General features: G+C 35.7%; 1 protein-coding gene and 1 long non-coding RNA gene across 4 annotated transcripts; both read left to right on the forward strand.

The window, feature by feature from the left end:
* Positions 1–22,552: 22,552 nt before the first annotated feature.
* Positions 22,553–24,907, forward strand: LOC144959135 (uncharacterized). Its single transcript, XR_013642567.1, has 2 exons — positions 22,553–22,935; positions 24,848–24,907. It is a non-coding gene; the product is annotated as an uncharacterized LOC144959135 (long non-coding RNA).
* A 1,567-nt stretch (positions 24,908–26,474) lies between these two features.
* On the forward strand, positions 26,475–51,264 carry LOC144959134 (uncharacterized). Of its 3 annotated transcripts, XM_078891617.1 has the most exons (6): positions 26,475–26,726; positions 32,004–32,087; positions 34,084–34,154; positions 38,267–38,339; positions 47,547–47,677; positions 48,650–51,264. In XM_078891617.1, the coding sequence occupies exon 6, from the start codon at positions 49,107–49,109 to the stop codon at positions 50,061–50,063; it is 957 nt and encodes a 318-aa protein (XP_078747743.1). In that variant the 5' UTR covers positions 26,475–26,726; positions 32,004–32,087; positions 34,084–34,154; positions 38,267–38,339; positions 47,547–47,677; positions 48,650–49,106; the 3' UTR covers positions 50,064–51,264. The 3 variants fall into 3 exon arrangements, with proteins under 3 accessions (XP_078747743.1, XP_078747740.1, XP_078747741.1); XM_078891614.1 differs by lacking the exons at positions 26,475–26,726; positions 32,004–32,087 and adding an exon at positions 33,307–33,444; XM_078891615.1 differs by lacking the exons at positions 26,475–26,726; positions 32,004–32,087; positions 34,084–34,154; positions 38,267–38,339 and adding an exon at positions 44,089–44,173.
* Positions 51,265–72,089: the final 20,825 nt, after the last annotated feature.

Here is a 72,089-nt window from a genome sequence, read left to right on the forward strand (position 1 = left end):
GCAAGTAGAAATATAACAAACAAGTCAATACACTGTTTAAAAAAAAACAAACCTGAACAAGCAAAAGGTAAAGCAATGTGTGTGAATATAAGAGTGTATTGGTAGAATTGTGTGTGATGTTCTTTAATTGATAAATTGAGTTAATAATAAATTAGTTATGTTTTTTTTTTCTAGGGCAGCAGTATTGATAAACACCGGTTTTCTACACAAATAGGTGTAGAAAATTATGAAGATTCGAAAAATAGGTGGCTCCAAATACAATTTTTATTGAAAAGTTCTTAAAATTTGTCGTAAAGGTGGTGAAAACGCGCACTTTGTGACGTTTTGGGGTTAGATGACAAAGGTATAAAAAACAAACATTCTCACCCCTTAAGAACATCTTGATTAGTTTTTTTATTGTGGAGATATCTTTGTTATAATGTTTTCCATTATTATTTACCAAATATCTAGCTTTTAATTATTTTTAAATAGATTTTTTGTCTTCTGGCCGCAGAAACCCCCCCCCCCCCCCCCAATAAAAAAAAGTCCTTTTTCGGCCCGTGCAACAAAAATACGAGTCATTAGAACGACCTATCCTTTATGAAGGATGTCTGAGTGTCTGTAAATGAAATAAAAAAGAACAAGAGACTAAAAGCATACATTTAAAGCAGTTACAGGGCTTTCTTTCTACCAGTGTCTACAGTACAATAATGCTAAATCGAAATGCGGTTTTGTCATCTGTCACCGCCCCTCCCTTCGAGATAACGACAGCTACATCCATCGACAATGGCATCATGTCGTGTTGTCTAAAATTTAACTGAGAGAATGAGTTTTGTCTTTTGAACGATGTCAACAAACTAGAATTGAAAAGGTAAGGGGAAATCTTTTTCATCTATTATAAATGGCTTATGTCATCATGATGTTAGTTTACTTTATGCGCATGCCAGTGATAAGCATCGTGCAAAACAGTTGAGTTGTGAAAAAATTGAATTGGGTCACAACAAAGCTGAGTCACAGTCACACCATTCTACACAGACAATGAGCCGCCTGGCTCCTGGATGTAATAGATAGAGTATGAATATTATTATGGCCCATACTTCGAGCTGAACAGATTTTACCATCTCAATATAAAATAAGTTGCATGTGTTATGTCAGTACTAAATTTAGAACCTTTTAGATTCGATTCGATATAGATTAGCCTGTCGATGATTGATGATAGAATAACGGTGTTTGTGCGGCTATTGTGGTCCACAGGTATGACACCCGCTTTCGGATCGGAAAGTCCTGGGTTCGAGCCTCGCACTCGGCGCATAGATGAGTCCTATGAAAAGGCTCTTTACTCACATTCCCTCACCGTATTCAGGTGTAAAATGAGTACCTAGCCGTTAACAGCATGTCTTGTCCGAAAAATTGTAATATCGCCTAACAGGCGTCATATCCCGTCCTACGTGTTAAATGTTGTTGTTGACTAGGGACCCCTTGTAAAGCGCTTTGAGTACATTTAGTGGATATTGCGCTATATAAAGCTCAATTACATTGTTTGCTGGTTACAAAAAGTGCACAAATCGCACGGAACGGGATGCTAAGCGACCGGACTATACTGCTTATGATAAAAACAAAGCAAGACACATTTGAAAGAGAAATCGAAACTGGTATAGATAGAAGGAAGTTGACATCACTCATTTATTTGTTATTGGTTTTTGCCATCCATGATTATGAGTAATTCCCACTAAACTTTATTATAGTCAGACTATAAACGTTCAAGGTTACACATAGTTATGTGTGTTAGTCCATTATTTTTCAGGATGGCAATGTTGCGAGTTTCTTAGCCAAGCGCATAGCATCTATTCCGTTTGTAAACATGAGAAATACTCATTCTAACGTTTTTGGACGTGTATTCTCTCAGGCACTGGACCGCGCATCGCACTATTAGATATTCATGGGTCTCACCACGCCCCCCTTTTCCCGCCATCTTGAAAACCCCGGAATAACGACACCCCTGGATAACGACATAATTTTCCGGTCCCGGGCAATGTCGTTATCCAAGTGTTGCACTGTAGTAAAATGCTAGAAAGTCCTATGTATTTCTTATTTGAGGGCAATTTAACCCCCATGATTTTACTATAGAAAATTCAGTTAAAATCATATTTTCTCATTAAATGTATAGGGTTCAATAATTTTGTTGTTTTTGTTGTGACATTATGCATCTATTTATTTAGTGACATAGTCGTGACAATATGATCCACAACTTACTGGTAGATGTTATCTACAATAATTGACTTAGGTAATTTTGATTCCTGTTTGTTGTCCAATATGATGAGCGCCAGTTTCAGTTACCTACTTCTCCATCAACTCCAATCATGAAACATCCAAGTAAGTACTAACTCATTACTTTTGATGATTCTTACACTTATCCTACGTAACAAAAAATGAAGTGATAATATCATAAATTTTATGATTGTAGTACCAGCTATAGAATGAATCGCCAAAAATGAAATGATGAAACAATAATGGATAAATGAAAGTGCTACTATTCAATTTAATACTTGCCTTCCTTTCGTTTCTCGATTTTCTTTTCTTCTTGTGTTTACCCTACCTACCTGCAGATTTGTTTGTAGCTTCTTATAACAAGTGATTTATTTTCTTGTATCGTTATTCAATCTCTAGGTGAACTAAATTAGCTTAAATGTCCACATTATGTTCCAGTCTTATTGTAATGATATTATTTTGTATTTTTGAATTTGCTAACAAAATGATTTGTATGTTGTTTTAAATTTAAAGAAATATTCAGCCATCCGTTGTATGGTCTAAAATATGTCGCATTGGACCTAAACCATGACGAATGGAGAAAGTGTAGCATCCTTGGTAGTTTGAATGCTCAGATATACACTGAGTTGCAGTCCGCTGGGGCAACCCCAGGTAATGAGGAAGGTATGTCACCTACTAATTATTTAAAACTGAATGGTACCTGTTACATTTATCTGTGTAATAGTTGTTAGCTTGGAATTAATAGCAGGTATCATATGAAATCTAATATGTTTGCATTGTTGGCTAATTACAACTGGATAAAGTGGGTTTTTTGGGGGGTTCTTTTTGTGTGTTTAAAGTTATTTCTTTTCAATCCCATGATACCTTTAATGAAAAGTATTATGCTGATCTCCAATGAGAATCTGAGTTTCAATTCTGATTGTTAGAAGGCCATTTCTCAAAACAGTAACAGGACTATCAAGTATGTTTCTATTGTATGAAATAGTAAAAGAAATATAAAGAGTTGGTGTTAGACTAGTTTTTTATCTTTAACCAGTGAAATGACAGAATATCAGCAATTAATAATAATAATAATAATAATAATAATAATAATAATAATAATAATAATAATGCAAGATAAAGAGCTGTTGCAACTCGAGTTCCAGGTAATGGATGATTTTCCTCCAAGATGATAATGATGAAGGTATAAATGTAGTGAAGATTGGCATAAATTAATAATATCAACAACTCATCAACTTTTGAATTTATTGGCTGAAAGGCTTCCGAGTAAAAGGTTTTTTTTCTAAGATGAAAAATCGAACTGTTTTCTACTAAACATCAAATAATATTACATGTATACCTCTTTTATCTGACTCGTTGGATTTGACTTTCAGCATATCACAGCAAATCCATGAAGACAACGACAAGAATTCATTCCTTGAAATATTTGGGAAAATAACATTGTTTTGTAATCACATTACTCTCAGATACTTTCATATTTGAGGTTTTCTTTTATTTCTACATGACAATAATTGTCAATTGGGGATTCCAGTAAAATAAAGTTTTCAAAATAATAATAATACACATACATCCCCAAAATACTCTCTTTCTCTCTCTCTCTCTCTCCCTCTCTCTCTCCCTCCCCCCCCCCTCTCTCTCTCTCTCTCTCTCTCTCTCTCTCTCTCTCTCTCTCTCTCTCTCTCTCTCTCTCTCTCTCTCTCTCTTTCTTTCTTTTCCTATTTCTTTCATCGCCCTTTCCAGTTGTCTGTGCCTTCCCAATATAATTTTCTTCTAATCCTTCAGACACTGGCGGTATTTCATCATTTCCAAAATACATTGTTTGTGGAGGAATGCACTGCTTGGAATAAGAACAAAATTCCACATATAGGAAGAATTCTATCAAAGTCAAAGTTCATAAAATGCAAAAGAACCATGTCATGCAATCAAAGAAAATTGAAAAAGCCCTCCTCCGCAGTATTCTATTTTTTTACTAAGAAAATGAGTGGTGATATGTACGAAGAAGGGACAAGAACAAAATGTACACGTGCAAGATGGGAGAATAAGATCAACAGGACAACAGGAAGAGGAAGAATGTGACAAGAGGAAGATCCGTATATTGTCCAAAAAAAATGATGTAAAATTCAGAAAGACTTGCAGCAGATGTGGAAAATTTATATGTTCACAACGTAGCAGAATGATATGTACTTCTCTTGTAAATGAGTATCTTCACATGCTTTGATCAGTAAAAAAAAAACATATTTCTAAAACAATATTTCAGTGATAGTGGAACGTTTTTCTTGCCTTTCAATTCATAAAATTTACTGTAGCTGAGCCTCGGATCAAATTTAATAAGTTTTTAATTATGTTTTGTTACTGTTTTATTTTTCTTTGTTTGTTTCTAATGTTTTTCTACATTTCAAAGGTATTATTGCATCAATGAGAATCAGCATAAATAACGTAATTTGTTACCATTATCAAATTGTATTGGGTGATCCTAGGTATGGTTGGCACATGTTTTTCTTCGACTCCACTCACTTCAAAAGTGTTGTCCATGTATGAATTGCAATTGTTTCATAAAGACAACAATCATTCTCGGAAAGGAGTTGATGATGATGATGATGATGATAATGATAATACGATTAATAATAATAACAACCACAGCAATAATAATAATAATAATAATAATAATAATAATAATAATAATAATAATAATAATAATAATAATAATAATAATAACAATAATAATAATAATAATAATAATAATAATAATAATAATAATAATAATAATAATAATAATAATAATAATAATAATAATAATAATAATAAATTATAATGATAATAACAATAATAAAAATTATCTATTATTATTATTATCATTATTATTATTATTATTATTATTATTATATTATTATTATTATTTATTATTATTATTATTATTATTATTATTATTATTATTATTATTATTGCTGTGGTTGTTATTATTATTAATCGTATTATCATTATCGTCATCATCATCATCATCATCATCAACTCCTTTCCGAGAATGATTGGTGTCTCTCGGGCAGTCGTCACAATGTACACAATTATTACAACGATTGGAAACATAGAAAACTACACAGGTTTTATTAAAATAAACAATTACAAAAACCTGATGACGTCAATTTCGTTCTATCTCTATGCCTGTATTTGGTTATATAAAACTATTGATGTCAACAGGATATAACGTATAAATACACAAAAGTATGTGTTACGTTGATTGTTTATAGTCATATTCATACAGTTTAGTGATAATTGCTCATAAAATGGCTGATTAAAAATAATAAGTAATATCAGAGTGCCGTCAATAATGACCTTCGTAACCACGAATCTCGGGCAGTCGTCACAACGTACACAATTATTATTACAACGATTGGAAAACATAGAAAACTACACAGGTTTTGCAATCGATAGCATGTGTTTTAGTAAATTACGCACTGCTCTACCGCTTGATCAATCAAACCAACACAGAAAACTAAGTGAAAACGTAAACGTTGGTTATATAAAATCTATTGATGCAATGCGTTTAGGTTTTTTTTAAAATCATAACATCTGCCAGCCAGATATAACGTGTCAACACACGAAATTATGTGTAACGTTGATTCGTTTATAGTATTTTTCATACTGTTAACAAATTTCAATCAACTCCATATGAAAATCAAAAACATTATTCTTGAAAACAAAAACAACTGTTAATAGACCCTAGAGACAAATTTTATTTTTGATTTTTGCCATCCAGAAGTATAACAGACACACGAACACACAAACATATGTGTACCTTGAACGTTTATAGTCTGGTTAATACAGTTAAGTGAGAATTATTCATAAAAAACCCAATAACAATGACCTGAATAACGTCAACTTCATTCTATCTATATATCTTATTTTACTTGTGGTACAGAAGGTGTCTTTACCAATTGGATTAAATAATCTGGTGTCACGTCGCCCAGCAACGGCGGCCATCGTGGTTCTAAACTAAGAAAATCTGTACTTTTTATTCTTCATGCTGGCTAGAACTTTTCATATGCCTTGCGATCAACACTTGTAAAAGTCAAAACATGATCAGATTGATAATGTTTTTTCCCCCTGGATACGCGTTTAGCTCGTCGGAGAAATATTTCATAAGGGCGTCCGCCATTGTTCCGATAGTTTAGAGCCGGTTACTAAGTTACCATGCGTCATTACGAGGGAAGTGACGTTACGACTGTTGAAGGGTATTGTTATAATTAATGTCGAATAAATGAACAAAGATCTTCTGTAACTCTGATGTCAAAAGATTCAAACTTTAGTCCCGATTCGATTCGACACGTTTTCGATGGGAAAACTTGTTTTATTCTTTTATATTATGTCGTATTAAAACCCACTCTGTGTGTATTTTAAACGATACTTTTATGTTCTATGAATAAGGAGTGTAATTTTTTTGATTATTATTGTAACAAATCAATGTGCGCTTTTGGTCTTGTAGTATGAAACTCACTTTCGGATCGGAAGGTTCTGGGTTCGAACCTCGCTCGGCGCATAGTTGAGTCCTTGGAAAATTCTCTTTACTCACATTCTCTCACCGTAACCAGGTGTAAATTAGTACTTGGCCGTTAACAGCGTTGTATCTCTCCGAAAAAAAGTGTAATATCGCCTAACAGCCAACATGTCCCGTTCTACATGTTACGTGTTACTCTTGGTCAGTCCCCCCTTGTAAAGCGCATTGAACACGTTTAGTGGATGTTGCGCTATATAAAAACTCAATGTGATAATGACAGGAGATATCCTAAAAGATTTTTCTAATTTCTAAATGTTTTCCTCACAGCTAAACTTATTGAGGAGAATGTAGAAAAAGCATAAAAGGTAAAAAAGTGTGAATTTTATTTTCAAAAAGTTCGTTCAATGTTTTTTTTTTTAACTATTGAAGTATGGGTAGAAAAGCATCTTAAACAGAAAGAGCTATTGCAATTTTAAGATATTTTTCAATGTTTGTGCTCGGGGCCCGAACTTATGATTGGGCCAAGTGTTTTTTAACCATGTGATCATCCCCAACAATCTAGGTCAATGGTTCTCAACTTTTTTGTTGTTGTGTTTGTTTTTTTTTTGGGGTTTTTTTTTGTTTGTTTTTTTTGTTTTTTTTTCTTTTTACAATACAAAAAAAACAACCCCCAACAAAAAAAAACAAACAGAAAAACAAAAAACAAACACAACAACAAAAAAGTTGGGAACCATTGACCTAGATTGTAGGGGATGACCACGTGGTTAAATAACACGTGGTCCAATCAAAAGTGACGACGTGATGGATTGATTCATTTCACATCAATCCCAACACAATTTGATTGTGTCAACAAAACTGCAACGTGTTGTTGTATGTTTAGGCATACAGTAGTTGTGTATCGGATGAATCCCATGTGATATTGCCGAATGGTTAGAGATATCTAGGCTAACCCTATGAAAAACAAAGGCTCAATTATTATATATGTGACCAGTAGACTAGAAACGGTATTATATCGAGATGAACCACGTGATTGTAACTGAATATTGAGCCAAACCTGTAACATTTGAGTTTGGAAAAATGTCTTTATTAAGGGGAGATAATTTCGTAGGTTCTTTTTTTTTTTACAAAATATAAAACTCAATTTTCTTCATCTTCTCCATTGTGAAACAATACTATTTGACACGCTGAGTCATATAATATGTGGTCCATTCAAATATGGGCCTTTCTACAGCACTCTGAAAACAAAACAAAACCACCGGTTTTAAAATGTTGGCCAAAAAACTCTTCCTTCAAATATCGACCGATTAAAATGAAACTCATCTTGTTAAAAACCCTCTAGCCTGGGACATCGCCAAGTCTTCCTTAAAGCCTCGGGTATGAAAGGTTTTGACAACATGAGGGTCATGGTTCAAGAACTGGGTATCTGGCGAACGTGTCCATACACAGCTTCATGTTTTTTTGTTTTTTGTTTTTTGGCTTCTTTTTTGTTTGTTTTTGGGGGTTGTTCTGTTTTGTTTTGTTTTTCTCATAGTTTGGCAGACTTGACTATGGATCGATATGGTCGTGTGCAAAAAAAAACAAACTTTGCCTCCAGCTCGAATGTTTTATCAATCATTTCGACTGCTTACGTAGGTACCACCATTTTATGATACTCAACTATCAACGATTACTGTGTGTTGGTAACACATTTGTACATTGCGAAGGTGTGAGACAATCCGTCTATCTGGATGAAAGAAAACAACATTGTGAATCCCGATAACACTTAATAAATCCAAAAATGTATGGCCTCTCTGATTTTGTGGAGCAGATTGATCACGAGTGAGAAATGGAAGATATGCGTTAACACCTTAAAATGTCAAATCTTGCAGACATGCAAAACAAACGCAAAACAAACAAAAAAAAAACAACAAAAGAAAAAAACAACACCACCAAAAGCATTTATCATACAGACGCCTCCAAAAATGATGAGTTATAGCGGTCAGTAAAGGGGATACAGTTTTTACATCTCTTTGATTTTTGTATCATGTATATATCAGTGGTTAGGCCTTTTTTTGAGTTTGGAATTGGATATGGAGTCCTTCATTCTATTGCAATTTGTTGTTTTAGAAAATGACCAAAGACGTGCGAGAAAAATAGTGGCGAGTCTTCGTGATACATGCTAGGGAAAAAAAGATGATAATATCTGGACCATGACACCATGTTGGTTCTGCCTTTGTAGACTTTGATCAGTATCATCCATTTCCATTGATCAGTAATACACCAGTCATATCACAACACGGTATCATCTGTATTCACAGTCAGTGTCCAACCAGATGTTCCATTATCACACATTATAGATACAATCAACGTGCCAACATCACTATGGTGGTATGTAACAGCTTCTTCTAAAGGCTTGCACTGCAGTTTTCTGAATATAATGATAATAATAATAATAATAATAATAATAATAATAATAATAATAATAATAATAATAATATAATTAATATTATAATAATAATAATATAATAATAATAGTAATAATAATAATAATAATAATAATAATAATAATAATAATAAATATAATAATAATAATAATAATAATAATAATAATAATAATAATAATAATAATAATAATACTTTATTGCATCCCAAAAAGGAAATTTTTTGTACAGACGTATAATTTACACAATAAGATAAAAATACAATGGAAATAGGATGTATATATAAAAAAGGAACAGCTCCATAACCAGAGCTGCGCTTTATAATATGAATAATTTCAAAACTGTAAAATAGTTAAAACTGTCACTATAAATTGAAAATTAAAAAGATTGTAAAACAAATAAATTAATAAATTAATATTTACATTTTTTAAAGTAAAAATGCGAAATAATTATATAAAATGATTAATGCTTGTTGTTATAAAGCCTAATACTGGACGGCAGAAAAGATTTTCGGTGTCTCTCTGTTTTCGTTGAGTAAATAGAGAAAGGGCGACCACTTCCTTCTGACATAATAACGGATGGTCTTAGTGGATGATACTGGTCATTTAATATTTTAGTTATTTTATTTATACAAAATTTATCGTTTAAAAGATCTACATCGTCAACATCATTTATATAGCGTTTAATGGATTTTTTAATATTTGAATTTATTTTGTTCCTTTCCACTGCTAAGCAAATGCCTCCCCAAACTGTTATACAAAATGACAAAACACTTTCGATTACTGCACTATAAAATAATGTGCAGAGGGTTTTATCTATTCTAAACTGAGAGAGTTTTGATAAAAAATATGTACGCCTGCACATCTTATGCCTAATCATTTTCAAGTGTTCATCCCACTTGAGCCTGTCATCAATTGTTACACCAAGGTATTTGTAGTGAGGAACTCACTGGAAGAATTGGTCCTTTAATTTTAACGGTTCTATCGGTTCCTTCACTCTCCTAAAGTCAATCACTAGCTCCTTTGTCTTGCTTATGTTAAGCTCTAGGTGGTAGGCATCACACCAAGACACAAATCTATCAATTTCTTGCCTATAAGCCACTTCGTTGCCATTTGTTATGAGGCCTTGAAGAACAGCATATTATAGCTTCCATTGCTTGACAATAATGTAACTTGTTTTTTTTTAAAACACTGCTAACCATAAATTCTACATTGAATTCATTTGTTACTGTGTGTGGATCTGATGTTCACGATTCTTAATATTTACACATTTCCTATAGTCAACAAACACCAAATGATGCGGACCAAATTTCAAACGAAAAAAACATCGGATTTTATGATTGTGTGTTTGATTTGGAGTTTTTACACAGCAATCTTTTATGGTTTTTAATTCAACGCCAGTGAAGGTAACAGCTCGACGCTTATAGGCATCCAAAAGTAAGAAGGTCAAAAATAGAAAGAACAACGAAACACCGATTCAAACAGGGACCAAACGTATTGTCTAGGCAAGAGCAAAGAGGGGAGGGGGGGAAAGGGGTCATATGCAGGCGGGTGAAAATGTACATTAATATCGATTAAATAGATAAATTCCCAAACAATGAAGAAAAAAGCGCACACCCCCATCCCCTATTCCCCCTCCCCTCCCCCAAAAAAAAATAAATAAATAAATAATCATTCTGGCTGTCGCCCTCTTATCAAAAGACTCCAGAAAGGACCGATCCAAAACTGTAAAGTCTCATAACAAAACAAAGACACTGAGCTACATGAAAAACAAAATTGATTTTAAAATAAGGGAATGAAGAGAGAGAGAGAGAGAGAGAGAGAGAGAGAGAGAGAGAGAGAGAGAGAGAGAGAGAGAGAGAGAGAGAGAGAGAGAGAGAGAGAGAGAGAGAGAGAGAGAGAGAGAGAGAGAGCAAAATATGGACTGGTTTAGAAACAACTGGCCTGGGCAGCCAGTGCTCCTCTGACTTAAGGGAAATTCCACCCATAAATCGATAAAATAAAGACTGGAGAGGATATTCATTTTTCCACAACCGTTTCTCAAAGAAAATTTTAATGGCAACTGTTGTAATTTTCTTTTCTCATTCAAAACAACAAACAACCAACCATGTGTTATTGTGTCCGTGTAAATGGGCAAATAAATTTGATTTTCACCTAGAGTGATGTGCAGGAAAGTATTAGCAGTTGTAGATAAAAGGCATCATCTATAAGTAAATACACACTACTCCTTCCGGTAGAGAGAGAGAGAGAGAGAGAGAGAGAGAGAGAGAGAGAGAGAGAGAGAGAGAGAGGAAGAGGAGAGAGAAAGAAAGAGAGAGAGAGAGAGAGAGAGAGAGAGAGAGAGAGAGAGAGAGAGAGAGAGAGGGGGGGGGGGGAGTCGGAGCATCGGCCATCAATGATGTTTCGCCCGCCATTTGACTCTTCCTTGGGCTGTCCTCTCCATTTGTTTCCATGTGTGTCCACCCCTTAGCCCCAATCGGAGCATCGGCCATCAATCTTTCAATTTCGCTACAATAATTGAATACGTCATCTCAGGTTGTTATGGCGCTATCGTCGGCATACTTGAAAATATTTACGACTCACATCAATGGACATTTGTTTAGGGATTAGTAGGTGAGGTGGGATGGTGTTGAATGCAGTCGAAAAATCTACGAATAGGGTTCTGAGATACCCCATTGGAGTGTCTAAGTGCTTGTAAGTGTTATTAGAAAACACTAATAATATCGCATCGTCCATCCCACGACCTGATTTGTCAGCAATAAATTGGGTTTTTTTTTAGATGTTGTTGTGTACTTTGTTGTAGAAATATGTGCTGGATAATCTTTTCTAGACATTTCATCGGGGTGGATGTCAGTGCCACAGGACGAAAAGCATTCATTTCTTTGGCTTTTTGATGTGTTGTGACGGGAATTATTTTTAAAGTTTTCCAAATTCTTGGAATTATGTCTGTTTCTTAGGGACTGATTAAAAATGTGTGTAAAAATATGGCAGAGTTCATTGCACACGATTTCAATAAATTTGATGAAATTTGATCAGATCTGTGGACACCAGTGGGAAGTGAACCCGAGACTACGGGATACGGACACCAGTGGGGCGTGAACTCGCGGACCATGGGAGAATGACACCGTGTAAAATGAACCTTGGGCTGTGAGCTGGACTCTGACACGGAGTGACCCTTGAACTTTGTGATGTGGTCACCAGGAAGGATTAAACCTTGAGTTATGTGAAGTGGACACCAGTGAGGAGTGAACCCTTGACCGTGGAAGATTGACACCAGTGGGCGGGGGGAAAGAGGGGGTGAACTCAAATCTGTATCAGGTGGACACCCATGGAGAGTGAATCTGGGACTGTGTGAGGCTAATATATCACACGGGTTTGAACCCAGCACCCTATGGGGTGAATACTAGTGGAAACAAAACCCACGTCTTGGAGATGGACACAAGTGAGGAATGATCACCCAGGCGTTTGTGGAAGGAGGTCACCTGTGGGGAGTGAACCCAGGACTGCCAGGATGCGAACAGCAATAGGAGTGAACCTGGGAATCTGAGGGAACTACCAGAGGGGAGTGGACCCAGCACTATGCCAGGATGTGTACACCAATGAGGAGTGAACCTGGGACTGTGAGAGGGGACACCGAGAATTCTGGCCATAGTAAGACTGTTTTCATCTTTTGACTTTTGGCCGGAGGAATTGCTTGGACTGAACTTTTGACATCAATCATTCATTTGGATTCTTCCGATGAAACGAATTTGACAACTTCATTTATAAATCGCACATAGCTATTGTCCCAGTGGAGTCGAGAGGACCAGAAACAAGATGTCTGCCATTTTGGTTATTATTGCCAATCTCTACGATGACCTTCATTATCTCGTATTTGTTGACTTGGAACAGAAACGGTCATAAAATGATTGCATCAGAAATCGTTCATTTCAAAAATAAAGTTAAGAGAGAGAGAGAGAGAGAGAGAAAGAGAGAGAGAGAGAGAGAGAGGGAGAGAGAGAGAGAGTGAGAGAGAGAGAGAAAGAGAGAGAGAGAGAGAGAGAGAGAGAGAGAGAGAGAGAGAGAGAGAGAGAGAGAGAGAGAGAGAGAGAGCTTAGCCAGCTTGTGCAGCCCAATCATGTGTTGTATCTACGTCGTCTCTCTTTCACGACTACACACTTTTAATGATGATCGGGAATAATAATTAACCGATATATTTATATCTAAGTAAACATTTTCTTTTAATGTGACGATTGAGAAACACGGTAAATAGATGACCAGGTGTTGTATCATCTACTGTTTCTGTTGTTTCTACAACATCGATCCATCCATCCATCTATTCATCCATCCATTCAGCCATCCATCCATCCACCCATCCATCCATCTATTGATCCCATCCATCCATCCATCTATTTATCTCATCCATCCATCCATCCATTTATTCATCCATCCATTCATCCATCCATCCATTTATTCATCCATCCATCCATCCATCTAGTTATCCCATCCGTCCATTCATCCATCCATTCATCCATCCATCTATTTATCTCTTACATCCATCCATCCATTCATTCATCCATCCATTCATCTATCCATCTACTTGTCCCATCCATCCATCCATCCATCCATCCATCTATCTATCCAATAACTTTCATCTATTATCCATCCATCATCACATCCATTATCTATCCATCCACATCCATCATCCAGTTCATCCATCACATGTCCATCCACCATGATCCATCCAATCCATCCATCTATCCATCTATCCATCTCCATCATCGAATCATTCAATCCACAGAGGTGACAGGAAGGCGCCCAATTGAATACGTTTTAGCAGAATATTAGCAGAATTCAGGGTGAAACTATCTTGGTGCGACATGCCATAAATGTTGGTGTTTGGGGGGGGGGGGGGGGGGGGGGGGGGGGGGGGGGGGGGCGAGGGGATATTATCTATTCATGTGAGGCAGTTTCGCAACATAAATCATTAAAATAAACAGGGACCATAACATTCTAATATTTACTGACGGAGAAAATATTTTCATATAAGATAGCGAACGTAAACGATCGAAGGACCATTAAAATCTTTAACCTGCAATAAATTTAGAGAAAAAGGTCATTATTTGGTCAAAGATTAGAAATCGAGTGAGGGTGGGGTTATTATGGTCTACTTATTTTTGAAGGAAAAGATTTCAGGCCATTAAAAAAAACTGTTTTGTGTGTGTATATTATGTGTGTTTGTGTGTGTGTTTGTTTTTGTGTGTGTTTGTGTTGTGCTTGTGTTTTGTGTGTGTTTGAGGTGTGTATGATTTTTGTCTGTGTGTTGTGTGTGTGTGTGTTGTGTGTTGTTATTATTATTATTATTATTATTATTATTATTATTATTATTATTATTATTATTATTATTATTATTATTATTATTTATTATTATTATTATTATTATTATTATTATTATTATTATTATTATTATTATTATTATTATTATTATTATTATTATTATTATTATTATTATTATTATATTATTATTATTATTATTATTATTATTATTATTATTATTATTATTATCATTATTATTATTATTATTATTATTATTATTATTATTATTATTATTATTATTATTATTATTATTATTATTATTATTATATCCGAATGAGCAGTCTATACATCCACCCACGGTGTGTCTTTTTTACGAAACCCGCCGAAACCCGCCGAATCCCGCCGAAACCCGACGAAACCCGACGAATCTCGACAAAGTTATGGGAAGTAGGTGGCTGTGTGGAGTGAACCTAGAACTCAGGGAAGTGTACACCATTGGGGAGTGAACCTGGGACTGGGTTTCGGCGGGTTTCGTAAAAAAGAACCAGTGCTTTTTTACGAAACCCGCCGAAACCCGCCGAAACCCGGCGAAACCCGACAATATACAGCAAAGTTATGGGAAGTAGACAACTGTGGGGAGTGAACCCGAGACTCAGGGAAGTGTACACCAGTCGGGAGTGAACCTGAGACTAAGTTTATCGGCCGGTTTCGGCGGGTTTCGTAAAAAAGAATTAGTGCTTTATTACGAAACCCGCCGAAACCCGCCGAAACCCGACAATATCCGGCAAAGTTATGGGAGTTTGGCAACAGTGGGGGGTGATCCTGGGAGTCAGGGAATTGCACACCAGTGGGGAGTTAACCTGGGACTGTGTAAAAAGGATATCAGTGGGAAATAAACCTGGGACTAAAGGGACATGGATACCATTGAAAGTTGAAGCCGGATATGGGAATTGAGTACCAGAGGAGAATGAACCTGACACTATAGAAGGTGGGCGCCAGTGGGGAGTGAACCTGGGATTCAGGGAATTGCACACTAGTGGGGAGTTAACCTGGGATTGTGTAAAAAGGATATCAGTGGGAAATAAACCTGGGACTAAAGGGAGATGGATACCATTGAAAGTTGAAGCCGGATATGGGAGTTGAGTACCAGAGGAGAATGAACCTGACACTATAGAAGGTGGGCGCCAGTGGGGAGTGAACCTGGGATTCAGGGAATTGCACACCAATTGGGAGTTAACCTTGGACTGTGGGAGATGGATAACTGTGGGTATCCGAGCCGAACTATAGGAGTTGGGTGCCAGAGGAGAATGAACCTGACACTATAGAAGGTGGGCGCCAGTGGGGAGTGAACCTGGGATTCAGGAATTGCACACCAGTGGGGATTTAACCTGGGAATATGTAAAAAGGATATCAGTGGAAAATAAACCTGGTACTAAAGGGAGATGGATACCATTAAAATTTGAAGCTTGGTATGAGAGTTTGGTACCAGAGGAGAATGAACCTGACACTAAAGGAGGTGGGCGCCAGTGGGGAGTGAACCTGGGACTATGTAAAAAGGATATCAGTGGGAAATAAACCTGGGACTAAAGGGAGATGAATACCATTGAAAGTTGAAGCCGGATATGAGAGTTTGGTACCAGAGGAGAATGAACCTGACACTATAGGAGGTGGGCGCCAGTGGGGAGTGAACCTGGGACTATGTAAAAAGGATATGAGTGGGAAATAAACCTGGGACTAAAGGGAGATGAATACCATTGAAAGTTGAAGCCGGATATGAGAGTTTGGTACCAGAGGAGAATGAACCTGACACTATAGGAGGTGGGCGCCAGTGGGGAGTGAACCTGGGACTATGTAAAAAGGATATCAGTGGGAAATAAACCTGGGACTAAAGGGAGATGAATACCATTGAAAGTTGAAGCTGGATATGAGAGTTTGGTACCAGAGGAGAATGAACCTGACACTAAAGGAGGTGGGCGCCAGTGGGGAGTGAACCTGGGACTATGTAAAAAGGATATCAGTGGGAAATAAACCTGGGACTAAAGGGAGATGAATACCATTGAAAGTTGAAGCCGGATATGAGAGTTTGGTACCAGAGGAGAATGAACCTGACACTATAGGAGGTGGGCGCCAGTGGGGAGTGAACCTGGGACTATGTAAAAAGGATATGAGTGGGAAATAAACCTGGGACTAAAGGGAGATGAATACCATTGAAAGTTGAAGCCGGATATGAGAGTTTGGTACCAGAGGAGAATGAACCTGACACTATAGGAGGTGGGCGCCAGTGGGGAGTGAACCTGGGACTATGTAAAAAGGATATCAGTAGGAAATAAATCTGGGACTAAAGGGAGGTGGATACCATTGGGAGTTAAAGCCGGATTTGGTAGTTGGGTACCAGAGGAGAGAGAAACCTGACACTATAGGAGGTGGGCGCCAGTGGGGAGTGAACCTGGGACTATGTAAAAAGGATATGAGTGGGAAATAAACCTGGGACTAAAGGGAGATGAATACCATTGAAAGTTGAAGCCGGATATGAGAGTTTGGTACCAGAGGAGAATGAACCTGACACTATAGGAGGTGGGCGCCAGTGGGGAGTGAACCTGGGACTATGTAAAAAGGATATCAGTGGGAAATAAACCTGGGACTAAAGGGAGATGAATACCATTGAAAGTTGAAGCTGGATATGAGAGTTTGGTACCAGAGGAGAATGAACCTGACACTATAGGAGGTGGGCGCCAGTGGGGAGTGAACCTGGGACTATGTAAAAAGGATATGAGTGGGAAATAAACCTGGGACTAAAGGGAGAAGGATACCATTGAAAGTTGAAGCCGGATATGGGAGTTGAGTACCAGAGGAGAATGAACCTGACACTATAGGAGATGGGCGCCAGTGTGGAGTGAACCTGGGACTCAGGGAAGTGCACACCAATTTGGAGTTAACCTGGACTGTGGGAGATGGATAGCTGTGGGTATCCGAGCCGAACTATAGGAGTTGGCTACCAGAGGAGAATAAACCTGACACTATAAAAGGTGGGCGCCAGTGGGGAGTGAACCTGGGAGTCAGGAAATTGCACACCAGTGGGTCATTTAACCTGGGAATATGTAAAAAGGATATCAGTGGAAAATAAACCTGGTACTAAAGGGAGATGGATACCATTAAAATTTGAAGCTTGGTATGAGAGTTTGGTACCAGAGGAGAATGAACCTGACACTAAAGGAGGTGGGCGCCAGTGGGGAGTGAACCTGGGACTATGTAAAAAGGATATCAGTTGGAAATAAATCTGGGACTAAAGGGAGGTGGATACCATTGGGAGTTAAAGCCGGATTTGGTAGTTGGGTACCAGAGGAGAGAGAAACCTGACACTATAGGAGGTGGGCGCCAGTGGGAGTGAACCTGGGACTATGTAAAAAGGATATGAGTGGGAAATAAACCTGGGACTAAAGGGAGATGAATACCATTGAAAGTTGAAGCCGGATATGAGAGTTTGGTACCAGAGGAGAATGAACCTGACACTATAGGAGGTGGGCGCCAGTGGGGAGTGAACCTGGACTATGTAAAAAGGATATCAGTGGGAAATAAACCTGGGACTAAAGGGAGATGAATACCATTGAAAGTTGAAGCTGGATATGAGAGTTTGGTACCAGAGGAGAATGAACCTGACACTATAGGAGGTGGGCGCCAGTGGGGAGTGAACCTGGGACTATGTAAAAAGGATATGAGTGGGAAATAAACCTGGGACTAAAGGGAGAAGGATACCATTGAAAGTTGAAGCCGGATATGGGAGTTGAGTACCAGAGGAGAATGAACCTGACACTATAGGAGATGGGCGCCAGTGTGGAGTGAACCTGGGACTCAGGGAAGTGCACACCAATTTGGAGTTAACCTGGGACTGTGGGAGATGGATAACTGTGGGTATCCGAGCCGAACTATAGGAGTTGGCTACCAGAGGAGAATAAACCTGACACTATAAAAGGTGGGCGCCAGTGGGGAGTGAACCTGGGAGTCAGGGAATTGCACACCAGTGGGGATTTAACCTGGGAATATGTAAAAAGGATATCAGTGGAAAATAAACCTGGTACTAAAGGGAGATGGATACCATTAAAATTTGAAGCTTGGTATGAGAGTTTGGTACCAGAGGAGAATGAACCTGACACTAAAGGAGGTGGGCGCCAGTGGGGAGTGAACCTGGGACTATGTAAAAAGGATATCAGTGGGAAATAAACCTGGGACTAAAGGGAGATGAATACCATTGAAAGTTGAAGCTGGATATGAGAGTTTGGTACCAGAGGAGAATGAACCTGACACTATAGGAGGTGGGCGCCAGTGGGGAGTGAACCTGGGACTATGTAAAAAGGATATGAGTGGGAAATAAACCTGGGACTAAAGGGAGAAGGATACCATTGAAAGTTGAAGCCGGATATGGGAGTTGAGTACCAGAGGAGAATGAACCTGACACTATAGGAGATGGGCGCCAGTGTGGAGTGAACCTGGGACTCAGGGAAGTGCACACCAATTTGGAGTTAACCTGGGACTGTGGGAGATGGATAACTGTGGGTATCCGAGCCGAACTATAGGAGTTGGCTACCAGAGGAGAATAAACCTGACACTATAAAAGGTGGGCGCCAGTGGGGAGTGAACCTGGGAGTCAGGGAATTGCACACCAGTGGGGAGTTAACCTGTGAATATCTAAAAAAGAATATCCGTGGGAAATAAATCCGGCTTCAACTCCCAATGGTATCCATCTCCCTTTAGTCCCAGATTTATTTCCTACTGATATCCTTTATACATATTCCCAGGTTAACTCCCCACTGGTGTGCAATTCCCTGACTCCCAGGTTCACTCCCCACTGGCGCCCACCTTTTATAGTGTCAGGTTTATTCTCCTCTGGTAGCCAACTCCTATAGTTCGGCTCGGATACCCACAGTTATCCATCTCCCACAGTCCCAGGTTAACTCCAAATTGGTGTGCACTTCCCTGAGTCCCAGGTTCACTCCACACTGGCGCCCATCTCCTATAGTGTCTGGTTCATTCTCCTCTGGTACTCAACTCCCATATCCGGCTTCAACTTTCAATGGTATCCTTCTCCCTTTAGTCCCAGGTTTATTTCCCACTCATATCCTTTTTACATAGTCCCAGGTTCACTCCCCACTGGCGCCCACCTCCTATAGTGTCAGGTTCATTCTCCTCTGGTACCAAACTCTCATATCCAGCTTCAACTTTCAATGGTATTCATCTCCCTTTAGTCCCAGGTTTATTTCCCACTGATATCCTTTTTACATAGTCCCAGGTTCACTCCCCACTGGCGCCCACCTCCTATAGTGTCAGGTTCATTCTCCTCTGGTACCAAACTCTCATATCCGGCTTCAACTTTCAATGGTATTCATCTCCCTTTAGTCCCAGGTTTATTTCCCACTCATATCCTTTTTACATAGTCCCAGGTTCACTCCCCACTGGCGCCCACCTCCTATAGTGTCAGGTTTCTCTCTCCTCTGGTACCCAACTACCAAATCCGGCTTTAACTCCCAATGGTATCCACCTCCCTTTAGTCCCAGATTTATTTCCTACTGATATCCTTTTTACATAGTCCCAGGTTCACTCCCCACTGGCGCCCACCTCCTATAGTGTCAGGTTCATTCTCCTCTGGTACCAAACTCTCATATCCGGCTTCAACTTTCAATGGTATTCATCTCCCTTTAGTCCCAGGTTTATTTCCCACTCATATCCTTTTACATAGTCCCAGGTTCACTCCCCACTGGCGCCCACCTCCTATAGTGTCAGGTTCATTCTCCTCTGGTACCAAACTCTCATATCCGGCTTCAACTTTCAATGGTATTCATCTCCCTTTAGTCCAGGTTTATTTCCCACTGATATCCTTTTTACATAGTCCCAGGTTCACTCCCCACTGGCGCCCACCTCCTTTAGTGTCAGGTTCATTCTCCTCTGGTACCAAACTCTCATACCAAGCTTCAAATTTTAATGGTATCCATCTCCCTTTAGTACCAGGTTTATTTTCCACTGATATCCTTTTTACATATTCCCAGGTTAAATCCCCACTGGTGTGCAATTCCCTGAATCCCAGGTTCACTCCCCACTGGCGCCCACCTTCTATAGTGTCAGGTTCATTCTCCTCTGACACCCAACTCCTATAGTTCGGCTCGGATACCCACAGTTATCCATCTCCCACAGTCCAAGGTTAACTCCCAATTGGTGTGCAATTCCCTGAATCCCAGGTTCACTCCCCACTGGCGCCCACCTTCTATAGTGTCAGGTTCATTCTCCTCTGGTACTCAACTCCCATATCCGGCTTCAACTTTCAATGGTATCCATCTCCCTTTAGTCCCAGGTTTATTTCCCACTGATATCCTTTTTACACAATCCCAGGTTAACTCCCCACTGGTGTGCAATTCCCTGAATCCCAGGTTCACTCCCCACTGGCGCCCACCTTCTATAGTGTCAGGTTCATTCTCCTCTGGTACTCAATTCCCATATCCGGCTTCAACTTTCAATGGTATCCATGTCCCTTTAGTCCCAGGTTTATTTCCCACTGATATCCTTTTTACACAGTCCCAGGTTAACTCCCCACTGGTGTGCAATTCCCTGACTCCCAGGATCACCCCCCACTGTTGCCAAACTCCCATAACTTTGCCGGATATTGTCGGGTTTCGGCGGGTTTCGGCGGGTTTCGTAATAAAGCACTAATTCTTTTTTACGAAACCCGCCGAAACCGGCCGATAAACTTAGTCTCAGGTTCACTCCCGACTGGTGTACACTTCCCTGAGTCTCGGGTTCACTCCCCACAGTTGTCTACTTCCCATAACTTTGCTGTATATTGTCGGGTTTCGCCGGGTTTCGGCGGGTTTCGGCGGGTTTCGTAAAAAAGCACTGGTTCTTTTTTACGAAACCCGCCGAAACCCAGTCCCAGGTTCACTCCCCAATGGTGTACACTTCCCTGAGTTCTAGGTTCACTCCCCACAGCCACCTACTTCCCATAACTTTGTCGGGATTCGTCGGGTTTCATCGGGTTTCGGCGGGTTTCGGCGGGTTTCGGCGGGTTTCGGCGGGTTTCGGCGGGTTTCGTAAAAAAGACACACCCCATCCACCCATTACTATATTACTATAGAGCAGTAAAGTTAGGTGCCCCAAACGTAAACAATAACAAGTTGCTAGTGATTTCCGTTAGGGACCGGAATAATTTACGCACAATATAGGTCTCCCAATTTTGTAGTTTGAGTTGTAGGCAATACACTTTCAGTATTGAAAATATGTTTACATAAAATCTAACAGTTGTAGAATATAATAATATAAGGCTAAATTATTATGAAAATCAGGCTCCGAATAATTCTCGTTTTGTTCACACCAGCGCAATAATTTGCTCTGGTCTAAAAATAGATAGACTGTAACTTTTGATAAATTTTAGAAAATTTTACCTTTTGTTCCATAAACTATCCATATCTAGACATTATTTGATGCATGATCGAGTATTTATGAATATGTGTTTCTTTTGCCACCTAACAGCCAAATTTTAAAGGTTATTTTTTTCTATTATTTACATTGGAACGTGAGCTGTCAAGACAGGAACATGTGGTTTGCCACGTGCTTCTCGACCTTTGTTTACGTTTGGGGCACCTAACTTTACTGCTCTATTATTAGAGTATTCGATTATTATCCGTCTCTCCGATTCGATGATTATTCGTTTATTCGTTGGTCGGTATATGTACGGATAAGGTCTGTGTATAGATGGAGCATGATTCATATGAAAAGTGTATTTAAGCGAAAAATTAAATTGTATAACTTTGTATGCCTACTCAACTCAGATGTTGACGGATAATCTGAAACAAATACAACTACTACTATTACTACTACAGCTACTACTACTACTACTACTACTACTACTACTACTACTACTACTACTACTACTACTACTACTACTACTACTACTACTACTACTACTTCTACTACTACTACTACTACTACTACTACTACTACTAGTACTACTACTACTACTACTACTACTACTACTACTACTACTACTACTACTACTACTACTACTACTACTACTACTACTACTACTACTACGACTACTACTATTACGACTACAAATACCAAAAAATACTAGACGAGCATTTATATGGAACAATTCTCTCTAAACATGTTGAAAGTACCTTACAAGGGGTGCCAGTCAACAGAAACTTTCAACAGTAGGAAGAGGATTATATAAATCCGGGGTAAAGAGGTACGACTGTATTATTTTTTTAATTAATTTTTTTTGGTTATACTCTGGCCTGGTTTGTAGAAATACGTGGGATTGAATTTGTCACATTTACATCTATAAGAACGCCCATCCCAGCTTCAAATTCATTTGTGTTCAACGGACGACCATTGCATCTTTGAATTCATTTGTGTTCAACGGACGGCCATTGTAGCTTGGAATCCAGTCGTGCTATTTCTAATCATCAAAATGAACATTTTCAAATTTCTAATTCTGGTAAAAGTTTCTTTATTTCATTTGATGTTTCTCAATTTTTCGATAGATTTTTTCAATATATAATTATAATGGCTAGCACTATTCAGTATCTGATACTGAATAGTGGTTTTGCACTATTCAGTATCTGATACTGAATAGTGGTTTTGCACTATTCAGTATCAGATACTGAATAGCGGTTTTGCACTATTCAGTATCTGACACTGAATAGTGGTTTTGCACTATAATACGGTGTTTTTTTTCCGAAACCTGACAAAGTTATGGGAAGAGTGCAGCTGTGGGAGTGAATATGGGACTCAGAGAAGTGTACACCAGTGGGGAGTGAACCTGGGACTGGGTTTCCTAATAAAAAGCAATTACTTTTATAATAATAATAATAATAATAATAAAAACAATAGTATAATATCAACATTAAAGTATATTTCAAGCAAATAAAATTATTAAAACAAAAGTTTAAAAAATATAAAAAGACAGAAGGAATTTTTAAAAAATATTGGGAAAAAAAAAAAAAGTTACCCTTACCGGGATTTGAACTCTCGAACCTTAAGCTCAGAGTCAAACAGCTTATATGCACCATGCCATGGTGTCACTGAACTTCTAGAGACATTTAATCATGTCTATTCAGACATTAAAAAATGTATTTGACTGCCTCTCTTATTTTGATATTTTGAACTATGTTAATTGCACGATAGCAGAAATTTAAAAATTTCGATCAAAATATTTTTACAACTTTGAATCGGGCTGTCAGTTACTGCACGTGTTCAATCTGGAAGTAGGTCAGCAGTTCAACCGAGATTGTCGCACTTTTCACTCTCTCTATAAAAAAGAGTTCCTTATGGATACTGAATAGTGGCAAAGCACTATTCAGTATCTGATACTGAATAACCACTTCCAATTATAATATTGTGAAGGTTTATTTATATACATAATGAATTCGCTTGTTACTCTTCCCCTTTCAATGAGAATGTGTTTTGCTGAGCCGAATTGCATACAAACTATATGTGAATAATGGTCTGTAACTCGTTGCAACATCAGAAATCCAACTTCAAAAGATTGTTGACAAAGTGGTAGTAGATAGTGAAGCCAAGGGAATGGAAGTGAATATCACCAAAACGGAATGCATGGTAATGCAGAAAAAACCCCGAAAACAACAACACCTGCAATATAACGATTCACGGCGAGCAACTTACCAACGTAGAAAGTTTTAAATACCGGGGTTCAATAGTGACAACAGATGGAAGATGTAACCGAGACATACGAGCAAGAATAACTCAAGCCAAACAGGCCTTTATGGACCTCGGAAACATTTTGAAAAACAAACAGATGTCGTTCGGGATTAGATTCCGAGTCTTGAAGTGCTACGTGTGGCCAATCTTGTTATACGGATGCGAAAGCTGGACTACAAATGCAGAATACACAAAAGAACATTGAAGCTTTTGAAATGTGGTGTTTGAGAAGGATGCAGAGAATATCGTATGCTGCACACAAAACGAAAGAAGAAGTGCTAAAACAAACATACCAACAAAGGAAACTAATGCCCTTAATAGCGGATCGACAACTATCCTTTTTCGGACACATAGTAAGGAAAGATAAGAATGAATACCTGGCAAGTTGTGGAAAAATACCTGGTAAACGCGCCCGGGGGAGACAAAGAAAAACACTCATAGACCAACTGAAGGGCTTCACCAACCTAACAATCCAAGAGCTGTTTGAAAAAGCAAGAGACAGGGAGGAATGGAGAGAGATAATTCATGCAGTATCCGAAGCCTGGACCAGACATGGAACCTAGAAGAGAAGAACTATTTTAAAACAGTTTAAGTTCGCTCAGTTTTATTTTCATAAAAACAAATCAAATCTGTACGGTGACATTTTAATACAATACATATAACCTTTTCCTTTTTCCTTTACGAAACAGCTCGTCGTTATGTTATATTTTATACCTGATGCGGATGCGGATGCGGATGCGAAAATTGAAGTAAGTAACCAATACCTTAAATAACACTTTCTGGATGAGGTCTTCTGACCTTTCATCTAGGGCAGAGAGATCATTGTTGTTATGGCATAATCCCCCTTATGTTTTTTCCCCGTTCCAAGTTGCTCTCTGTCTTTGTTTTCGATTGAGTTTGTTCGATTTTTTCATGGTCGTGGTGGGTGTTTTATGTTGGAGAGGCAGTCAAAGGTATTTTTTGTTCGCTATTTTTGCTGTTTGTTTTCGATGGGTTTCTTTTTCTTTTTTTCATTTTATTTATTTATTTTTGAGAGAGAGAAAGAGAGAGAGAGAGAGAGAGAGAGAGAGAGAGAGAGAGAGAGAGAGAGAGAGAGAGAGAGAGAGAGAGAGAGAGAGAGAGATCGATTGCCGGATATAATTCCGCATTAGAATGGCAATTGGGTGTTATAATGCGTATATGCAGACTATTTTGGAGTTAAAGCGACCGAAATCGGTCGTCTTAATTCAAACTCGCCTGGTAGCTTCATTTGAGGAAGTTTTATTTTGATACGGGGCCATTTGACAGTTTTGACCTCGTACATTCCTCTGCTAGAAAATAGCGAAACTTTTATAACACGTTGATGAAATATGAGGGGAGGGCATCCGGGTCACCAAAAGGTCATCGACGCTTTAGGTTTTGAGAAGTCAGGTCATCGACGACTGAGAATTTCCCGACCTCCACTTAGTTCTCGATGCTTTTCTCGTCTCGAGAATCTTGGTCGTCGATGCTTCTCGTATTGAGTCCCGAGTCCCGAGTCTCGAGACTATACTGCGCGAGCGACGCACGCGTTACTAACAATGTGTACTATCTGCATTGTTCACCCCTCTCTCGTCGGCGATGATTCCAGCGAAGCTCGAGACTTTTTTGCGTCTCGATGCTTTTTTGAGTCTCGAGACTCAAAAAAGTCTCGAGCATCGCTCTAGTCATCGGTGCTTTCATTCAATACCTAGTCATTGGTATTGGGTATTGACGTTATATCATATTTTAAACAGCTAACAAAACACAAACGTCGTAAATAGATCAAAATGGTTATAGGTATCAATGTGTTATTATTATACAAAGTGAATTTATTTAATGTATTTTAAGTTTTAATACAAAAAAGCCATCCAAAGCTCAGTTGAAGTGCTACTTCTCGGGAATTCCCGACTTTTCCTTGGTCATCGAGTTCGGGAAGTTTTGAGTGTTGGTGGCCGATGACTTGAGGTATCATCGAGACTTCCGCTCGACACTATGAAATATGAGCGATATCAATTTACCGCACTGAGAACGACCGATAAACTGCCAAATATATTTAACAATATCTGATATTATATCTCCATGAAATTTTCAGGAATTTTTTTTTAACGTTGCGCTATGCAAAATGTCACTTTAATTTCGTCCATAACCTCTACTTTTGATGAACAGCGAATTGTGTTACTTTTCCCCCCGCTTTTCAAGATATAGGATTCTATTTTTAGATGAGACTGATCACCGTTTACAATTTATTTTGGAACTTTGTTGCCGTCATGTTTCAGTTTGGCGCATGCGTAAAAGGTCTAGTACCAAATTCCTTTTCCGTTTTCGTTTTCAATACGATTTTTAATTTTTATTGGGAAGACAAGATTCTGGTCCTCCCGACTCATAACAATGGAACTGTTTCTTGCACTATTGTTATGTTGAGGAGGGCGATTTTTGTTGTTCCTTTCGTTTTATATCACCATCAACATGGAAATGTCTAGGGGCTGGCAAATGGTGATTGCGTCCTTAAAAAGAGAACAAAAGGTCATCAATTTCAAGAGTTGGCTTCTTTGTTGACTGAAGTTGAAGGTGAGAATTGAAATTTTGTTATCTAAGACTAGGGAGAAATAAGTAATTCTAAATGTAACTCACACACTTGGAACCCGTGTCATACGAAAGAGCTGGCAACCCAGATTACAAAACAGTTTGAATTTTGTTTCTATCTTGATTAGAACAATGTAGTTACGGCAGTTCAAAGTGAAATTTCAGACCGATTTTTACCCTAAAAAATTACCATTACATTGCATTATGGCATTATTGCAAAGTTGTGACCGAAATCGTGTGATGTTAATAAAAAAAATGGTTAAAACATTCAATATGGAATTCTTATCATATATTGTATACCAAAATGTTCGTCTTATTGAGGACAATGCATTTACATTAATAAAGAGGAAGAATCATAGGCACTTTGACTTTGATAAAATTTTCAAACTCAAAATATCTTGATTTGACTCAGTCAGGGGGATGGGACTTGAAAAAACATAAAATTTGATACCTTATTTGTTTCTCTACGACCTACGGTTCCAGAGTTATTTATATTTTTCTATTGAAATTTTTTGTCAATTTTACAGAGAGAATCTGTGATCTCACTGCTGCCTCAAAACCAGCATCTCGCGGCGATCGTGAAATTTTGAGTTTTACAGTCAACATGGCCCACTTATTGTTTTCAGTAATTTTGTTTCAATTAAAAATAATTGGCAAGTGTTAGGTATCATTTTAAACGTCAGAAAATAAGCTTTATTTTCATATAAATCATTTTTATGGATGGAAAGTATGGAAAAAATTAAGGATAAATGAAAAGGGGGAAAAATATGAGGTTTTTGTCCTAAAAAGTGGGGTTGATGGCGGAAAAAATAAAATAATGAGCGAGTGTATCAATTTTGATGAAATTTGGCAGAGATATTCTTCAATTAATTGTCTATCGATGTATGAAGTATAATTAAAATGTATCCATAATTTAAAAAGTTCTTATAATTCAAAAATTTATAAATTTTTATTACATAAGCTTTCTGAGAAATACAATCAGGAATTAAGAATTAAATACACCGTTAGAAAGCTTGTTTTGTGCCCTTTATAATGATACTAAAGTTAGTCACATAGGTTCACAAATAACGCCATGGTGACCAAAACAGTAAAGGGTCAAGAATAAAGTTCCAAAAAACGGGTTTCACCTTACAGTGAGCCTAACGGCGGCCACTGGACTGGAGTTATCAAAGTGCCTACAGTAAACATTTCAAATTAACACATTATTACATAATATATGGCGCAAATGTTACATAATTAAAACACATGTCTGGGGATAATGAAAATTTGTTATCCCCAGACACATAATTGAAAAGCTCCTCTCTTTTAAACAATTATCCACATTCCAGAATATGGAATGTTTCCAAATGTGGCTATTTTTACAGTTCCGTGAAGATGGTTCTTGGGGTTATTTTTACGGCCTTGCGGTAATAGATTTATAAATAGTAACAGATGGGCTGAATCGCAGACCTGTGTTATCTATGGGATGAATAGATGCCTTTAGCTCTAAAACTCACTTCCTTCGTTCAGATGTGGCAAGTTAGCAGCCTCTTTCTCTCTCTCTCTCTCTCTCTCTCTCTCTCTCTCTCTCTCTCTCTCTCTCTCTCTCTCTCTCTCTCTCCCTCCCTCTTTCTTTCATTCTTTCTCTTTCTCTCTTTCTTTTTACATTCTCTTTTTTTTCTCTATCTCTTTCCCTCTTTCTTTCTTTCTCCCCCCCTCTCTCTCTCTCTTTCTTTCTTTCTCTCTCTCTGTCTCACTCTTTCTTTCATTTTTTTCTCTCTATACCTTCTTTCTTTCTTTTTTTGTTTCTCTCTCTCTCTCTCTCTCTCTCTCTCTCTCTCTCTCTCTGTCACACACACACACACACTCTTTCTTTCGTTCTTTCTCTATCTCTTTCTTTTTTTACCTCTCTTTTTCTCTCTCCTTCTCTCTTTCTTTCATTCCTTCCCAATCTCTTTATTTATATATCTCCCCCCCCCTCTCTCTCTCTTTCTCTTTCTCTTTCTTTGCCCCCCCCTCTCTTTCGTTCTTTCTTTCTCTATCTCTCTTTCTTTCTTTCTTTGTTTCTCTCTCTCTCTCTCTCTCTCTCTCTCTCTCTCTCTCTCTCTCTCTTTCTCTCTCTCACTCTTTCTTTCATTCTTCTCTATCCCTCTTGTTCTTTCTCTATCTCTCTCTTTCTTTCTCCCTCTTTCTTTCTTTCATTCTTTCCCAATCTCTTTCTCTTCTTTCTTTATCTCCACCTCACTTTCTTTCTTTCTCTCTCTCCCCCTTTCTTTCTACATTCTTTATTTGATTCTCTCTCTCACTCTTTCTTTCATTCTTTCCCTATCTCTCTTTCTCCCCCCCGCCCCTCCCCCCCCCTCTCTCTCTCTCTTTTTCTCAATCTATCTCTTTCTCTGGTGGTACCTCAAAGCCTAGGCAGAGGGGTCTGACCACAAGGTGAGCACCGCTTTGGCGGAGAACAATAAAACAACCTCTTAACTGGGAAGAGAGAATCAATACAGCGACCACCCTTGTCTGGTCGGAACAATCGCTGGGTCAATCAGTAAAGGAGTAGGAGCAACGTGATGGTGGGGCCAAAGCAAAATGCCCTCTCCACCTCGGCACCCCAATGAGGATCAGTCTTGGGCACCTCTATTCTTTTGGATCATGACCGCCCATGGTAGAGAATTATCATCATTATTTACTTTCTTTTTAAAAATTTATTATTCAAGAGAACAATATTGGGTGTTTCGCAATGTGCATCTTTACCATGGACATCCACATTGGGGGGTGGGGTAGTGATTTGTCCACAATATGGTTGGGGGGGGGGGTACTAAAATGTTCAAAATGTGTCCAGTTGGTTTGTGAACGGCCTCTTTTCTGAAAGGGGATTTGAACCCACTCTCACATGAGAAGACTGCACCCTGAATCTTACGTCTTTTAAAATTGTATAAACCATTAGTCCTTCCTGACTGGTTAATACTGGTAAAGTATAAACTAAAGCCAAACCTGTAAAGTATTATATCTTGAGGGATGTCGACTTCAAGCATGAACTAAATATACTTTCAGTGTTTGATATAAACTACATGATCTGTCTGCTTGACAGAAAAAAATTCAAGACATACAACCTTACCTGCCCACTGACGATAGAAAACGGGCTGTTCTGTACTGTAAACATAACTTTTGCAAAAACACAAATATATTTGTCATAAAAATGACATTACCGTAAAAATTGCTAAGAGAATTGTCTTTACATTAATTGTTTGTTAATTTTAGCTTTAGATCTAAATATGTTAAATGAAATTAATTTTGCTTTCATTCACTGCCTCTAGATGTGTACATCTAAATATCAGGAGAAATAATATGTGAAGTTTTGTGAATACTGCAGAAAAACAAGTTTACTTGCATCTATAACTATGCTTATAACTGTGAACAGAATTGCATCAACGCCGTGAAAATAGCCATGAGAACAGTTTTTACGGGACTGTAAAAATAGCCCCGAGAACCATCTTTACGGGACTGTAAAAATAGCCACTGCGTAGAAATAAGGAAAGTTAATAACATCTATAAAAACATAATTAACCATCCACCATTTTAAAAAAAAATTCCGTCTTCTTTTTGCAGAACGTTGCAAGGGAAAAATGTCCCATCCATCCTCCCCCCCACCTCTTTTTTTTTTTTTTTGTATGAGTCTATTCTTTTCTCCTTTTTGTTTGACCTTTAGTTCCGTTTCTGAGCATGAATTTCTTAAAATTGTTTTTATTTTTTTTTAAATTATTTTTTTTTTCTCCTCTATCTGACCAATTGGTCGCTCTCTGAATATTTCTGTTTGTTTGCTTTTTAATTATTTATTATTTTTAGACACTTTTTGAGATCGGAGTGGGGACGAATATGACAATTTGCTAGAAACTAGAAAGGAACCAAGAGAGAGAGAGTTAAAAAAAAAAAAAGTGGGGGGAGGATGGATGGGACATTTTTCCCTTGCATTTTTCTGTAAAAAGAAGACGGAATTAAAAAAAATAATTTTAAAATGGTGGAACCAGGGTTCGAACCCGCAACGTCGGTTCTGGTAATACTTCCAGGGCAGACGACTAAACCATTCGGCCATGACACCCACTTCGAAGTAGGCGCATATTGTGTATATGTAGTAACAGCTGATTTAATGTTGGTTAATTTTATGTTTTTCTAGATATTTTATTAACTTTCCTTATTTCTATGTGCATTCGGAAACATTCCATATTCTGGAATGTAGATAATTATTTAAAAGAGCGGAGTTTCAAATATGTGTCTGGGGATAACGAATTTTCATTATCCCCAGACAGGTGTCTGGGGATGATGACAGCCTCATTAAAAACTCGACTGGACGTGAAAACAATTTGCTATATCACTTCTGGATTTATCCCCAATATCTCACTGAAACAATTGCAAATAATTCCCCTCTTTGATTTAATACATAGAGAATAAAAAAGGGTTTGAGAGTATTTAAATGAAAAGATATAAAAACATGTTGCGTAATGACATAATGAGTTTATTTCTACCTCTGGCGATTTAATTGCATATCAATAACATGGTAGATTGAAAAAGTACAAATAAATTGAAACGGATTCCATATTTTAACTAGAAGGAAAGTTCTGGCTTATAATACTTTAAAAAATTATGCTGAACCACTTTGGGTTTATTGCTATTACATCATTTGAACTAACTGACAATTAATATCATGTTATTCACCCCACTCCCCCCTCCCCCCTTCTCTCTCAATGTGTGGGGGTGTCAAAATTTATAACTAATGGAACCTTACTATAATAATTATTAAGGCTAAGGCCTTTAGAATATGGATACAAATGATAACAAACATATCTAAACATATGGGAAAGAAACTTGATGGCAAAATAAAATAAAATTAAAGCAGTTGGTATTTTTAAAATATCGAGATTATTAATATCGGATTTCACAGAGAGAAGAAATATACGAACTTTCAAAACAAAAACTATAAAATGCCCATAAATAAAGTTGGGCCGTATGTATTCGAAAGAAAAATATAATAAATAATAGCACTGAAAATATTATGGACTAAATTTAAAATAGTACATAACTGAATTTAAAATATCGATATCGTCGGGCAGCCATGATGAGAAGATAATGTAAACATGGCATTTCGGCGTAGAGTTAAAAAGTGTCTGCTCATAGATATAGAGCCCTGCAATTTGGCATGAATAAAGTTTAGATATTAGAATTGTCTAAGAAGAATACTTTCAATACTTTCTTGTTTTTTACAATTGTCATTTTTGCTTTTTGAATTAGGTAAAAGAAGGGGCTTCAATGTGTTTGATGTTGATCCAGATGACCCGTTTGATGTTGACGAGAAAAGATTAAATAAGAATAAATGTAAGTGTGTTTTTTTAGATATATAAAAATATAAGAGATAAATGGTAACATTCATTTATATAGCACAGGTATCCCGAATCAACTCAGGCTCTTTACCTTTCACAATATTTTCTTCTGGCGTGTAGTGTCCATAGAACATATAGGATTACACATGCAACCTGTTAGGCGCATTACAATTTTTGGTAACACTACGACGTCTAGGGAGACATCCTAGTTTAACGTCCATGCCTGATAGGATAGTGGTATGTGAAAAATATTATTTTGGGGCTTCCCACAACCCTCGGTTTATGACGGGTCCCATCTTGATCTAGACGTCTAGAACAGTCGACCACATCGACCACATAAACGGAGTGTCCATTGTGTTTGAAAAGCTTAAGAAATGCATTTAAGTTCTATCTAAAACTTAACCAGTACCAACCATGGGAAGTAATCCATTAATTATAATTTGTAGTATGCAATGGTAGGTAAGAATCAAAAGAACACATTTTTTGTTGCAAGAATTGGAATTTTAAAAACAAAAAACAAAATATGTGTACAGCCATTTTCTTTTACAAGTTCCAAACATTGTGCTTTGATTTATCGACAGTAATATTCATCAAGTAGACCTGTAAATTCTCAGTCAATTAACTGAAATCAGTCAATTCGTCAAATTCAAATATTTTTAAAAAGGGAAGAAAGAAATGAATAAAGAAAGAATTCATGAATCGTAGTCGATTGACTGTAAAGTTAACTAGGAATGTTCCACAGCCCCACGCATAGCTCATGGGCCGTTTATATTAATCATTGATATATATTGCCAAGACTAAGCGACGCTTTTTAGAATTGCCGTGTCTGAACACACCCCAGTGTATTTTCACACAGCCTTCGTGAAATTATTTTTTCACTTTCGAAACCTGTCGTAGCCAATTTTAACTGAGCCGCCGAGCGATAAATTTCACTGTTTCGTCTAAGCCAAAATTGACCACATTTACTTGAAGGACAGGTAAAGTATGAGAAAGAAAAATTCGAAAGAAAGTTCGTTATGTAGACACCTTCAAATCGAAAGTTAAATGATTGCACTAGCACATCTCGATTACCTCATGTTGTAAACAAACTGGTTGACCGTTTCTAAGTTTCTTCACTGATGGGTACCTAATTTAAGGAACAATGGTAAGTAGCCTAATTAATTCCCTCCAATTTAGTTTTCTGCCATTGCTTTGCTCAAGTGAGCTTGCTGTTTACCTTTCATTTTGATTCTTTGGATTTTACCGCTACGACGAATTACGAAGAGTCTCAGTTTCAGTCAATTTTTATAGAGCTCATTTACAGGTCTAAATCAAGTTAGTTGGTTTATTGAAAGATCAAGAAGATTCTGAATGTAGGTCAACAATTTTTGTTTTAAAAAAAAAGAATCATGTTCTCAGACGAGGCATTGTTTTTCGCCAATAGAAACTCGAGAATGAGGAATGTACTGCCATTTTCATGGAAAAGACTGCATTTCATAATGCCTGGCCGTGGGAAATGCGGTCTTTTTCATGAAAATGGCCGTGTAGGAGTGTTAATTCTTACGTCAAAAATGTTTTCTTTTTGTTTTTATCGATACAATTAGAAATTAAGGATCACTTCACAATGTTCATACAACTTTGAGATAAAATTTAAAAAAAAATGATTTTCTGGTTTTTAGCTATTTCAATCAGTCAGGGAAATAGTTATTTAGTAATGAATGTGATTAATGATCATTTCCAACTTGGTTGGTAATAAGACTTTTGTAATTTTTAAGTCTACAGCACTTCAGTTTTTGTTTTTGTTTTATCTTCTACTGCCTCATTATCTTCAATAAAATATGTACTAAGTGAATTGAGAACCAAGTTTAATTTGGGAAAATACTCTACTTTTTGACACAGGGAAACTTATGTTGCAACTTTCCTCTTTTTGCTTTGCCTTTTGTGGTAAATATTTTATTAAATTATAAAAAATAACTTGTATTTCCTCTTTTACCTTTGATTTTTCCCTTCAGCTTGAAGGAAACAAGAGCAGACAATGAAAATGGAAGATGGAGAAGAAGAAGCTATCTCATTTTCGGACGATGTAAGTTATAATTCATCTTTCAAGTTTTTTATCATTGTATTATTTAATTTTTCTCCATTTCAATTTAATGATTAGGCTGAAATACCCAAATGTTGAAAGCAGGTGATGAACCCATTGTGTCCTCAATTAAAAGGTCCTCCTATTTTAACCCCCCTTTCTCCGATAACATGGGATTTTCAAGTCGGGAACAAATATTGACGAGAACAATATTTGAAATAAAGATGGCATGATTGGATTGATACAGTGCTTTACAATACCCGGGACAGGTTGCTTACCCGTAACATGCAAATGACTGCATTTCTTGGGAAATAAGGACAACATTATGTTCAGGAGAACCTTCTAGTTTTACATCCATCCCCAATAGTTCGGTGAAAGAAACATTGTTTTCTTTTCGGTTTGTGGTGGAACCTGAATCGACACCCCCCGGTTTATGGTGGGTTCAATCTTGAGCTAGTTGTCTAGACCACTCGGCCACACCGAGTGAACCACCAGACCCAGGACCTTCCGCGTTATAGTCCAATTGCTTGATCAATTGCACCGAGTATTCAAACAACCACACAGTTGGAATTATCTTCAGATTTGAGGCTGTGGCTTTCAGCGTATTGGATTGAACCATCGGCTTTGTGGTAACATTTGACCCATAGTCCTCTTGATCAGAATCGGACTACTGCACACACTATGATTTTAGTTTTTATGGCAGCAAGTTATTCCATTCACATATTAAATACTATTATGGGCAGGGTATTTCCTTTTATATTTTAGATTGTATATTATCTAGTTTTATGATAGGATGAATATTGACTAGGTTTGTTTTATGCGCCTGTTTGCCGGTTGGCGCTGGCTTCCGGCGACAACAGACGTGTTGTGAATGTTTACCTATTTTCTACACATATTTTTATTCATTTATCATTCAATCGCCGGAATTTACGCCTAATTTTTATTCAAAATGGATGTGAAGTATATATTGTTCCTGATTTTTATATTTATTAGTATATTTATAAACATAAATGGTGTTTTAGCCTGTGATTTTGCTGCCAAAATAAGCCTATCGATAACTTATACTCCAGAGACTCTCCGATCCCTCCAACCCGTGTCACCCCCACCACCCACTATTGACACATCGTTTATTAAAGTAAGAAAGAGGGGGAGAAAAGGAGGAATAAAAACAAAATTTCGTCCATTTTTACCCTGTGTAGTGACAGGTAATGTAAGATCACTGAAAAATAAAATTGATGAACTGTTTTCACTGTGTCGTTTTAATAGTGACTATCGTCAAGCCTCCATAATAGCGTTAACAGAGACTTGGCTATCTCCTCACATACCATCATCATGTTTTAATATTGAACAATATTCACTATTTCGAGGAGATCGGACTAATGTAAATAAACGAACTGGGGGTGGGGTGTGCACATATATTAACAACAAATGGTGCCACCCCAATAACTGTCAGATAAAGAAAATGTATTGTGACGATTATATTGAATTTATTACTGTTTCGTCACGACCATATTATCTACCCCGGGAATATACTCATGTCATCATCATCAACGTCTACATTCCACCATCATCAGACAACACCACAGCGAAAAATATTTTGAGGAAAGAAATACAGGACATTCAAATTAAGTCACCCGATGCCGTATTGATGGTCACTGGCGATTTTAACCAATGTAACGATTTTACTCTCCCTGGACTTCATCAATACGTGGACTGCGAGACAAGGGACAAAAAAACATTAGATTTATTCCTGTGTAATATTAAAAATAGTTATAAATGTTTACCCCGTGCCCCATTAGGTTTATCTGACCACTGCATGCTCTTGCTACTCCCCACCTACCGCCCTGTTTTTAAACGTGTAAAACCAGTAAAGAAAAGTGTACAGATCTGGAATGGAAGTGTGTGTGAAGATTTGCGTGGTTGTTTTGAATGCACTGACTGGAATGTTTTTATCGAATCATGTGATAGTGTGGATGAGCTGAATGACTGTGTGAGTGAGTATTTAAAATTCTGTGAACAGCTAGTGTCTTGTAAAAAAGAAATAAAATATTATCCTAACAACAAGCCTTGGATAACAAAAGATCTAAAACTTTTATTGAACCAAAAGAAAACTCTCTATACTAGTTGAAACAAAAAAGATCTGAAAACAAAACAAAAAGAGATAAAGAGGGTAATATCTAGTTGTAGAGATAAGTACAAAAATAAAATTGAAAAATGCTTTTCTTCTGGGGATATACGGGACACGTGGCGGGGGCTTAAAACTGCTGTGAACTATAATCCAAAGCCCACGATTATATCAGAAGATATCGAAATTGAGACTTTAAATAAATTTTATTCACGTTTCGACACAGCAAACAAATTTGATATTGAAAATGAAAAACATAAATTAGACAGGGCTTTGGAAGATGAAATGACTATTGAGGTCAGTGAAGAGGAAACGAGATTCGTATTTTCGAAACTAAAGGAGAGGAAGGCTGCTGGGCCGGATGGATTGGAAGGAAAACTATTAAAAGAATGTGCCCACCAGCTTTCCCCATTTATACACATATTTTTAACTGGTCCCTCCAATGCGTTTCGATCCCTGAAATTTGGAAAACTTCAAAAATTATTCCTGTTCCAAAAAAAGAAAAACTTGAAACTATGAACGATCTCAGACCTGTTGCACTGACTTCAATAGTCATGAAATCTTTAGAAAAACTTGTTCTTGTTAAAATTAGGAATCAGTTTATGCCATTGAGTGATAGTCATCTATTTGCTTACAAACCAGGACGTGGCGTAGAGGATGCCATTTTGCTGTTTACAAACAACATCTACAGGCATCTAGATCACGCTAGGAGCTATTGCAGATTGCTTTTTGCAGATTTTTCTTCAGCGTTCAATACAATGCAACCTCAGTTGGTTGTTCAAAAATTGACTAGTCTGAATTTAAACAAGTATATATAATTGCTTGGGTGCTCGAATTTCTTACGGAGAGAGCACAATATGTTCAATTAGGACAAAACAAATCTTCCTGTATAACTACAAATACTGGTGCTCCTCAAGGTTGTGTATTGTCCCCTGTATTATTCACAATATACACGAATGACTGTAGAAGTCAAAACCTGAGTGTACCTTTAATAAAGTTTGCAGATGACACCGCTCTTCAAGGCCTCATAACAAATGGCAACGAAGTGGCTTATAGGCAAGAAATTGATAGATTTGTGTCTTGGTGTGATGCCACCACCTAGAGCTTAACATAAGCAAGACAAAGGAGCTAGTGATTGACTTTAGGAGAGTGAAGGAACCGATAGAACCGTTAAAATTAAAGGACCAATTCGTCCAGCGAGTTCCTCACTACAAATGCCTTGGTGTAACGATTGATGACAGGCTCAAGTGGGATGAACACTTGAAAATAATTAGGCATAAGATGTGCAGACGTACATATTTTTTATCAAAACTCTCTCAGTTTAGAATAGATAAAACCCTCTGCACATTATTTTATAGAGCAGTAATCGAAAGTGTTTTGTCATTTTGTATAACAGCTTGGGGAGGCAATTGCTTATCAGTGGAAAGGAACAAAATAAATTCAAATATTAAAAAATCCATTAACCGCTATATAAATGATGTTGACGATGTAGATCTTTTATACGAGAAATTTTGTATAAATAAAATAACTAAAATATTAAATGACCAGTATCATCCACTAAGACCATCAATTATTATGTCAGAAAGAAGTGGTCGCCCTTTCTCTATTTCAACGAAAACAGAGAGAGACACCGAAAATCTTTTCTGCCGTCCAGTATTAGGCTTTATAACAACAAGCAATGATCATTTTATATAATTATTTTCATTTTTACTTTTTTAAAATATAAATATTAATTTATTAATTTATTTGTTTTGCAATCTTTTCAATTTTCAATTTATAGTGACAGTTTTAACTATTTTACAGTGTTGAAATTATTCATATTATAAAGCGCAGCTCTGGTTATAGAGCTGCTCCTTTTTTATATATATACATCCTATTTCCATTGTATTTTTATCTTATGTGTAAATTATAACACGTCTGTACAAAAAATTTCCTTTTTGGGATGCAATAAAGTATTATTATTATTATTATTATTATTATTTTCTATCAGGATGATGACTACATTCCAAACTCAGCTTCTGATGATAGTGGCAGTGATGATGAAAGTGTCCAGTCTTTTTGTGGTGAGTAATATCTTTTGCACAAGTCTTTGAATTTCTATTTGCATCAGACCTAAAAAGTATGCGACAGGACTGCCTAAAGTAAAAAAGTAAGTCCTTAAGGGGTGACCTGAAGTAAAACATCCATAATGCTAATATTGCTATTCCCTTGTTATTTTCAGGTGGTAGGAGGTCTAATATGATGATTAACACCAAAAAAAAGCCCAAAAAATTTTTTTTTTTTTTTTTGGACATAGTGAGACAAAATAGGCTAAAAATAGACCAAAAACCCCAAAATTTCTTACAGTAATGCAGCAAAAACCAACGAATAGATCTCTTCCAAATTTACACACAATGTTTCTTACAACAAGAGATACATCATGATAGATAGGTTTAGCAATAGTCCTGAAAATAAATTTTTAAGAATTTTTTTTCGATTTCGACTGAAAATTTTGCGCGAAATTACAGGAAAAATTCGATTTAAAAATTCATAAACTGCTCAATTTTAGTTTACCCCAAAACCCATCCATCATGATGCAAAACACATCATAAGAAAGATTCTGACCAAATTTGATGACATTCTGATGGAAAAAAAAAAACAGATATGAATGTTAGAAAATCAGAAAATGATGCAAAATGGAATTTTTAGAAAACGCAAAACTTGTCTTTAATTTGATAATAAAGCTAATTTGGCAGACAAACAAAGGCCAACATCCATCAAATTTTCAAAGTATAAACAATATGGAACAAGAAAACAGTAAAATTGAGTAAATTTATCAAATTCTGAAAAAAATTATGATCAATTCACTTACCCAATGCCCCTAAGAAAAAATTTGGGAAAAAATTGAATGATATCCGTTTTTTACAAAAAAATAATTTAGCGGCAAATATGCTTTATAGTTATAATATTCATCAATTAACACAATTTTCTTATCTAACAAGAGATACATCCAGAAGAGAGGTTTAGCATAGTCTGAAATAAATTTTTAAGATTTTTTTTTTCGATTTCGGACTGGAAAATTTTTTCGCGAAATGTACAGAAAAAATTCGATTTAAAAATTCATAAACGGCCACAATTTAGTTTACCCCAAACCCATCCTCATGATGCAAACACATCATAAGAAATTTTTTCTGCCTCCAGTTTTTGGCTTTTTTAACAAAAAGCTTGATCAGTTTATATAATTATTTCTCATTTTTACTTTTTTTAAAAAAAAAAAATTTTAATTTTTTAAATTTTATTTGTTTTGGGAAAATCTTTTAAATTTTTCAATTTATAGTGACATTTTAACTTTTTTAAAAATTTGGAAAAAATTTTTAAATTTTAAAAAAGCCAGCTCTGGTTTTTTGAGCTGCCCCCTTTTTTATTATATAACCCTTTTTTCCCATTGTATTTTTTTTGTGAAAAATTATAACACTTTGGGTAAAAAAAAATTTCCCTTTTTTGGGGATGCAAAAAGTTTTATTATTATTTTTAATTTTTAAATTATTTTCTATCAGGATTTTGGATACATTCCAAACTCAGCTTCTGATGATAGGGGCATGATAAAGAAAGTGTCCGTTTTTTTTGTGGTGAGAAATTATTTTTTGAAAAATTTTTAAATTTTCTATTTGCATCAGCCCAAAAAAAGTATGCGACAGGATCCCAAAAGTAAAAAATAAGCCCTTTAAAGGGGTGACCTGAAGTAAAAATCCATAAGCAAATATTGCTTTTCCCCTTGTTATTTTTAGGTGGTAGGAGGCCAAATATGAAATTTTAACCCCAAAAAAAACCCCAAAAAATTTTTTTTTTTTTTTTTTTGGGACTAGTGAAACAAAATGGGCCTTAAAAATAGCCCCAAAACCCAAAAATTTTTTCTTCCGTAATGCAGAAAAAACCCAAACGAATAGATCTTTTCCCAAATTTACACACAATTTTTCTTCACAAAAATACTTCATGATAGATATTTAAAGCAATAGCCCCTAAAAATTTAAATTTTTTAAATTTTTTTTTCTTTTTTTCGACTGAAAATTTGCGCAAAATTACGGGAAAAATTCGTTTAAAAAATTCCCATAAACTGTAAAAATTTTTAGTTTACCCCAAAACCCCCCCATCAGTTTGCAAAACACATCTTAAAAAAAGATTTGCCCAAAATTTTTGGGGACATTCTGATGGAAAAAAAAAACAGATTGAATGTTAGAAAATAAAAAAATGATCAAAGGGAAAATTTTTGGGAAAAAAAAAATTGTCAAAAATTTTGAAAATTTAAAGCAAATTTTTTGAAAGAAAAACAAAGGAACCCCCACCCAAATTTTCAAAGTAAAAAAAAATATGGAACACGGAAAACAGTTTAAAATTGAGTACATTTATTCAAATTCTGAATAATTTAATGATCAATTCACTAACCAATTACCCCTAAGAAAAATTGGGGGAAAAAAGTGATTGATTCGTTTTTTACAAAAAATAATTTAGCGGCAAATGTGCTTTATTTGTTATAATATTCATTATTAAATTCATAAACACATAATGTGATGTATGTTTGATGTTCAAACACCAAAAAATGGCTCAGAATTTTTTTATTTTTTTTTTATTATTAAGGGGGCATTGTAGGCTAAAATTAGACATAAAACCCTAAAATTTTCGAACATAGTTGACATCAAAACATTTGCTAGAATTTTATTTCAAATTTAAAAACACAATGTTTCCTTACATAAATAGCTATATGTGATGGAAGGAATTTATCAATAGTCTGAAAAAAAAATTTTTTTTAGAATTTTTATTGATTTCGACTGAAAATTTGGGCGCGTTATCGACAGGAAATAATGATTTAACAATTTATAAAATTGCTAATTTTTATTTACCCCAAACAGTCCATCAGATGGTAAAAAACAAGTCTATATAGAATGATTCTGAATTAAATGTGCTGATGATCTAAAGGAAAATGACAAAGATAGGATTGCTAGAAACTACTTAAATGGGAAATTTGAGAAAAGCTCAATCTTATTTTAATTTTAATTTGACATTAAGACTGTTTTGAGACAAGTAAAATAATTGATCCATCAAACTTCCAAACATTATGTCCATTATAGGACAGAAAACAAGGAAAATTTTATAATTTAATAAGAGTCTAAAAAAATTAATAAAAATCGGTTTGCTAAACAGTAACCCTAGAAAAAAAAAAAACTGTTTAATTGATTTTTTCCGTATTCAGAGAAGAGAGAAATCATTTTGAGGTCAAATATGATTATAATCGTATGAACTTCATTATAGTAATCATAAACTATAAAGAGATTTCTAGATATGTATAAAAATAATTCACGAAGTATGATTTAGTTAAAATAAGATATGGTCACGCTACCTCATTTTTCAATGCTGCTGAAGAGAGAATACTTATAACATTAGATATCTTCTAGTCAATTTTAACCTGCTCAAAATCAATTCTATTTTAGTCAATAAAATAGTTATAAATGTTTACCCCGTGCCCCATTAGGTTTATCTGACCACTGCATGCTCTTGCTACTCCCCACCTACCGCCCTGTTTTTAAACGTGTAAAACCAGTAAAGAAAAGTGTACAGATCTGGAATGGAAGTGTGTGTGAAGATTTGCGTGGTTGTTTTGAATGCACTGACTGGAATGTTTTTATCGAATCATGTGATAGTGTGGATGAGCTGAATGACTGTGTGAGTGAGTATTTAAAATTCTGTGAACAGCTAGTGTCTTGTAAAAAAGAAATAAAATATTATCCTAACAACAAGCCTTGGATAACAAAAGATCTAAAACTTTTATTGAACCAAAAGAAAACTCTCTATACTAGTTGAAACAAAAAAGATCTGAAAACAAAACAAAAAGAGATAAAGAGGGTAATATCTAGTTGTAGAGATAAGTACAAAAATAAAATTGAAAAATGCTTTTCTTCTGGGGATATACGGGACACGTGGCGGGGGCTTAAAACTGCTGTGAACTATAATCCAAAGCCCACGATTATATCAGAAGATATCGAAATTGAGACTTTAAATAAATTTTATTCACGTTTCGACACAGCAAACAAATTTGATATTGAAAATGAAAAACATAAATTAGACAGGGCTTTGGAAGATGAAATGACTATTGAGGTCAGTGAAGAGGAAACGAGATTCGTATTTTCGAAACTAAAGGAGAGGAAGGCTGCTGGGCCGGATGGATTGGAAGGAAAACTATTAAAAGAATGTGCCCACCAGCTTTCCCCCATTTATACACATATTTTTAACTGGTCCCTCCAATGCGTTTCGATCCCTGAAATTTGGAAAACTTCAAAAATTATTCCTGTTCCAAAAAAAGAAAAACTTGAAACTATGAACGATCTCAGACCTGTTGCACTGACTTCAATAGTCATGAAATCTTTAGAAAAACTTGTTCTTGTTAAAATTAGGAATCAGTTTATGCCATTGAGTGATAGTCATCTATTTGCTTACAAACCAGGACGTGGCGTAGAGGATGCCATTTTGCTGTTTACAAACAACATCTACAGGCATCTAGATCACGCTAGGAGCTATTGCAGATTGCTTTTTGCAGATTTTTCTTCAGCGTTCAATACAATGCAACCTCAGTTGGTTGTTCAAAAATTGACTAGTCTGAATTTAAACAAGTATATAATTGCTTGGGTGCTCGAATTTCTTACGGAGAGAGCACAATATGTTCAATTAGGAACAAAACAAATCTTCCTGTATAACTACAAATACTGGTGCTCCTCAAGGTTGTGTATTGTCCCCTGTATTATTCACAATATACACGAATGACTGTAGAAGTCAAAACCTGAGTGTACCTTTAATAAAGTTTGCAGATGACACCGCTCTTCAAGGCCTCATAACAAATGGCAACGAAGTGGCTTATAGGCAAGAAATTGATAGATTTGTGTCTTGGTGTGATGCCCACCACCTAGAGCTTAACATAAGCAAGACAAAGGAGCTAGTGATTGACTTTAGGAGAGTGAAGGAACCGATAGAACCGTTAAAATTAAAGGACCAATTCGTCCAGCGAGTTCCTCACTACAAATGCCTTGGTGTAACGATTGATGACAGGCTCAAGTGGGATGAACACTTGAAAATAATTAGGCATAAGATGTGCAGACGTACATATTTTTTATCAAAACTCTCTCAGTTTAGAATAGATAAAACCCTCTGCACATTATTTTATAGAGCAGTAATCGAAAGTGTTTTGTCATTTTGTATAACAGCTTGGGGAGGCAATTGCTTATCAGTGGAAAGGAACAAAATAAATTCAAATATTAAAAAATCCATTAACCGCTATATAAATGATGTTGACGATGTAGATCTTTTATACGAGAAATTTTGTATAAATAAAATAACTAAAATATTAAATGACCAGTATCATCCACTAAGACCATCAATTATTATGTCAGAAAGAAGTGGTCGCCCTTTCTCTATTTCAACGAAAACAGAGAGAGACACCGAAAATCTTTTCTGCCGTCCAGTATTAGGCTTTATAACAACAAGCAATGATCATTTTATATAATTATTTCTCATTTTTACTTTTTTAAAATATAAATATTAATTTATTAATTTATTTGTTTTGCAATCTTTTCAATTTTCAATTTATAGTGACAGTTTTAACTATTTTACAGTGTTGAAATTATTCATATTATAAAGCGCAGCTCTGGTTATAGAGCTGCTCCTTTTTTATATATATACATCCTATTTCCATTGTATTTTTATCTTATGTGTAAATTATAACACGTCTGTACAAAAAATTTCCTTTTTGGGATGCAATAAAGTATTATTATTATTATTATTATTATTATTTTCTATCAGGATGATGACTACATTCCAAACTCAGCTTCTGATGATAGTGGCAGTGATGATGAAAGTGTCCAGTCTTTTTGTGGTGAGTAATATCTTTTGCACAAGTCTTTGAATTTCTATTTGCATCAGACCTAAAAAGTATGCGACAGGACTGCCTAAAGTAAAAAAGTAAGTCCTTAAGGGGTGACCTGAAGTAAAACATCCATAATGCTAATATTGCTATTCCCTTGTTATTTTCAGGTGGTAGGAGGTCTAATATGATGATTAACACCAAAAAAAAGCCCAAAAAATTTTTTTTTTTTTTTTTGGACATAGTGAGACAAAATAGGCTAAAAATAGACCAAAAACCCCAAAATTTCTTACAGTAATGCAGCAAAAACCAACGAATAGATCTCTTCCAAATTTACACACAATGTTTCTTACAACAAGAGATACATCATGATAGATAGGTTTAGCAATAGTCCTGAAAATAAATTTTTAAGAATTTTTTTTCGATTTCGACTGAAAATTTTGCGCGAAATTACAGGAAAAATTCGATTTAAAAATTCATAAACTGCTCAATTTTAGTTTACCCCAAAACCCATCCATCATGATGCAAAACACATCATAAGAAAGATTCTGACCAAATTTGATGACATTCTGATGGAAAAAAAAAAACAGATATGAATGTTAGAAAATCAGAAAATGATGCAAAATGGAATTTTTAGAAAACGCAAAACTTGTCTTTAATTTGATAATAAAGCTAATTTTGCAGACAAACAAAGGCCAACATCCATCAAATTTTCAAAGTATAAACAATATGGAACAAGAAAACAGTAAAATTGAGTAAATTTATCAAATTCTGAAAAAATTATTATCAATTCACTTACCCAATGCCCCTAAGAAAAAATTTGGTGAAAAATTGAATGATATCCGTTTTTTACAAAAAAATAATTTAGCGGCAAATAAGCTTTATAGTTATAATATTCATCAATTAAATCTCATAAACTAATAATGTGATGTATGATTTGATGTTAAACACCAAAACATAGCTCAGAATTTTTTAATTTTTTTTATTATTAAGGGGCATTGTAGGCTAAGATTTGACATAAAACCCTAAAATTTCTAACATAGATGCATCAAAAATTAGCTTATAAATTTCTTTCAAATTTAAACACAATGTTTCTTACATAAATAGCTATATCGTGATGGAAGAATTTATCAATAGTCTGAAAAATTTATTTTTTAGAATTTTTATTTGATTTCGACTGAAAATTTGGCGCGTATCGACAGGAAATAATGAATTAAAAAATTTATAAAATTGCTAAATTTTAATTTACCCCCAAACACGTCCATCATGATGTTAAACACGTAATAGAAAAGATTCTGAATAAATGCGAAGATGATCTAAAGGAAAATGACAAAGATAGGATTGCTAGAAAATCACATAAATTGGAAATTTGAGAAAGCGCAATCTTTTTTTATAATTTGACATTAAGACTGATTTTGCAGACAAGTAAAAGAATTGATCCATCAAACTTCCAAAATATGACCATTATAGGACAAGAAAACAAGAAAATTTTATAATTTAATATGTCTAAAAAATTTTATAATCGGTTTGCTAACACATACCCCTAGAAAAAAAAATACTGTATAATTGATTTTTTTTCCGTATTCAGAGATAAAATAATTTTGAGGTCAAATATGATTTATATCGTATGAATTCATTATTGTAATCATAAAACCTATAAAGAGATTTGTAGATATATATAAAAAATTCTCGAAGTATGATTTCGTAAAATATGATATGGCACGCTACCCTCATTTTTCAATGCTGCTTGAGAGAGAAGTCTTATAACATTAGATATCTAGTCAATTTTAACTGCAAAATCAATTCTATTTTAGACAATAAAACAGTTAAATGATGCAAATAGATATAGCTCAGAAAAAAAAGCAATTTGCTTTCCCAAACCCCTTGGGAAAAAAATTCTTTCGCCTCAATGCAGGAAAAATCAACACTGCCTGTTTAGTACGGTAGTTCCACAAAGAAGGTTGCTCTTGCTCTGGTTATAAAAATAAACATAAAAAAGAGACATTTCATTAGCAATTTTTCGAAATCATTGACATAAAATGCATCTGTCAAAGAAAGACCAATCAAAAAAATGGTCATCATTCACACCAACACAGTTGAAATTTCATTGGTTTTACATCCACAGAAGAGAACTCTTGGCGACAAACAATTTTCTGTTATTAAGTTAATAAATCAGTAGTAATTCAATTCAAACGATGCTTTGGTATTTTCATTTAGAAAAATGAGTATTTACTTAATTGATCATTCATAAAAAATGTAAAGGCGCTATGGAGATTTGGAAACATTACTAAACAGTGTCAAAAAGTTCATGCAGACACTCTGCTCTGCTGGCCCAGATGCTGGTTTGCTGGTTGATCTGTTTGCCACAGGAGGGCCTCAACACACCTTGCCAGAATAGCCCTTGAGCCAGCATCTTTATTGATTGTCAGGACACCAGTACAGTCAACTTAATTCTTTCATGTTAGCTGTCAATGAAAACAAAAAAAAATAAATTAAATTCATGCAATGAAAATGGCAAATGCCAATGCCATTGCTAAAGTTTATAACAACAACAACAATAATAATAATAATAATAATAATAATAATAATAATAATAATAATAATAATAATAATAATAATAATAATAATAATAATAATAATAATAATAATAATGATAATGATAAAATAAATAAATAATTTGGAAACAAAAAAAACCTAACATTGTCATTATCATTATCCTAGGCATTTCAAACACTACTACTAATACTGCTACCACTACAGATCTTATCATTATCTATCATAGATATTTACTCTCTCTCTATCTCTGTATCTCCTTGAACATAACATACCAAACCCAATTTTCCGATATAAATTCCCCCCCCCCTCTCACCCCTTTCCCCAAAGAAAAAAAAAATTGAAAAGTGTGGACGATGCATGCAGTATCAGACAAAATAAAGATAATTACAATAACTGAATTAAAAGTATTTTTTAAAAAAAGGATCCTGATCCTGAGACTGAGACTGTCTTTTCTTCTTATGAGTCGCACAAACTTCACAAAACCTCTTGATCTTGACAAAATTGGCAACATATTGACTTGAAACATCTAATCAGGTCTAGGTTTGATCTCCTGACATGGAGGGCTGATTTTGATCGGGGGGGGGGGGGGGGGGGGGGTCGTATTTTATTATTGTTTGGAGCTGTTATTTTTCATAAAATAAAGTTGCGATAACAACAAACACACAATCAAAAGGCATGTTTAGTCATAAAAATGTAGAAAATGACATGTAGTCAATAACGAGTTGTGTTGTATTCCATAGAAATGATTTAATTGTTTGACCAAATAAAGGTAACAAAATAAGGCAAATAAAATTCCAATCGCCAATCCATCCACCAATCTTGTCAACAGATCAAAACATATCATCATCATCTTCAACTGCCAGCTTCACTCTAGTTCCGGGGCAAAATACCAAGTTCAAGATTATTTTTAACACTCCCCACCCCTGGCCAAACAGCAGTAAAGATGGAAATAATTTTTCTGTAAGTATTCGAAGTTCAAGTATTTATCTTTCTGGTGTCCTTTACATTCAAAGACTTCCATAAGTGAAACAGCAGGGATGGGGAGTCTCAATTTTTTTCTCCAACTCCTGGGACGATATTGTTACCACCACCAGACATGCAAAGCATTATTCAAAATGAGGGAAGTGGTCGACGTAGTCTAAGCATTGCACCATGGCCATGGATTTGGATGTGATTAGCAAGCTTTGTTCGAGTCCCGACACTGGCTATGATCTTGGGAAATTTGATTTACTCCTTGCCCACGTCCTATCAGAGCCGGACATTAAACTAGGAGGTCCCTCCCTTTCTTTGGTGACCCAGTGGGTTCATTGCCTGCTTGTCTAAAACCTTGATGCAAAGATATTAACACAAGCAGTCACTGCACTGTGGTATAAATAGGAATTGGATGGAGAGAAAAACAGTAATATTACACAAATCCATTAAAACGTACATATTTTTGTCAAAAGTGAGAAATTGTTCAGTTGGAACTAAATCATGTATTAATTAGTGATAAAATTACATTTTATTCAAAGTCGGTCCCTATCCCTGGATACATGTCTCTCTTAAAATTGAGGATTAAGTTTTTCTCAATATAATATATATGATGCAACATTTAAAGTAAGATTAATTCTTACGTCAAAATCTTGTTGTATTAAATTTCCTGGCAAAGAAAATGACATCATTGTAATTTACTGTTTGCTGTATTTTTATATCAGTTTAACGCACTTTATTTCAGCTTTAGTAATGACCCATAACATCTGCACTTTTTCTTTGAAATTTGTGACATGCATTTCTGGTTTATTTTAAAGTAATTAAATTTCAATTGATAACTAGATTTAACTAGATTTTTTTAAAATGCCTAACATGATTTATGTCAGTTGTACCATTGTTCAGAGTATTAACTAACTGCTTATCTCCTGTCTTGCTTTTCTTGTTTTTTTTTTACATATACAGGGCCCAGGAATAACAAGACCTTGTGTCTATTGTGGCATGTACGAGTCTCAACTATTGCAACATTTGAAAAGAAATCATGCCAGTGAAGAGGCTATCAAAGCTGCGATTGGACTGCCACAAACAGGATCAACGGAAGGCATTTGGCAGGATTAGAAATTTAGGAATGTTTGAGAGAAATGTTCAGAAAGGAGGGTGAGACACTCATAAGAGAGAGAAGACAGGGTAAAGAAGATAACATAACTGTTTGTAATGGATGTAAGGGATTTTTAAACTCAAAAAAAAATCTGGAGACACAAAAAAAAATTGCGTAGACTTAAAAGGATTCTCTGCTGGGTCATTTAAATGTTCTAATTATATCATTAGTGCTCAGGATTTAGAGGTCACAGAAGATTGTAAAAATGATATACTTGACTGTTTCAGACAGGATGAAGTTGGGGGAATCTGTAGGACAGACAAAATGGTCATAATGATTGGGCAAAGGCTGTTGGTAAAGTCAGCAAAGAAGGAGAAGCATGTAATCCTGACTGATATGCGTCTGCTGGCCAATATCATAGTTGCAATGAGGCGCGTTAAGCAATATGATACTCTTGATTGCAAAGGCGTTTTATACAGAGAGAATTTTGAATTTCTACGTGAAGCAGTCCAGTTTCTGTCAACAACGGTAGGGGGCTCACTTAAAGCAGGGATGAGACTTAAAATAGGTTATTTACTGAAGAAGCTAATAAAAGTAAGCAAAGAACATAACATACAAACCAATGAAATGGTACTGGCTGAAGAAACTGATCGCTTTGCATCTCTGTTGGATTTGAATTGGGACTTTATCTTTTACACTGCCCAACTTCACTGTGAACAGCGAAGTTCATTGAGAAAACCCCAGGAAATGCCTGTAGAAGGTGATCTTCCCAAATTGAGAGACTTCATTGTTCAAGAAATGGCTACACTTGTTGAAGATAACTACAAGAAGTGGGACGTACACGATTTCATTTTAATGAGATATTTGATTGTTAGCAGACTAACAATGTTCAATGCGAGGCGTGGTGGTGAGCCTGCAAGGTTAACCATCAAGGAATGGAAGGATGCCAAAAACGATGTGTGGATAGACCCTCAATTTGTGGAGCAAATTGATGACCCTTTGGTAGAATCACTGTTGGGTCAATACAAATTGGCTTATCAGGCTGGAAAGGGGTCGAAAAAATTGGTTCCGAGTCTCATTCCTCATGATACTGCTGTTCCTTTACAAAAATTGGTTGAAGAGATGGAAGAATTAGGCATTCCAGAGTCTAATCCATTTTTATTTCCCAATACTGGTGGTTCCAACAACCATGTCATCGGATGGCATAGTATTAACAAGATTGTCAGTATGATCAGTGACAAATTAGAGAAGCCATCTCTTCTTATCGCTGATAAGTTTTGACACAGATTGTCAACTCTCTTTGCTCTTATGGAGCTGCCTGCTGAAGATAGGAGTAAATTTTACAGACATATGGGACACTCCGAGGAAATCAGTAAAAATGTTTACCAGAGTCCTCTTGCCTTAGGAGAGATTATTAAAGTGGGAGGATTTCTTAAGAGTGTAGATAAATCAACCCTAAGCCAAAATCTTCCATTCGGAATGACTGAGCAATTGAGTACCGATATGGATATGACAGATGGAATAAATATCAGACATCCTATTGAAACGGCAAATGAGGAAACACCGGGAGTTGAACAAGAACAAGTGTCTTCATCTTCATCAACAGCATGTAACAATCGAATGAATATCAGACAAGAAACTAAAACTGTGGTTGATGAAACATTGGGATTTGAGCAACAAGAAGAAGTGTCTGCTTCTTCATCAACAAAGTGTTCAGGGCCTGATTCTACAAAAGACTCCTTAACTAAACGAGCTGAAAAGCAAAGGAGATATAAAAAATGGAGTGTTGAGGATATCAAATTAGTTAGACATTACTTTTCTGAATTTATCATGAACAGGGGTCAGGTTGGTGTGAAGGATTCATTGCCAGGAAAAAAGATGGTTCAAGAATTTCTTAAACAACATAATTTTTTCAGACACTAGTCTCACACTCCGGATATGTTGATATCTCTTGTAAAAACCAAAGTTTTCAACGAAAGGAAAAAGGAAAGATCATCTAAATCTTTTGAAATGCTCTAGAAATAATAAATTGAAGTATAAGAAGTTGGTTTTGTGTGTATGACATAGTTCAGTTAATGACAAAATGGATGTCTGTTTTGATGATTATAGAAACAAAAGAAAACCAAACTAGATGATTGATAGAATGAATCAACTTGCTGATTAATATCATAACAATTGCCAGTTTACTTACATGATCTGGCCAGACATTTAATCAAGTTAAACCTACCAGTTCTTAAGAAAATAAAAGAAGAAAGTTTAAGGTGTGTTAGATTATAGTGTTAAAAGAAGAATGGATTTTTGTAGAATCAATATACAATTAAGAATGAATCGATAGATTAGACAAAAACATTTCATATACTTCAATATTGTTGTACAGCTGTATTTCGTCTATTGGTTTTTATCATTTAACATACTTTGTTCTTTGAAACAAATAAACTTCACTTTGTTTTGTGAAACAAATAAACTTCGAGTTTGAAAATTCTGAGAACGAATTATTTATTTGATTTAATGTATATATATATATAGAATGTCTACATATAAGTAGTAAATCAAGGGAAAACAGTGCTCAACTTTTATACAAAAGGAGCTAGATTACATAATAAAGTAAAGGGAGAATCAATTAAAGAGGCATATTCATATAATGTAGCAATGACTATCCCACACAAATCTTTGGGCCTCTTTTTCGCTCACGAAGTTCCCAAAGTCGTGACAAAATATGGGACGAAGCCGCTTCGTACATGCTATTTTTAAAATTTAATTACGACGTTGTTTATAATTGAATATGAGTGAAAGTTGGCACACAGTTAGAAAAGAGGTCATTTTAGATTATGTCAACATAGCTGCCAACTGTTCCGTTAAAAACTGATTTGTTCCGTATTTGACTTCCTGAGTCCGTAAGTCCTTATTGTCAGCTTAAAATCCGTATTTTGTAATTTTTGACTAATTTGTGGTAAAAAAGCAATGTGAGCCTAATGAATTATAATTATTGATACATTATTATGACTATTACTACTACTATTATTGTTATTATTATCATTATTATTGGTGTCCAGTGAGAGCATAATCTCCATTTGTGTAGCTCTTTAATTTGAATTATGCCTCTATCATAAATGATTTTCAACAATTAAAAAAGTTCCATTCGTTTATATGACGCCTGTATTTTACTCAAACCTTTCATAATGTATTGGAGATTTGCATAGAATATGGATGTTAGCCTCGATATACTTTGAATATTCTAAGACAGTATTGATACTTTCACTATTTGTTACAAATATTATTTTAATTAAGAATAAAATTAAATCCACCTCTTTGAATGGAAGGTATTCAATCAGAAAATCAATTGCTTATATTGATTAAGCATGACAATGATTATTTCCCTTTATTAATTTTTGAAATATATAAATTTAATCCCTTTAAAAAACATCTTCATCTGATTTTAATTATTTTTTTTTTAAAGCAAGCTTTTGTAACGGTTTAGGTTCAAGAAAAATAAGTATACTCCATTTTTAGGTGTGTTTATCTTGTCAAAGTAAAGAAGTAGGAATTCTCTAATATTTAGAGGTGCATTTTACTATAACTACTATTATAGTATACTACTTAAAGACCATTATGTTGCATGAAAGAAAACATATATGCAATCGTCTACTTTTTATCTGAACTCACCTAATTTTACCCCAAAACGCCCTCTCAAGTGATGTACCAGGTTGGCAGTTATGCATTTCTAACCATCTTAAGTTATTTCATTTATTTTACAATTGTGCTTCTTGTGTATTGGTCCTTATCAAAGTTGAGGCAGTTGAATTCTTTCTTTATATTGTCTGTTCTGAAATTTTGATCTCATTGTGGAAAGTGTCATTTTAACGATTCAAATGTGCTGGTACTAAACCCGATAATTTAGTAACATTTGGACTGGCCTCTGTTATCTCAAACTTGTTAGTGTTAGCAATAGTAATTAAAAAGGCTGACTTTTATATGTTGTGATTCGATGGGGGGGGGGTCTTCGGGGCGGCACACGTCGTCCCCTCATCCCGGGCCAAATGAGCGTTCCTTATTTTATTTTTGAAAAGTTGGCAGCTATGTGTCAAGCGACAAAACTCATACGATTACTAGAAGACCGTTAAAAATAGATTTTTACTCTTTGGAGTCCAATATTTCTAAAACTACAAAGAGGAGAGATTTTGTCTCTCAAGGTTATATATACACATTTCTTCTATTTATATTTCAAATTTCATTGGATTATGATAAGTACTTTTCCCATATTCTCACAAAACATCAACCCAATTTTCATTTCAATGAGTGAAAATATGGAGACGGCCATTTTGCTCCACCATCGCGTGACACGAAAATGACGTGAGCGAGGCAAGGCTGCCAGATGGCCAGACTTTAACCGGACCAAATTCGACTTCAAAAGTGGCTAAATAGAAAATCATTTGGCTTTCAATATTAAGACTGACCCACTTAAAATGAACTAAATTTTAACAAACAGAAAATTGATTAGACTAGGATAAATGTCACTGAGACAAAAATAGATGAATAAAATGTAAAAAAAGAAACAATATTATATATTTGGCCACACACGTGGCCATCTGGCAACCTTGTTCGCGACGACGGATGACACAAATCTTCGCGCGCTTTTAAAAAATTAAGGTATTGTTTCATTGTTATGTCATAGGGATAGTAGATTAACACATTCTCTCTCTCTCTCTCTCTCTCTCTCTCTCTCTCTCTCTCTCTCTCTCTCTCTCTCTCAAATAAATACTAGAACTAACATAAGCCATGGTCTCACGGGACTGATTGATAATAATTCAGCAGGCATTTTTTGTGTCATTTGTATGGGTTGTAGACACAAGATTACACTTCGGAAAAGTTCCAAATGATCAATATTATGTATATTTTAAAACAAATTTATAGTTGACCCTAGCCATACAGCTCTAAAACTATACAAGTTAGAACTCTTCTGATGTCTTCATCATATTTTTTGATAATTTTGCCATAAAATTGCCAAGTTTTAATATCTAATTCCACGTATAAAGCGAGATACAGGTAGGCACAAACCAGAATAAAACTCAGAAAAAGCGTCCCATATTTTCCGTAGTTTTTTCTCTTTGTGAGTCATCCAAAGACATCTTTAAAACTGCATAACTTTGTTATATATTAATGGATTTTCAAAATTCAAAAGACTTTTACTCAGTGGAGATAGGGCTTAGATTTAAGAGTAGTATTTCCTACAAAAATAGAACAAAACTTTTCATAGTCATTGCTAGATAATGCACAATTTCGTCTACCTAGACTATTCTTTCAGGTATACTGAAGAGTCTTGGTACACGAAATTTCTCAATATAGCCTATGCCTTTTTAACTGATTCTCACATTACTTTTTTATGTCCATATTCAAGAGACCGTTGTATTTTTTCAGTAATCAAGAAGTGAGCACCGCCAACCGGGGTTACTTAGGCCATCCGGGGTTACTTAGGCCACTTAGTAGAATAAAAAGGTTGCATTTAAAAAAAGTTAAATTCATGAGTGCTTATTAGATCTATTGGGTTCTAATTATTTGAAAGATAAAAGCTACATGTAATTTATCTTTTAAAATAAGAAATCTTGTTTTCAGTAAGTGGCCTAAGTTACCCCATGTGGCCTAAGTAGCCCCAGTTGACAGTAGTCTTTAAGAGCCTAGCGGCCCATAGAGCTTATCCCGGTTTCAGAAGTGTGAAGTGGACAAGCGACATGTGTCACTTTCTGGATAGGGCGCTGATCTATCGCAGATTACTTTCCCAGCTGTGAGCTGGTATCCATTCATGCACCTGGGTGGAGAGGGGCAAATCAGCGTAAAGTCCCTTGTCCGACAAGGTTTCAAACTCTTGCCACCACGATGGATCACACGCATTCTCGCATACTTACTGACTGAGCTACACGGACCTCATCATTAAAAGACTGTTGTCCGTGCCCCTAACATGTTTTTGCTCCTAGCAGAGTTGACAATACAATGATGGCCAGGTACTCACTTATACCTAGGTTGAGTGAAGTAATTGAAGTAAATTTTCATGTTTAATGAAAGTACAATGTTCGCTAATGGGATTCAAACCCTATACCTGTCAGTCCGGAGTCCTAGTCTATACCGTTGAGGCACTGCGCTTCCAAGAAAGAAATATTATCATTTCTAATAGGATTCAATAGTCGTACCGTCACTTCCTTCCTAATGACGTATGGTAACTTAGTAACACTGGCTCTAAACTATTGGAACAATGGCGGACGCCGTATGAAATATTTTTCCGGCGAGCTTAAAAGCGTATCCAAAGGGAAAAAAACCCCATCAATTTGATCATGTTTTGACTTTTACACATTCTGATCACAAGGCATATGAAAAGGGAATGAAAAGTTCTCGCCAGCATGAAGAATAAAAAGTAAAGATTTTCTTTGTTTAAAACCAAGATGGCCGCCGTTGCCGGGCGCGTGACATCAGACTACTGAATCCAATTCTAAAGCGTTTATGACATCCAAAATTGTGCCCTACAGTTTTACAATGAAAATATTTATCTTGGCAAACCATAATTAAACCAGCTCCTAAAGCTGATATTGTAGAGAGTCCGCTGAGCTGGATGGATTCGATCCTTAGTCGAGCCAAAGACTTTTAAACAGGTGTTCTGGGTGGGGATCCTGACCTCCCATAGTGGGCAAGGAGGTACAAACTGTGTCTTCTATCCCCTTATATCTGTTTTCCAACATGCTTTCTGTCTTTGTCTTGGAATGAAATTACTTGGTTTTTTCTTGGCCCTGGCCGGAGTCCTAGCTGGGAGGGAAACAGTCAAATGCATAGATATTTTTTTGGGAGATGATATTTTTTTCCTTGTAAATCATCTCTGTCATGTATTATCTTATTTATTTTTAATGTATAATGTAAGCATTTGGGTGTATTCCTCCTTGTTGGATTTTGTGCTTGTGTCCGGATGAGACATAGGTGATCTCAAACTAAGTACATTGGTGCATTTGCTCTTGGAATCTACATCTGATCCCTATTTGTTCCTAGTTCCCCCTTTGTCTTACTTTCTCTTGGTTTCTTTAATTGTAATTCTAGAACTTTTTACTATCCCATTTTCTTCCTTTTTACTGGCGCTGATATGACCTTAATGTGTTGCAAGCGCCGTAAAACCCTTAAAAACAAAAAAACAAACAAACAGTTGTTATTCTAGTAGCTGTATCGTCTGGCGCTTGACATAAAAAGGGGAACAGTACTAGGACTAGGACTGGTTGGTCATGTGTTGGTAAACTGTGGGTGAGTGATGCACCAGATATTGTCTTGACCTCCGATCTCTGTGCACATTAATATTTTATGGCCTACTCTGTGCAGCAGTGACGTGAAACTCTTTAGACCAAATCAAATCAGAACCATCTAAACTCACCGGGAAGTTATGAATACAATACAGCAAAAAGTCCTTGCTGGTCAAGTAATGATAGTATTCCATAGTATTGGCCACTGCCTTTTACTTTTATGATAGGTACATTCTCTTCTCGCTTACTTAGGGGAAAAAGAAAGTGGTTGATGGCATTATAAGATACCGCGACCACTCAGTCCAAAATATGACACCATATTTACCAAATCTATTTTATATCGTATATGTCGTCTTTAATGACTGAATCGTATATGTCGTCTTAATGACTGAATCGTATATGTCGTCTTAATGACTGAATCGTATATGTCGTCTTAATGACTGAATCGTATATGTCGTCTTAATGACTGAATCGTATATGTCGTCTTAATGACTGAATCGTATATGTCGTCTTAATGACGGTCCACATAATGTAGAATAATTAGTCAAAATACTAGTCGTCCTAATGCTTATAAAGTCTTCAGAAAACGTTAGTGCGACCAAATTGCCATTTGCGGCCGCAAAAATGCAGATGACAGCCCAAGGTGCTGAGCTGTTCACCATAAAGGGCTGGTCTCTCTCTCTCTTTCTCTCTCTCTCTCTCTCTGTCTCTCCCTCTCTCTCTCTCTCTCTCTCTCTCTCTCTCTCCCTCTCTCTATCTCTCTTTCTCTCTCTCTCTCTCTCTCTCTCTATATATATATATATATATATATATATATATATATATATATATATATATATATATATAAATAGACAGAGAGAGAGAGAGAGAGAGAGAGAGAGAAAGAAAGAGAGAGTAGGTGGCTCAATTTCCGTAAGTGGATACAATTAAGGAATACATGTGAATTTAATTTTATAGAATGAGAAACAAAACGGTTTTAAAACTATAAAACGTGTAATTTCTACGATTTGTGCCGCTATATCGTCTTGTGGTATGACAATCGCTTTCAGATCCGAAGGTCTTGGGTTCGAGCCTCGTTCAGCGCATAGTTCTGACCGTTCAAAATAATCTTTACTCACATTCTCTAATAGAACTCAGTTGTAAAATGAGTACCTAACCGTTACCTGCGTTATCAGCGTCTGACTATATTGTAATATACCCTAACTGGCGTGATGTGTCGTCCTACTTGTCTGACTATATTGTAATATACTGGCGTGATGTGTCGTCCTACTTGTCTGACTATATTGTAATATACTGGCGTGATGTGTCGTCCTACTTGTCTGACTATATTGTAATATACTGGCGTGATGTATCGTCCTACTTGTCTGACTATATTGTAATATACCCTAACTGGCGTGATGTGTCGTCCTACTTGTCTGACTATATTGTAATATACCCTAACTGGCGTGATGTGTCGTCCTACTTCTCTGACTATATTGTAATATACTGGCGTGATGTGTCGTCCTACTTGTCTGATTATATTGTAATATACTGGCGTGATGTGTCGTCCTACTTGTCTGACTATATTGTAATATACTGGCGTGATGTGTCGTCCTACTTGTCTGACTATATTGTAATATACTGGCGTGATGTGTCGTCCTACTTGTCTGACTATATTGTAATATACCCTAACTGGCGTGATGTGTCGTCCTACTTGTCAAGTGAAGCTGATAAAGGGGAGTGGTTGTAAAGCGCTTTGACTTTGAGCATGTTTAATGCATATGGTGTTGTACAAAAAATCAAGTTTTTAAAAATACTACAATTGATACAAAGAAATATACTTTAACTGTATTTACTGACATGCTTAATCTATTTTCTTGTTTGTATCTTTCTCACATCCATGTGTGACTAACAGAAAGTAAGTAGAAATCAATTATAGTCTTTCATTTATTTTCCGCTTAATGGCACGAGACTACTAACTACAGTTACCATGGAATTCAATACTGTTGCATTTATTATTGTTTATATAAAATATTTTTTAATATATTTAAACCAATATTAACACTGTTGTCATCATCACGGGTTGGTTTTAGACGCTACAAGATAACTGCACTGTCAAAAGGCAAATAAGAGAAAGAGAGAGAGAGAGAGAGAGAGAGAGAGAGAGAGAGAGAGAGAGAGAGAGAGAGAGAGAGAGAGAGAGAGAGAGTTGGCGATCAAATTCCATCTGTGGACATCTAATGAAAATATGAGTAGATGGGATCCACATGTTAAATTTAATTCAATAGAATGAGAAATACAACAGTTTCAAAACAAACATGTAATTAATACGATTTGAGCGGATATGTGGTCATGTGATATGCCACTCGCTTTCGGATCGGACGGTCCTGGGTTCGAGCCTCGTTCAGCGCATTGCTGAATTCTTGGGAAAAATCTTTAATCACATTCTCTCACCGATCTGCGTTTTCTTTAAATGAAAACATTGTGATATCCTCTAACTGGCGTCATGTCTCGCCCTACTTGTTAAGCGAGCACGATGACTTGAGACTCCTTGTAAAGCGCTTTGAGCACGATGAGTGCTATACAAAAGATCAAGTTTTGTATTTATGTACAATTCACACAAATAAAACTAGTGTAACTATGTTTACTGAAAGGTTTAATCTTTCTTTTTTGCTTCTTTCTCCTATCGATCTATGACTACAGAGAGTAAGTATCATTCAATTGTCGCCATTCATTTATGTTATGCCTAATGGCACCGACACTACTATCTATATTTCCCCCAAAATATTTACTCAGTATCAATAGCTATACTCTGGATGGGGATCCTGACCTCCCAGAGCGGGCAGGGAGGTACATACTGTGTCTTCTATCCCCTTATATCTGTTTTCCAACATGCTTTCTGTCTTTGTCTCGGAATGAGATTACTTGGTTTTGTCCTGGCACTGGCCGGAATCCTAGCTGGGAGGGAAACAGTCAAATGCATAGTTATTGTTTTGGGAGATGATATTTTTTTCCTTGTAAATCATCTCTCTGTTATGTATTATAATATTTGTTATTTTTAATGTATAATGTAAGCATTTGAGTGTGTTCCTCTTTGTTGGATTTTGTGCTTGTGTCTGGATGAGACTTGTAGGTGATTTCAAACTAAGTACATTGGTGGTATGCTCTTGGAATCTACATCTGATCCCTATTTGTTCTCAGTTCCCCTTTGTCTTACTTTTTCTTGAATGCTTTAATTGTAATTCTAGAACTTTTTACTATCCCATTTTCTTCCTTTTTACTGGCGCTGATATAACCTAAAGGCTAGGGCTATTGGTCAGTACTGACTCCCAGGCGCTAGCACATGCGGGTCAGTACTGACGAACAGACGCCAGTGCCTGGAGGTCAGTACTGACCAATAACCTGGTGTCTATTGGTCAGTATTGAACAACAGGTGCCACCGCCCACAGACAACCTCTCTTCGGTCTGTGCCACCGCCCACCATTGATCAGCACTGACGAACATCGAAAGACCTCTTCGCACTTATTCGTCACTTCCAAAAGTATACCATTAAAAAAAAAAAAAAAAAAAACACTTAAAATTCCAGGCTCTCAGGCCAACTTATCCGATGGCACACAGTAACACTTGGTCACTTAGATAAGTTTGATTTCTAACGCGTTAGATGCCGTTGGGGCAACGATATGACTCGTTATTTCAAGCCACCGTAAGATTCTATTTTATTTTATGTTGTCCATTCTATTTCTTTGGGTTATTTTGTTTTTATTGTTTTTTTCCCCCGTATATTTTCGTTATAGCTTTATTTAAAGAAAAATAGAGGAAAATGTGTTATAATATTTCCTGTTACGATTCTTTTATAATACTTTGTCCATTCTATTACTACTACTACCACTAACTACTACTACCACTACTGCTACTACTACTACTACTACTGCTACTACTACTACTACTACTACTACTACTACTACTACTACTACTACTACTACTACTACTACTACTACTACTACTACTTATATGTCTTTTATCTTCCATTATTTTCTGGAAGGTTCTGTTCCCTGACGCTGACCTTTTCTTATCAATCAGATCACCCCCCTGGGGCACCCTATCATCTACCCACGCTGACATTTCATTCATACTGCAACCTCAACCACCATTGAGTACAGACGACAAAGTTATTTTTCATTATATTTTATTTGTTTTCCACGTTTATTTCTGTATTGTTGTGTTAATGAAGGGTTTGTACCCGAAACGTCCATTGTCTGTTTTGTTCCCATACGAAGCCTTTCATTTTCACTCTTTCGTTAGTATTTTACGATCACCGGCTTCAGGCAGCCCTTACCGTTTTCTACTTTTCCTGTCTCAGTAAGATGCGAGCAAGCCGAATTTCAAATGACAGGAATGAAGAAAGACGAGACAATGAAAGAGCTTTCACTTTCAGTTCTAGCGCCACGCATCAGTGCAGTGAGCATGCGCGTTGGATGAACCGAAATATAGGGCTTCCAGTTTGGCGTTTCAACACCAAATTTGGTCTTTTTCTCAGGATTGGACAATTTCACTTGTTTAATTAATTGATATATTTATTAAACAAATCTCACGTAAACCGACAAAAAGATTTAGTGAAAACAAGGGCTTCCCTGCGACTAGTATGGGACAGGAAATGCTGATTTATTTGTCGTAGATCAAGTTATTTTTTTAAAATGGCATTTTTCCATAATTTTGGTACCGTCAACGCCCGTGGCCAGGTCAGAACTGACCAATTGGCATCAGTACTAGTAATAGTATTAGTCAGTACTGACCCCCAGACGCCGGTGCCTGTTCGTCAGTACTGATCCGCAGGTGCCAGCGCCTGGGGGTCAGTACTGACGAATAGCCATTCCGTAACCTAAATGTGTAGCAAGCGCCGTAAAACCCTTAAAAACAACAAACAAAAACAATAGCTCTACTGTTGGTTTTTTAATTTTATATTCAATATTTTGTTTCCATTGAAAACAATATTAAGACTATTGCCAACATCAATACCACTATCATCATGTTACTGCCATCAATACCAATGTCACACTGTTGCCACCATCAATTCCAATATCAACACTGTTTCCACAATCAATTCCAAAAGCAACAATATTGCCACCACTAGTACCCATATCAATATTGTTACAGTTATCGATACCAACACTGTTAACGTCATCAATACCAAAATCAACACTCTTGCCATCATCAATAACAATACCATTACTCTTACCGTGATTAATAGCAATGTCGTCACTGTTGCCACCAACAATAACAATATCAATACTGTTTCCACCATCATTACCACTATCAACACTCTTGCCATCATCAATACCAACATAATCAATGTTACCGTCATCTAACCAATATCAACACTTGCCATTTTCAATACCAATATTATCACTGTTGTCATCAATTTTACTACTTTTGAATTCATCATTACCAATATTGCTATCCGGTACGGGTTGGTGTTAGAGCGTACAAGATACCTGACTCGTCATAAGACAAAAAGACAAATTAAACAGGGCATGTAAAATAAAAAAGAAACTTGAGAATGATGTCTCACGACTCACAATATCAATATGTGGTAAGCAAAAGATATATATATATATATATATATATATATATATATATATATATATATATATATATATATATAGAGAGAGAGAGAGAGAGAGAGAGAGAGAGAGAGAGAGTAGGTGGCTAAACTTCCGTAAGTAGGCACACCAAAGATTAAGGAAAAGATGGGATGAACATGTTAATTTGATTTAATAGAATGAGAAAGACAATGGTTTTAAAACAATTAAACGTGTAATTAATGTGATTTGTCCAGTTCGTTGGTATTGTGGTATAACATTCACTTTCTGAGTTCGAGCCTCGTTCAGCGCATTGTTGAGCCTTTGGGAAAGAATCTTTACTCACATTATATCACCGAACTTAGGTTTAAATGAGTATCTGGCCGTTAAATGATTTGTCAATGTCTGAAAATATTGTAATATCCCATTACTGGCGTCATGTTTCGTCCTAACTTTTCAGTGAAGCTGATGGCTGGGAAAACCTTTTAAAGCGTTTTGAGCTCGTTTAGTGTATATTCCGCTGTACAAAAGATCAAGTTTTTGGGTTTTTAATCAACTGATACAAATAAAAATAATTTAACTATATTTATTGAAGAGTCTAATCTTTGCGTGTTTCTTCCTCTTATCAATGTGTGGCTACAAGCAAGTAAGTATCAATCAATTATAGTGTTTCATTTCTTTTCCGCGTAATAATTACTATCTATAGTTACCCCAAAATTCAATACTCAATACCAATCGCAATATTGTGGTATTTATTATGTTTATCAAATATTATGCTTCCATCGAAACCAATATTAACACTTTCCATAATCAATACCAATATCAACACCGTGGACACCATTAATACCAACAACAAAACTGTTGGCACTATCAATACCAACATCAACACTGTTACCGTCATCAATAGAAATATCACCACGTTTGCCTCCATTAATACCCACATCATTAATATTACCGTCATCAATACCAATATCAATACTGTTGCCACCTTCAGTACCGATATCTTCCCTGTTGTCATCAATACCCAAATCAACACTGTTGCCATATTCAATTGCAATGCCATCCCTGTTGTCATCAATTTCAACACTTTTGCCGTCATCATTCCCAATATTGCTATCCGTTATGGGTTGGTTTTAGAGGGTGAGAGATAGCTGAATTGTCATAAAACAAAAAATATAAAATAGATAGGGCCTGCAAAATAAGAAGGAACCTTAGATAGATGTCTCATGGCTCACAATATCAAAATTTGCTGAGCGAAGAGATATAGAGATAGCTAGCTAACTAGATAGAGAGATAGATAGATAGATAGCGAGAGAGAGAAAGAAAGAAAGAAAGAGAGAGAGAGAGAGAGAGAGAGAGAGAGAGAGAGAGAGGGAGAGAGAAAGAGTTGAGAGTCTGTGGCTCAACTTCCGTAAGTGGACAAACCTAAGGAATTTAGGAGAAGATGGGATGTACATGTCAATTTAATATAATAGAATGTGAATTATAACGGTTTTATAACAATTAAACGTGTAAATAATATGATTTGTGAGGCTATGTGATCTTGTGGTATGACACTCGCTTTCGGATCGGAATATCCTGGGATCGACCCTCGATCAGCACAGAGTTGAGTCCTTGGGAAAGAATCTTTAATCACATTCTCTCACCGGACTCAGGATTAAGATGATTATTTGGCCGTTAAGAAATCTGTCTGTCTGAAAATATTGTAATAACCCCTTAGTGGCATCATGTCTCGTCCTAATCGTTCAGTTTACCTGATGGCTGGGGATACCTTGTTAAGCGCTTTGAGCTCGTTTACTGTTTCTTGCGCTATTCAAAATATCAATTTTTGTGTTTTTAAACAATTGATACAAATAGAAATACTTTAACTGTATTTACAGAAAGGTCTAATCTTTGCTTGTTTCTTTATCCTATCCATGTGTGTCTAACAGCCGGTAAGTATTAATCATTTATACTCTTTCATTAATGGTTAACTTAATAACACCGATTCTACTATCTATAGTTACCCCAAAATCAATACTCAAAGTTATTAGTAATCCTGTTTTATTTATTATTACCAATATTATCACTGTTATTTATCAATTTCAACCCTTTTGCCAACTTTCCAATCCTGTACAGGTTGGTGTTAGAGCGTAAAAGATAACTGAATTGTCATAAGACAAAAAGACAAAGTAAACAGGGCCTGCAAAATAAAAAAGAGAACATTGGAATGATGTCTCAAGGCTCACAATATCAAAATTTAGTAAGCAGGAAGAGACAGAGATAAATAGACAGACAGATAGATAGATAGATAGATAGATAGATAGATAGACAGATAGATAGATAGATAGATAGATAGATAGATAGATAGATAGATAGATAGATAGATAAATTGATTGATTGATTGATCGATAGATAGAGATGTAAAGACAGATAGGTAGATAGATAGATAGATAGATAGACAGATAGGGATATATATATATATATATATATATATATATATATATATATATATATATATATAGATATAGTGAAATATATATATATATATATATATATATATATATATATATATATATTTATAGAGAGAGAGAGAGAGAGAGAGAGAGAGAGAGAGAGAGAGCAGAGAGAGACACATAGAGAGAGATATGCAGAGAGAGTGAGCGAGAGAGAGAGAGAGAATAGGTGGCTCTACTTCCGTAATTAGACACACCTAAAGAATATTGGAGAAGATGGGATGAACATGTTAATTTAATCTAATAGAATAAGATTCATAACGGGTTATAAACAATTAATCGTGTAATTATTACAAGTTATGCGTTATGTGGTATCTGGCCTTCAACACATGTGTCTGTGTCCCAAATATTGTATAACCCGAACTTTTTCCTCCTCATTCAGTGACGCTCATGACTGGGAACACCTTATAAAGCGCTTTGAGTATGTTAAGTGTATATTCCGCTACATAAACGTTCACGTTTTTGTGTTTTTATACAACTGATACAAAGATAAATACTTTAATTATATTTCCTTAAAGTTCTAATCTTTGTTGTTTCTTTCTCGTATTCACGTCTAACTACTAACAGACGGTAAGTATCAATCAATTATAGTGTTTCATTTATGGTACGCTTAATCGAACCAACTCTAGTATCTATAGTTATATCTATAGTCACGAAGAATCCAATGCTCAATATCAATAGCATTACTGTCGTATTTATTATTATCTATATCCACTATCTTATTTCCATCGAAACCGATATAAACACTTGCCAATATCAATACCAGCATCAACACTGTTGCCACCATCAATACCAATATCAACATCACCAATGTTACCGTCATCAATAACGATATCAATACTGTTGTCATATTCAATACTACAAATATTATCACTTTTGTCACCAATGTCAGCACCTTTGCCACGATCAGTTCCAATATTGCTATCCGGTACGGGTTGGTGTTAGAGCGTACGAAATATCCGATTTGTCATAAGAGAAAAAGACCAATTAAAAATGGCCTGTAAACTAAAAAAAAAGAAACTTAGAATGATGTCTCATGGATCACAATATCAAAACGTAGTAAGCAAAGGGAGAAAGCGATAGATAGATAGATAGATAGATAGAGAGAGAGAGAGAGAGAGAGAGAGAGAGAGAGAGAGAGACAAAGAGAGAAAGAGAGAGAGAGAGAGAGAGAGAGAGAGAGAGAGAGAGTAGGTGAACACACCTAAACAATATTGGAGAAGATGAAATAAACATGTTAATTCAATTTAATAGAGTAAGATACACAACGGTTTTAAAACAATTAAAAGTGTAATTAATACGTGTTGTGAATTATGCGGTCTTGTGGATCGGTTTCCGATTTTAAGGTCCTGGGGTCCAGCCTCGTTTAGCGCATAGTTCAGTCCTTGAGGAAAAATCATAACTGAAATTATTTCACACAGGTCAGGTCTAAATTGAGTATCTAGCCTTCAACACATTTGTCTGTGTCCGAAAATATTGTATAACCCCTAACTGGCGTCACACGTCTTTTCCTACTCATTCAGTGACGCTCATGACTGGGGACACCTTATAAAACGCTTTGATCAGGTTTTTTGCATATTCCGCTACACAAAAGTTTTTGTGTTTTTATTAAAGTGATACAATGATAAATACATTAATTATATTTCATGAAAGGCCTAATCTTTGTTGTTTCTTTCTCGTATCCACATCTTTCGACTAACAGGCGGTAAGTATCAATTAATTATAGACTTTCATTTATGGTACGCATAATGGAACCAACACTAGTATCTATAGTTACGAAGAATTCAATTCTCAATATCAATAGCAATACTTTTGTATTTATTATTATCTATATCCACTATTTTGTTTCCATCGAAACCGATATAAACACTTGCCATAATCAATACATATATCAACACTGTTGCCACCATCAATGCCAGCATCAACACTGTTGCCACCATCAATACCAGCATCAACGCTGTTGCCACCATCAATACCAGCATCAACGCTGTTGCCACCATCAATACTAATATCAACATAATCAATGTTACCGTCATCAATAACGATATCAATACTGTTGTCATATTCAATACCAATATGATCGCTTTTGTCATCAAAAACAATGTCAGCACCCTTGCCACGATCAGTTCCAATATTGCTACCCGGTACGGGTTGGTCTTAGAGCGTACAATATATCTGATTTGTCATAAGAGAAAAAGACCAATTAAACATGGCCTGTAAACTAACAATAAGAAACTTAGAAGGATGTCTCATGGATCACAATATTAAAATGTAGTAAGCAAAGAGAGAAAGTGATGTGTATATAGATAGATAGATAGATTGATAGATAGATAGATAGATAGGTAGATAGAGAGAGAAAAAAAGGGAGAGAGAGAGAGAGAGAGAGAGAGAGAGAGAGAGAGAGAGAGAGAGAGAGAGAGAGAGAGTTGGAGAGAGAGAGAGAGTTGGAAAGAGAGAGACAGACAGACAGAGAGAGAAAGAAAGAGAGAGAGAGAGAGAGAGAGAGAGAGAGAGAGAGAGAGGTGGTTCAATGTCCGTAAGTGAACACATCTAAAGATTATTGGAGAAGATGAAATAAACAAGTTGTGTCAGTGCATGATATAATCAGTCCGAAGGTGAACATTTTAGATTTGCATTTTTTGTCATTGTCTGAAATAATATGCTCCCCAGAACAATTTAATCTTTATTTGAAGTAAATCGGGTGATTACTCATGAAATTATGGTCAAATGTACGGGGCAGGTATCCAGCAACTTTTCTCAAATTTTTCACTTCTTCAACTCTACTAACTGTAAAAAATATTTAGAAGGAAATTAAGCTTTGATATTTCCAGAAGAAGTACAAAAAGGTTTGATTTAATTGTTTATGACAAGAATCATTTTTGGTAAAAAAATTGACCTTCTAACTAAACTTGGCAATATCTCAGTTCAAACCTTTTCACCATCCGACTGATTATGTCATTCATTGTAACAGTTAATCTAATTTAATAGAATAAGATACACAACAGTTTTAAAACAATTAAACGTGTAATTAATACGATTTGTGCGTTATGTGATCTTGTGGTATGACATTCGCTTTCGATCGGAAGGTCCTGGTTTCCAGTCTCGTTCAGCGCATAGTTGAGTCCTTGAGGAAAAATCTTAACTTTTAAGGCAGGTGTAAATTGAGTATCTGGACGTTTACAGATTTGTCTGTATCCGAAAATATTGTAATAATCCCTAACTGGCATCATGTCTCGTCCACTCGTTTTGTTGAGCTGATGACTGGGAGACTTTATAAAGCGCTTTTAAAATGTTTAGTGTATATTTCGCTATAGAAAATATCAAGTTTTTGTGTTTCTCCACAATTGATACAAAGACAATACATTAACTTTATTTATTAAAAGATCTAATCTTTTTTGTTTTTTTTCTCCTATCCACGTGCGATTAACAGATTTTAAGTATCAATCAATTATAGTCTTCAATGTATAGTACGCTTTATTGCACAGACGCTACTATCTATCGTTACCCCAGTGTTCTATACTCAATATCAATAGCAATACCGTTGTATTTATCATTATCTATATCTATTATTTAGTTTCCACCAAAACCGATATGAACACCTACCATTAACAATACCAGCATCGACATTGTTGCTACCATAAAAACCAATATCAACACACATGTCATCATCAAGACTAACATCGTCAATGTTACAGAAATGAATACCGATATCATCACCGTTGTAACCAGCAATACCAATATCGCCACTCGTGCCACAATCAATACTAACATCAACACTAGTGCCTCATTCAATACCAATATCAACACTATTGCCTCATTCAATACCAATATCAACACTGTTGCCTCATTCAATACAGACATCAACACCGTTGCTTCCTCCAATACCAACATCATCAACGTTACTGTCTTATATTATACCGACATCAACAATGTTGCCAAATTCAATACCATTATCGTCCCTGTTGTCATAATTTTTAACACATTTGCCACCATCAGTACCAATATTGCTATCCGGTACGGGTTGGTTTTAGAGGGTAAAAGATACCTCAATTATCATTAGACAAAAAAAGACAAATTAAGTAGGACTCCTTGGGAAAGAACAAGTACTCAGATTCTCTCACCTTACTTAGATGTAAAATGAGTTCATAGCGTATGTCTGAAAATATTGTAATATCCCCTAATTGGCATCATGTCTCATCCTACTTCTTAAGTGAAGCTGATGAAAGGAACACGATGTTAAGTGCTTTAAGCAAGTTTGGTGTATACTGCGCTATTCAAAAGATCAAATATTTGTGTTTTAATTTGATATTCATTTTCCTTTCGATGTCTGATTAAAAGAATGCAATTCTCAATAAATACACTGTTACCACCATCAATACCAATATATCAATACTGTTGGCGCCATCATTACGAATATTAACACTGTTACCGTCAATAATACCAACATCAACACTCTTGTCATGAGCAATACCAATATTATCACTATTGCCATCATCAATACAAATACCAACACTGTTGCCACCATCAATACCAAAATCGACCCTTTTGCCGTCAAAATCAATAACAATATCACCACTTTTGCCATCAATATCAACAATATTCCCGTTATTATTACCAATATTATTGCTATTCGTTACGCATTAGTTTTAGAGGATACAAGATAATGCAATGGCATAATTGAAAAATACAAATAGGTACTGTACAATAACATGAAAACTGTGATATGTGTCTCAAGGACCACAATATCAAATTGTGGTAAGCAAACACAGATAGAGATAGATAGTTAAATAGATAGATTGATTTATAGATAGATAGATAAATAGATAGATAGATAGATAGATAAATAGATAGGTAGATATATAAATAGATAGATTGATAGATAGATAGATAGATAGATAGATAGATAGATAGATAGATAGATAGATAGATAAATCGATCGAGATATACATAGAAAGATAAATATATATATATATATATATATATATATATATATTTATGTATATATAGATGGATAGAAAGAAAGAGAGAGAGAGAGAGAGAGAGAGAGAGAGAGAGAGAGAGATAGAAAGAGAGATAGATAGAGAGAGACATAGACAGAGATGGAGACAGTGTGAGAGAGAGAGAGAGAGCAGAGAGAAAGAAAGAAAGAGAGAGAGAGAGAGAGAGAGAGAGAGAGAGAGAGAGAGAGAGAGAGAGAGAGAGAGAATAGGTGGCTCTACTTCAGTAATTAGACACGCCTAAAGAATATTGGAGAAGATGGGAAGATCATGTGAATTTAATTTAATAGAATGAGAAACGTAACTGGTTTAAAACAATTAAACGTGTAATTAATACGATTTATGGGATTATGTGGTCTTGTGGTATAACATTCGTATTCGGATCGGAAGGTCATAGGTTCGAGACTCTTTCAGCGCATAGTTGAGTCCTTGAGGAAAAATCTTTACTCAAATTATTTAACACATGTCAGGTGTAAATTGAGTATCTGGACTTTCACAGCTTTGTCTGTATCCGAAAATATTGTAATAACCCCTAACTGGCGTCATGTCTCGTCCACTCGTTTAGTTGAGCTGATGACTGGGGAAACCTTATAAAGCGCTTTTAAGACGTGTAATGTATATTTCGCTATAGAAAATATCAAGTTTTTGTGATTGTCCACAATTCACATAAAGACAATATATTAACTATATTTATTAAAAGATCTAATCTTTGTTGTTTTTTCCTCCTATCCACGTGTGATTAACAGTATGTAAGTATCAATCAATTATAGTCTTCCATTTGTGGTACACTTTATTGCACAGACACTACTATTTATCGTTACCCAAGTATTCTATACTCAATATCAATAGCAATCCGGTTGTAATTTTACTATTCATTGTTTTGTTTCCATCGAAACCGATATTAACACTTGGCATAATTAATACGAAATTCAACACTGTTGCTACCATCAATACCAATATCAACACTCATGCATCATCAAGACCAACATCATCAAGGTTACTGTAATCAATATCACTATCATCACCTTTGTCAACACCAATACTAATATCACCACTCGTGCCACAATCAATACCAACATAAACATTGTTGCCTCATTCAATACCGATATCATCAATTGTATCGTCATCAATAATATTATCAACACTGTTGCCATATTCCCATACCAATATCAACACTGTTGTCATCAATTTCAACACTTGTGCCATCATCAGTACCAATATTGCTATCCGCTACGGGTTGGTTTTAGAGGGTAGAAGATACATGAATTGTCATAAGACAAATTAAATAGAACTCATTGGGAAAGAATAATTAGTCACATTCTCTCACCTTACAAAGGTGTAAAATGACTTCATTGCCTATGTCTGAAAGTATTGTAATATCCCCTAACTGGCGTCACGTTTCATCCTACTTGGTAAGTAAACCTGATGACAGGGACACCTTGTAAAGTGCTTGAAGCACATTTGGTGTATATTCAGTTATTTAAAAGATCAAGTTTTTGTTTTCGTGCAATTGATACAAAGAAAAATGCTTTACCTATATTCACTGAAATGTTTACTGGTGGTGTTTTTTATTACTTTCTCCTTTCCATGTCTGACTAAAATAATGCAATTCTCAATAAATACACTGTTACCACCATAAATACCAATATATCAACACTGTTGGCCACCTAGAGCTTAACATAAGCAAGACAAAGGAGCTAGTGATTGACTTTAGGAGAGTGAAGGAACCGATAGAACCGTTAAAATTAAAGGACCAATTCGTCCAGCGAGTTCCTCACTACAAATACCTTGGTGTAACGATTGATGACAGGCTCAAGTGGGATGAACACTTGAAAATAATTAGGCATAAGATGTGGTGACGTACACATTTTTTATCAAAACTCTCTCAGTTTAGAATAGATAAAACCATCTGCACATTATTTTATAGAGCAGTAATTGAAAGTGTTTTGTCATTTTGTATAACAGCTTGGGGAGGCAATTGCTTAGCAGTGGAAAGGAACAAAATAAATTCAACTATTAAAAAATCCATTAAACGCTATATAAATGATGTTGACGATGTAGATCTTTTATACGAGAAATTTTGTATAAATAAAATAACTAAAATATTAAACGACCAGTATCATCCACTAAGACCATCAGTTATTATGTCAGAAAGAAGTGGTCGCCCTTTCTCTATTTCAACCAAAACAGAGAGACACCGAAAATCTTTTCTGCCGTCCAGTATTAGGCTTTATAACAACAAGCAATAATCATTTTATATAATTATTTCTCATTTTTACTTTTTAAAAATATAAATATTAATTTATTAATATATTTGTTTTGCAATCTTTTCAATTTTCAATTTATAGTGACAGTGTTTAACTATTTTACAGTGTTGAAATTATTCATATTATAAAGCGCAGCTCTGGGTATAGAGCTGCTCCTTTTTTTATATATACATCCTATTTCCATTGTATTTTTATCTTATTGTGTAAATTATAACACGTCTGTACAAAAAAATTTCCTTTTTGGGATGCAATAAAGTATTATTATTATTATATTATTATTATCATTACGAATATTAACACTGTTACCGTCATTAATACCAATATCAACACTCTTGTCATGAGCAATACCAATATCATCACTGCTGCTTTCAGTATAATCACTGTTGCCATCATCACTACAAATACCAAAACTGTTGCCACAATCAATACCAAAATCGACCCTTTTGCCGTCAAAATCAATAACAATATCATCACTTTTGCCATCAATATCAACACTATCCCCGTTATCATTACCAATATTATTGCTATTTGCTACGCATTAGAGGATTCAAATTAATGCATCGTCATAATTGAAAAATACAAATGACGTCATACAATTAAATGAAATCTGTGATATATGTCTCACGGCCCACAATATCAAATTGTGGTAAGCAAATACAGGTATAGATAGACAGATAGATAGATAGGTAGATAGATCGATAGATAGATAGATAGATAGATAG

This window comes from Berghia stephanieae, chromosome 13 (assembly GCF_034508935.2).
Source record: "Berghia stephanieae isolate SIO BIC M18660-M18661 chromosome 13, UCSD_Bste_1.3, whole genome shotgun sequence".
NCBI classification, from domain to species: Eukaryota; Metazoa; Mollusca; class Gastropoda; order Nudibranchia; family Aeolidiidae; genus Berghia; species Berghia stephanieae.

Excerpts from the sequence above, each read along its gene's own strand:
- LOC144959134 (XM_078891617.1), top strand. The coding sequence starts at position 49,107 with ATGGTCATAATGATTGGGCAAAGGCTGTTGGTAAAGTCAGCAAAGAAG.